Source organism: Lampetra planeri, chromosome 51, assembly GCF_965212315.1.
Source record: "Lampetra planeri chromosome 51, kcLamPlan1.2.h2, whole genome shotgun sequence".
NCBI classification, from domain to species: domain Eukaryota; kingdom Metazoa; phylum Chordata; class Hyperoartia; order Petromyzontiformes; family Petromyzontidae; genus Lampetra; species Lampetra planeri.
Window position 1 is genome coordinate 2408229 of NC_136157.1, and position 72089 is coordinate 2480317.

The 72089-nt window shown below is 47.7% G+C and overlaps 2 protein-coding genes and 1 pseudogene across 2 annotated transcripts; all 3 read left to right on the plus strand.

The window, feature by feature from the left end:
• The first annotated feature begins 12786 nt into the window (after nt 1-12786).
• LOC144734490 (olfactory receptor 6F1-like) lies at nt 12787-13785 on the plus strand. The gene has a single exon (XM_078616711.1). The coding sequence runs from the start codon at nt 12787-12789 to the stop codon at nt 13783-13785; it is 999 nt and encodes a 332-aa protein (XP_078472837.1).
• Nucleotides 13786-24275: 10490 nt separating this feature from the next.
• LOC144734542 (olfactory receptor 1500-like) lies at nt 24276-25256 on the plus strand. The gene has a single exon (XM_078616788.1). It carries the CDS (start codon nt 24276-24278, stop codon nt 25254-25256), a length of 981 nt encoding a protein of 326 aa, XP_078472914.1.
• A 23469-nt stretch (nt 25257-48725) lies between these two features.
• LOC144734537 (olfactory receptor-like protein OLF4) lies at nt 48726-49706 on the plus strand (annotated as a pseudogene).
• The last annotated feature ends 22383 nt before the right edge of the window (nt 49707-72089 follow it).

Sequence of the window (72089 nt, forward strand, 5' to 3'; positions counted from 1 at the left end):
TTTCACACATGGTGGAGCCTGAGTAGGGCTTTGTCAATCGTGCTTGCGGCCGGGCCTGCGCATCAGGCATAGCTCGCCACGCACATGGTCGGGCCTGAGCGTGGACCTAGACGGTCACGCACGTGTTTGACCCCGAGTTGAGCCCAGGGGGTCATGCACATGGCGGAGCCTACGTCAGGCTTCGTGATGCACTGCATGTGAATAAAACGCGTCCCTGTACTAGGATTTATTTATTTTGTTTACTTTTTTAAAGGTATGTAAAAACATGACACTTAATTCTTTACTCAACTAAGTTTATTTCAAAGAATCCTTTTATGGATTTTTTTTACGGCCAAACGGTTACCAGGTTTCAGGACTTGCAAAAATAACAGCACATTTCTTATTTGTATCCTATGATTGCATGTTTATTACATAAAAATATACATATGGTCGTTCATGCAAAATTGCATCTCACAACGCTGTACAAAAGAGAAAAGTAATAAAAGAAAATATTGCTGTTCACAAGACATATAGCACACCCAAACTAAGGTGAATTCATTTGTATGCATGTTGAAATTATTTCGCAGCGTACATAGCCAACCATGCCAATCGGAGGCACTATTCGGCCGACGTCAACAACAAGGTTTTTAAATTAGACTTAACCAGTGGAAGGGACTTCATTTGGAGAATATGGAGCAGTAGTGCATTCCACACCGTGTGGGATCTGCAGATGTGAAGGCACGCCCAACCCACTGTCTTTAATTTAAATTCTAGGTATAATGAGCAAGCAGCTCCATACTGGATGAGCGAAGTACCCTCCCTGGATGGAGTTTAGGCTGAAATGAGTTGAGATAGATAGGTCGGGGCAAGTCCATTCCAATATTTTGTACACCATCAGTGCAATCTTAAATTTGATTGGGAAAACAGATGGGGAACCAATGAAAGGAACATAAAATGGGGGTGATGTGTTCACGTTTGCGGGATTGCACCCATACAGCAGCATTTTGAATCAGCTGAATCCGTTGAATAAGACATTTCAGAACTCGGGGTAGAGAATGAGAATATTTTATCATGTAGTGCTCACTATAAATAACTGGGGAGATTTACAAAATAGACATATCATCCTTGTTACCAATGACCAAATCTAAAGTGTTGCCCTTTAAATGTTTAAGAGACGCAACATATTGAATTAAGCCTAAAGATTCAAGTTAGATACATGAGAGAAACGGTTGTGTGATCTGAAGGATCATTAACGTTAAAATAAAAAGCACATGTGATAGAGCAGAAGAGATGCGAATAGATGACACTAAGTCTGAAAAATCAGACAGAAAGCTGGCATTTGATTTTGGACAATAAACCACAAAATGAGAAGATAGTTCAAGTGGTAAAAATTGAAACTAGACCGGGTAATTAATGCAACACCACCTCCTCGACCCACAGAACGAGCATGTTCCATGCAATGATAAACTATAGGAATTTAATCATGTAAATGAGCGAGATCTGATGAGGAATGCCAAGTTTCTGTAAGGGATAATATATTAGTTCCATTTTGAAGAAAATCATATATGATAAGTGACTGTTTGAGAGTGTATAGGCGTGATGGGAATTCGATGTTTTGACGACAAAGGATTCTGCGAGGTGGTAGATGGTGGTGGATAGCAAAAACCAACTGTATATGAGGGAGTGTGCCCTTTTGCCGGACAAGCCAAAACATAATTCACTACGCATTGCTGATGGTCGAGGGAAACCTCGGTGTTTACCGGACCTCCACATTTATTACTAGACGTCAGGAGCCTTCGGTGGGTACCACGGCGTGGTCCAAACTGTACGAACCCGGCATTGAGTGTGCTGGTATTATGGACGACACCATGCTCAGAACCACGGTGTCAGGTGGAGAGACTCTGTAGCCTTGAATATTGCGAAACAAGAACCAGAGGTTGTAAGCTCCACAGGATGGAGGCTGAGTATATATAAACATAGGAAACCAAATAATGTGACGACGGAAAACTGGAGTCATCCTCAACAGCAAGTAACAATGCTGACGACAAGTATTGGTTGTCATTATATTAATATTTAATAGCGAAGATGTTGCTGTAGTAGTTGTAAATGTGTAATTATTGTAGTTGGAGTAATTGTTTAAGTAATCATAGTCGATGAGTAAAATAGTTGTTTTTGTGGATTATGTAGAATTTATAGATGTGTAATGTAGTAACTCGGCGGGAGACGACTTCACCGGTAGCACACTCTTTTATTTCACCAACTATAGTTACACGGCGACTAACACCAGCTATAGTTACTCGGGTGACCAACACCCACTTAGTTACACGGGTGGCTAACACCAGCCTAACCCACACGGTTCTCCTGGCTACACCAACACGGGCTCTTACGCCCCGTAGCCTCTCGGAACACACCCAGCCGAGGTGTCCGTCTCGACTCTGGGTCCCACAGTCCCGACCCACATGGGCGTCGGACCACGGGTCCCACAGTCTCGCCTCCGAGCCACACAGGGCCCCGGTCCTGACAAGGACAGTGGGACTAGGGGTCTCAGGGCACTACTTCTTCAACTCCGTCTTCAATCTTCAACTGGTTAACAACAACCACGAGTGCTCCCGCGCGTCCTCTTTTATGTCCATCCTGCGGACGTCGCTGAGAGCACCCATCCCATTTGACCAATCACTGCGCGCTGCCCACGATCCCCTTCTCTCACCTCGTGTCAGCGCGCACAATCCCCCACGCCGCGCCGCCCCGTACTCACTCACTCCCGGCGCGCGCGTCCACACCCCGCCCACATGCGTGCCCAACCCCGCACCCCGCGCCGCCCCGTAATCCATCACTGTCGGCGCATGTCAACACCACCACTACAGATGTATAATGAAAGTAGATAAAATAGCTGTAGCTGTTGTTGTAGTTATTGGAATTGTTTCAGTAGATATAAAATAGCTGTAGTATTGTTGCAGTACTTGAATTATAGTGTTCAAAGTTGCATGGAAAAAATGGAAATTCGAGCAGTTGTCCAGAGTTGTTGCTGGAGATAAAAAAAAAAACTTGAAATGTAATATCACCCCACTCGAGGGAGAATCAAAACATCTTTCAATTTCAAAGATAAAATCGGGTACAATTTTGGAATGCTAAAATACACTCAAGAAAAAGCAATGAGGACATAGTGTGTTTTGCATTCCCACTTCAACGAACGGAGACTCGGGAGGTCACCGGACTACGACCCGCAAGCCATTTCAAATCCCGAGTGACACTGGAGAAGGCCCGGCCACCCTGCATCGGGTGTAGGATCCGTGGCTTGGAGTGGGCCCTGCTCTGAAGATCGCGGCACATATACCCCAGTCGCATAGGGAACTAACCGGTCCCGCTGGTACGTAGGTCCAGAGCTTGTATTTGAAACGAAAGCTTACTGGAAGCCAGTGCATATCATGGAGAGTGGGATTAATGTGCTCCAAGTGGGCTGCGAGCCGCCGCATTCTGCACGACCTAAAGCTTCTGCACCAGGACACGTGGAAGCTCTGCATCGACAGAGGGCATTGCCATAGTCAAGAATTGTCGACACAAAGCCATGGGTCAATGGTTTGAGGTCGATCTGATAGGAGAGGGCACAAACCAAGGAGTTGGTGAAGTTGAAACAATCCAGATGTGACCACAGCCACCATCACCTACCTCCACACGCATGTTCAGACTGTAGTCAAATCAAACCCCCTACGTTACATACTTCGGGCAAGATGTGAAGCCGGATCGCGTTAATAATCAGAAGTTCGACCGTACCCCTGGCCCAACCTGAATCTAGGATCAGAGACCACAATCATTACCTCTGTCTTGTTAGGATTTGACTTTAGGCAGTGCTGCTCCGGCCAAACAGCTAACCTTGGACAGACGATGCAGAGAGACACGACTCAGGTGTGTGGGTAAATGAGGCATCGATCTGCGTGTCATCAACACATTGATGGCAGCGCAGGCCGCGCCTCTGGATGATGCTCCCCAGCAGCTGAACTTAACTCGTTGAAAAGCAGTGGTAATGACTGACCCCTGCGGGACTCCAAACGTGACAGGCCCCCTTGGGTGACACATGGGAGCCCATGGGCACCCTTCGTGGCCTACCTGAATTTGAAAAAACATAGGCGATCCACTTCAAGGCGGATCCGCCAATTGCTGCCAGGGCCTGTAGGCGGTGTAGCAGAACTGCAAGATCAAGGGGAAGATAAAAAAAAAAGTTATCTACATCTTCTTTCGTGTTGCATGTAAGCAACAGGTAGTATATATGTCATAGTTGAATGGTAAGGTCCTTCAAACTAACCCATGGCGACAGTAGATGCTGTATGGATTGTATAGATGATGTCATAGTTGAATGATAAGGCCTTTCAACCAATCCAAGGCAGCAGTAGATGCTGTACAGATGGCAGCGATACCTCCAGAGTGTGCGTGGAATGGCGCACTCGTCGGTGATGGATTTGATGTTTTGGGCTTTACCAGTCACAGATTGGTGAATCTTTGATTTTCCATTTATGGAACACTGTGTACAAACGCACAATCTCCCGTGCTGCGCCCGAGCGCGGCTCAGTGAGGTTTACAGCCGTCATGAGAGAGAGAATCTCGGCATTTCCACAGCCCACCCTTCGGACCATCGTGATTTGTATGAGATACGGAATCTGGTTACATTCACAAATTAGCTTCCTTCTTTAAAAAAACATGCTTGGGCATTACAGGGTTAAATCCATGGAAACTGTTGGTCATGGCTTCAGGGTGAAAATACGTTTAGGTCCACTGAAATAGATCACGGTGCTTCGTGTATTGTCTACCACTGCAATAAACCGGAGTTTATGGGGCTGATATGAAGCCCTCAAGAGCCTCAATTAGGTGAACCAAACATCGCGACTAAGCCACACTCTCAGGAGAACGCAGACAAAGCCGCACTCGCGGATGTGGGTCATGGATATGGTCACTCCCTGGCGGGTGAGGCATGTCGTCATTGAAATTACAGCTGTTTTAATTAACGAACCTGTGGAGCATATGCAATAATGACTAATGAAGCACACATGCAAAAGCTCAAATTAATACGCAGGGGAGGGCGGGCAAAAGTAATGAATGATGGAATGTTAAGTGACAACTACTGTATTTTCTTCTGTTACAGAGGATTACATACTTGGTGCCTACAGTAAAACACAGTACCTGTGAATTGACTTTACAATGTATATAAAGACACGATACATAATAAAAACTGAGTTATACATCCTTTAATATACTGATGACGGACGCTTGTGTTGCGCCCGAAACGTCGTGATTTATTTTTATTTTATTTTATACCTACGTGACTTTACCGAAAGAACCAAAGAGTATGGATTCCTGCAGTTACGAAAGCTTCAAATCTAGATTGGATATAACATGTTGACTTAAAGCTTTCGTGACTGCAGGAATTCATACTCTTTGCGTCTTTCAGTAAATTCACGTCGATAGAAAAATAATTTTAAAAAATCACGACGTTTTGATCGCAACACAAGCAATCGTCTTCAGGTAAAAAAATACAGCAGGCGGACTGCTGAGGCAGGAGAAATATATATTTCTTCCTGCCTCAGCAGTCCGCCTGCTGAAGACGATTGCTTGTGTTGCGATCGAAACGTCGTGATTTATTTTTATTTTTCTGTCTACGTGACTTTACCGAAAGACCCAAACAGTATGGATATAACATGTTTCATTACAGCAATTGCTTTGTTACGTAGCGTTAATGGTAATGCATTCATCAGGTAATAAATGGCCATATTTACAGGACCACTTTCCTTGCTCAACGACGTAAACAAAATGAAGCCCCTGACCAAATCACGCGCAATGTGCCCATTCTGGTCATGTCTCAGAAGCTCAGCCGGGTTGTGCTGGATGGTGCTTGGGTGGACAAACCCGCCTTGCATATGAAACTCGTGTTGTAGAATGTTGTGGAGGTACACTGTGAGCAGAGGGCAGTTCAGCAAAAAATATATTGTTGTACTGCACTTCTATGCTCGCCTTTCCACCAATTGACACGAACCACCAGACTGGCTATGTATGGTGCGAAAGAAGTGCAACGTACATGCGCACTCGGGCACAGGGTCGACAACATGCGGCTCTTGAAGGGCTGCTGCTTCGCGACGTTATTTAAGGACCGCCGTCTCGTATTCACATGCATTGCGGCTCTTGAATTCGTTTTATTTCCGAATTAGAAAAAAAAATGTCTCTTGTTATTTTGTTTTGCTTCGTGGGAAACCCAGCCAGCAGTGGATTGGCAAATGGGCTGTACATACACCATAAAGCATACATTTGGTACATTGCTTAATTATATTCAATTAATGAAAACTATTTCTCCATACAAACATGAGTCCTTTGCTTACATGGGAATCTCCTTGTGAGTTAAATGTTACGTATAGGTTGTTTCCATCGCTGAACACAGCTCAGACAGTCCTTGACTTACAAACACCCGTACTTACGAACCAGTTTCCATAAAATGTAATATATAATTGACTTAAAACGCGAACTTGCACTTGCAAACTGAACCGTGGAACAATTTTATTCAGAAGAGCGATCCTCCGCAGGATGTGATTAGTCGGCCTCGAGTTGGAAGTGAGCGTTTGTGTGTGTGCGCGCGCGCACGTTTGTGTGTGTGAAAGTGAGTGTGTGGTGGGCTACGAAAGCGGCGATCCGAGTTTGAGTCTTGGTCACGGCCAACCCCAGTGACGATTATCTGAACCGGTGCTGAGCCTATCTAGTTCGACTCAGCCTCAAATGAGTACCTAGTACGGTGTGTAAACACTGCCTCTGGGGAGACAAAGGCAGCCGGGCGTGGCGTTGGCCACTTACCCCCTCACGTGCTGTTTCGGCTCTCATAGCCACTGCTCGCTAGCAGCACTTGCCCCAAGTTTGTTAAGGCCATACGGGAGATCGTTGTCGTTGGGGTGTGTGACTTTGTCTTTGTGTGTGTGCGTGCGTGCGTGCACGCGTGCTCTCGTCTGTGTGTATGTCTGTGTGTGTGTCTGTGTGTGCGTGTACGCCCGCGTGCCCCATGTGTGTGCAATTGTGGCGACTAATTGCCCACCTTCTGACAAGCAAGCTAGCATCAGGACTCAAGATAAGTGAAACAAAATTTGTTTATGTAACTTTTTTATTTACAATATACTATTTTTTACAGCGTTACATGAAAATGTACAATATGTATTCTTAATTATGAGCTTAACAATGCTTCCCTCTTTGTTGAACCGTAACATATTTCATAATACCGACCTATGGGCATTTAAATGCCGTGCATCGTTGTGTTCCGACTTATGATCCGTTCGACTTACGAACGGGTCTCAGGAACGAATTGTGTTCGTAAGCCGAGGACTGCCTGCACCGTGCGTTATTAAGTGCAGTTGCATTAAATAGCATAACTACCACGGGCGGGTGAAGTGGCGTTCAGTGGTTGCGTTCGGGTCCATGCCATTTCACACAGGACAGGGTGACTGCATTATTTTAATTCATTTCCAATGAATGTAAGTCCAGTCACGATCATATATTGTGTCTGTTTTGTTCATTGCAATTGAAAGATACTTAGGGTCATTATTTCATGATGAATTATAATAAAATGTGTATGTTTCTCTGTGTTTCGTTCTGCGAGTCACCACAACAGCTCTTGCGAGCCACCAGTGGAGTGGCGACCCACAGTTTAACAACCGCTGCATTACAGTGTCTGCAGTGGGTAACACTCAATCCTCACAGCAAGGAGTGTCTGGGTTCAATTCCCGAATCGGGCACCTTTCTGTGTGCAGTCTGTGTGTTCTCCCCCTGTTCTGCATGGGTTTTCCGAGAGTTCTCCGGTTTCCTAGCAACAAAAAACACAAACTGCAACTGGTATCGGCCAAACATCTAAACGTAAAAAGCAAAAACAATACATGCAAGTGACCAAATTGGCATGAACGCAGAAACATCGTCCCGACTGTGAAAACTTGTCAGGATTCTCCTAAAAAGGAGTCTTGAGACCTAGTGAGGTTATCTCGGGTAAACGAGCAGATTAACAATTAAAAAATTAACCGTAAAAACAAAGTTTTTCACTATAAATCCTTTATATGCGTGGCATCGGTTTTATTTTATTATTCATTTCTGTTTTTCTTGAGTAAGAGTTTCATTTTTATCACATTGGTATTTTAAATTAAATATGAAAAAAAAATTCCTAAAAAGTGGAAAATTTTGGAAAAAAATTTTCACGAAAATAAATTGTCACGCACGAGTCTGTGTGCAAAATGTCAGCTCGATTGGATCACGGGAAGTGGGTTAAAAACGACCGAAAGATTTGTACGGTCGTAAGCACGCAAGCAAGCAAGTGAACTTAATATAAAGGATTTTAATAAGTATAACCCGTAAAAACAAAGTTTTTCACTATAAATCCTTTATATGCGTGGCAGCGAACTTAATATAAAGGATTTAAAAATATATTCGCCTGTGGATGACGCGGGGATCGATCCCGCGACCTTTGGCATGGGAAGCGAGGGCGCTACCAACTGCGCTACTCCGCCACGGCCTGTGGAGGGGTTACGCTCTGGGCTCTTACACTGTGACGTTCAGCCAAAGCCATGAATGAGTTCCATTTGAATATATGTAAAATAATTTTTTTTTGCCTAAAAAGTGTCAAATTTTTGGAATTTTTTTTCACGAACATTAATTGTCTCGCACAACGAGTCTGTGTGGAAAATGTCAGCTCGATTGGATCACGGGAAGTGGGTTAAAAAACGACCGAAAGATTTGCACGGTCGTAAGCAAGCAAGCACGCAAGCAAGCAAGCAAGCGAACTTAATATAAAGGATTTAAAAAGATGTATTGAGCCCAGAGGAGGCACCCAGACACTGCCCCCATTAAGCGTGGGGGTGGCGGCTAAACACAGCACGGGGAGACGGCAGCCCCTTGAGACCCTGGGACAGGCCGTCTGTGTCTCATCCCAATCCCTGATCGTCGTGAGTCAAGTTTGGACAAGAGGCAACTGAAGAGGGTCGTCCAGCACCACCCCTGGGAAATCTTAATCTTGCAGAACTTTTGTAATAAAATGTCGATATGTTTTTTATGTTTTATCTTCTATGTGATTGTCGAGCCCCAAGTGTGCGCTGTGTCTATGCATTTCGGTTACCCCGCTGTCGTCAAAACGTCTCTGTAGTTTAAATACACTAACTGCTGCCGTCCGTGTTGTATGATGGGTCCGCTGGGAATGAGCCTGCCAACACTTTTGACTCATCAATGTGCATCATGGTTTGTAAATTAATTTTAACACCATCATGAACAAAAATAAACATGTAATGACCACATAACTGCGTTCTTTGTCGATATTCTGGGGAGGTTCGAGGGGGGGACTGAGAATAAACAGGAAAATCTAAAGTGTCATAACAAATCGGGGCAACAAAATATCTCCAAACATTCAAATTGATGTCACGTTTTAACTGTATATATGTCTACATTTATGTATTGTTAACCCTGTATATTTGGAATTGTTGAGTCCTCAACAGGTGAACTCAATGCCGCGATTTCCCAAGCAACCTCGTGAAAAGGACTCCGTATGTTCTTCAACTGTTCTGGCCTCGCATATCGATGTGCCCAGGTGTTCACGTTAAGCCGTTTTGTGTATCAAGTTTGGCCTTGTTTTGACAGCCGGTTGCCCGTGTTAACGTGTTGAGGTTAATTACAGCCCATAAACCAACGTTTTTAGACAGTCATTAACCCCTCCCTCCAAGTCTTCATTAAGCGACCCCACATCACGACAAGTTATCTCCTCTCCTAGCTCACCTCATCAGCCCCTCCCCATACGTCAAATCCATGATGATTTCGCTTTCGATTTAAAGCTTTCGTGACTGCAGGGATTCATCTTCTTGGTTCTTTCGGTAAAGTCACGTAGAATGGAAATAATAAAATAATAAAAATAAAACATAATAAAATAATTTCCACGACGTTTCGGCCACAACGCAAGTAGCCGTCCTCAGGTGAAGACCATGTCTGTCGGGGAGACGCTGTCAGACCTGGTCTTCACCTGAGGACGGCTACTTGCGTTGTGGCCGAAACGTCGTGATAATTATTTTATTATGTTTTCTTTTATTAATTTATTATTTCCATTCTACGTGACTTCACCGAAAGAACCAAGAAGATTTCGCTTTCATCATTTTTCCCGCAACTTCTATTGCAGAACTCTCTTCCACCATCTCTAAGGGCCGTCCCCACTTCCTCTCCCCTCGATCCCATCCCTGCTTCCCGTCTGTCCCCGCTAACTTCCTCTAATTCTCCCCTAAAGAGTGCCCCTATTTAATTACTCCTTCTCCTCTGGTGTCTTTCCCGTTGTATATAATCCACCCATTATTGTTCCCTTCCACAAAAAAAGAATCGTCTCTCGATACTTCTGGCAATATCTCCAAACTCTAAGAACGCCTGGTACACTCTCGTCTTACCATCTACATATCCTCTAACTCCCTCCACCGACAATTCCAATCCGGATTTCGTCCCTTTCATCAACTGAAACGGCTCTGCTCGTGCTGGTCTCTCTTCCATTCCGATACTCCGCGATCTGTCCTCAGCTTCTGACACGGTTGACCATCCTCCTCTTCTCTCTACTCGCTCTTCTCTTGGCATTTCCCACGCGCCACTTTCCTGGCTAAAGTTTGATCTCTCTCTGCGCACCTCTGCGGCCTCATTCAATCATTGCCACTTCGCCCCCCCCAGCCCCCTTCACTGTTGGTTTTCCTCAAGGGTCAGTTCACGGTCCCCTACTTTTCTCTCTCTCTCTCTATTTCAGCACTCGAATCTCTCCTTACTTCGATTAACCTTCCTCATAATTTCTTCACGGATGACATCGACATTTTCTTCTCCTTTCCATTCCTTTTCCCCTGACCTCGCTTCCAGCATCTCATACTGCCTGGTCTCCATCCAATCTTGGATATCACGTCACTATCTGTCCATTAACCCTTCATAAACCCAAACTATATATTTCCCTGCCTCCCGTTGGCCTCCTCCCTGCCCTACCATATCTTTCCCTCCTTTATCTATTTCCCTGGTTTCTTTAGCTGGCAACCTTGGTGTTATCTTTAACTTCCCTCTCTCTCACCGATCACATTTCTGCCACCACCCGCGCTTGCCGGTTTTACTCGTTTATTCACAAAATCCGACCACTTATTTCAACCTCCGCTGCATAAGTCCTCATCCATTCCGCTATCTTACCTCGTCTGGACTGCTGTCACTCTTTTATCACTTGGTCTCCCCATTTACGCCCCCCCCCTTTCAACAAATCCAAAAACACCTCTGCACGTATCATATTCAGCCTTCTCTACAATTCTAATACCTCGACTCTCCTCGCTCAACTGCATTGGCTCGCCGTTCAAATTCTCATAGTCTTGCCCCCACCTTATCTTGCCACTCTTGTATCATACTACGTCCCTTCTCGCGCTCTACATTCTCAAACGTTGCCGTCTCTCTCTCTATGTTCCTTCTCATCTTTGCGCTCAATCACACTTTCGCTTTCTCTCTTCTTGCCCAGCCTTCGCTTAAACAAACTTCCCCCTCCACATTAAGCAGTCACATTCGCTCACTAATTTCTGCTCCTTCCTCAAAACTCACTTCCTTTCCCTAGCTCATCTCACAGCCCCTTAACCCGCCTCTTCTAACTACTACCGTTACTTCTTCATAATCTCTCTCCTTGGCCCCCTCTCATTCCCCATCCATTCAAGCCATTCGTCATCATTTGCTCACGTATTTTTTTACCTCATTCACGCATCACGGGTTTTCCCATTACTTCCACTCATCGATTGCATTCACCTCATCTTCACCAGTACATGTGCAGTGCATTAGTCAGTGCGCTATATAAATTACGTTGAGAAAAGATAAGCTACGCTCTCAGGGGAGAGCCAGGCTCGTGAAGATGGGTCACTTGAACGGTGATCCCCACGGCCACAGCCCGAAATGTCGGCGTTGACATTACGGCAGTTAATGGGTTAATTAGTGAGCCTGTTGAGCAATAACATCCCCCACTAGGAAGGCAAATTGACTAATTAGTATACAGGTTAGACCTCAAATTGATACCCACGGGCAATAGCAATGAATGATGGAATTATACGTGACATCTCATTTTATTATGTTATGGAGGTTTGCATCCTTGATGCATCCAGTAAAACTACATAGTAACTGTGAATTGACTATACAGTACCGGTATTTAACGCCACTTAACATAATAAACAAAAAGTTGTACATGCATTAATACACAAACAAAATAAACTTATGCTGTTAGATTATGCGAAGTATGTTTTACATGTGAGCCATATCCTGTATAACTCGCTTCTTAAAACATTTTTTTAATAAGTTGAAGCATTTTAAAAACAATTATAAATGTAAAAAAAATTACTGTAAACCTGACCTAATTGCTTCTAATGCCGTGACATCCCAACCCAAAGTGTACACGTCACGCTACGAGCTCATCCGGACTCAAAACGACTCCTCAGGGCAATGGGTAAATCCGCAGGGTGCTGCAGCGCGCATCAGCCAGCGCGGAACCTCCCAACGCGCCTGGAGGCTCACGGTCACGTGGTCCCCAAAACGCATATAAATCAGCAGATTCCACGAGCATCACTGATCTGCCCTCAGTCCAAGCAACCGAAGGCCGGGTGAGTTCTGTTACGTTGTTTTACCATTGTTCATCATTGTTATTGTACATGTTATGAGTGTGCATTTGTAAAAAGAAAATCAAGATACTTTGAAAATGTAAACAATTCACCTTTTGTGACATCAACAGGGACTGCGTGATAAGGTCTTGGGCTGTAGATGCGGAGCCCAAGGAACGCAATTATGGACAACAGAAGCTCCGTGCTCCACCTCGCCACATTTGAAGCCCCGTACCCTGTGCTGGTGCTCATATTCAGCCTGTGCCTTGCAATGTACCTAGCTATGACCGCAGCCAATCTGCTGGTGCTTTTTATGGTGGCAGTGTCCACAGACTTACACAAGCCCATGCACATATTTCTGTGCAATCTTGCGATTGGCGACATTGTTGGCAGCACAGGTGGCTTGCCCAAGCAGCTGCAGGTCCTCCTGACGGGCAACGAAGAGATCCTGTACGTGTCATGTGTCGCACAGATGTTCACAATTCACGCATCCGCCTTAAATGAGGTTTTTACATTGGCCATTATGTCTGTTGATCGCTACCTGGCCATCTGCTACCCACTGCACTACCACACCAAGGTTACTGCAAAGAGATCCATTTTCACGGCATTACTGTCCTGGCTGATTGCAATCGTTTCAGTCAGCATTCAAGTCACCATTCTCGTTTCACTTCAATTAAGCGAAAAGAACAGGCAAATCCAGGGCATAGTTTGTGATAATATGGGAATATTGAAGTTAGCCGTTGGTGACACGAGCAAAATAGATGCGTACTCTAAGTCAAAGGTCGTCGTATTCGTTGCCTCTCCTTTATGTGTCATTGCGTACACCTACGTTCGGATTCTTGTCGAGTGCATGAACTCGAGCTCCTCCGAGTTCAGGAGCAAAGCTCTGCGCACATTCGGCACGCATTTCATGGCGCTCGCCGTCTTTTTCACGGCGCTGTTCTTGGACATCCTTTTGCCGCGCTTTGTGAAGGATGCGGACAGCGAGAGCGCGAGAAACTTAAGATCGGCCGCTCAGTTGGTGTTCTTGCTCAGCCCGGTTGCGAACGTACTCATTTACTGCCTCCGTACGACTGAGCTGAGACTCACAATTAGTAAGCACTTCAAGAAGATCTTGCGTAAGGTGCATTCATGTCCAAAAATCAAAGTTCATGGTTTAGGTTGTGGTTTGAATTATGCTTAGCACAAGAGTCAAATCTTCATGCAAGGGATACAAACGTTTATTTCGTCTACTAAATGTACAATTTATGTGCGCTATGGTTCCTCGGTATCACGTTTTATAACAAGGCGTTGTTTTGGTTGTGCAGTTATATACATGTCTCCATTGCTGAGCTGATAACTTTATATCCAATGAGATGGATATATCCAATGATGAAGTTATGAATAAAATTATCAATTACATCAATACAATGTTACTTAGATGTATTGATTTTGCTTTCTTCAATTAATATGGAAATATGTAGTTTGGAATTAATTTCCTGCTCAATAACATGAAAACAATTAAGCCCTATCTCCAAATCACTCGAAATATTCTTATTATCATCTCAGACCCTATGCCTGGCTTAGCCTGGGTAGTTCTTGGGTTTGCAACCACCTTGTACGAAACTCAAATTTGTCGGCTGTTGTGGAAGGTACATTGTCATTAGAGGGCAATGCAGCGAAAACCATCGTCCTGCACTCCGATGCTCCAATGTCTGTTTAAAACGTAAGCTTTCGTGACCACTATATCTATAATACAGGTATTTTATGGGTTAGATCGCGTAAATATATAAATGTGTCGTTAAACCCGCCACCACCCGACACAGCCAATTAGTAAGGTTTGTCGCGTAAATAGAACATGCCAATTCGTTCCGAATACAGCACATTGCTGTGTTGGAGAGCCAAGCCACAACATTTACAATCTGAGTACGACGTTTCGCCAGTAATTACAACTAGCTTCATCAGGCGACAGTCAGATTTGTGAAACCCACCTATTTCGTTCCTTAAATAGAGGCGTAGATGTGATGCCAACACTGCCTGCTACCAACCACCAACCCACACTAACCAGCCTGATCCAAGTATGGTCAACCCATTCAGCGTAAGGGTCTCTTAGCCAGCAGTGTGTTGGCAAGTATAAATATATTCAGGAGACCCTTGAATATCGCAAGTTACGTTCTTGGAAACTGCGACGAAAGCCAAAACCGCGATATTCAAGACTGAAGCCTTACCGAAATAATGGGGTTAGGTACACGGTGACCAAAAACAGACATCACAATTGAAATAAGTACTGTGCTGTATGCCATATAAATTTAATAATTGAAATAAACATGTAAAACCCATATAAAAAACATTCCTAGAAAATAACTAGGTGTATAAATACTGAATAAATACTGCACCTACCGATGATGATGATCCAAAGCCGATGTGTTTGTCCGCGAGTGGGCAGCGGTGGTGCTGTAGTCAGCGCTACGCTGCGCTACGAATCAGACGACCCGATTTCGATTCCCGCTTACGCCCAACACCGGTGACGATTACCTGAACCGGTCCCGGGCCTCCCCTGGGTCGACTCAGCCTCAAATTAATACCCGGTAGGGCTGAACAATTAATCGATTTCAAAACGAAATCGCAATTTGAAACAATGCGATTAGCAAATCGCAAAGGCTGCGATTTTTTGCGATTTGAAAAGTCCTATAACTTTCTTATTGGAATTGTTTAATTTTTTTATTGTTATAACTATATTATTTGATTGTTCTATTTCAATTTTTTATATATATATAAATACATTTTGGAAGTAATTAATGTATTTTAAGTTGTCATCCTTGCATTTAAATATATAGAGCAGTTGATATTTTGATGGTATCATGTTGTAATGCTTCATCACATGCTTTAAATCTATTACACAGTGAATATTGAACTGAAGCTTGACTTTAACAAAATTAATCGCAAATAAAATCGCAAAATCTGTCAGAAAAATCTCAATTAGATATTTTCTCCAAATCGTTCAGCCCTATTACCCGGTGCAATGTGTAAACATCTCCCCAGTGGAAAAACAAAGGCGGTCGGGCGTGGTGCTGGCCACCCACCCCCTCGTGTGCCGTGCCGGCCTTCATTCGGTGCTCCTCGCTAACAGCACTTTCCCCAGCGGTCTGTTAAGACTACACTGGGGATATTTGTCTCCATGCCCCTCCCCCAATCCCCCGCCCTCATTTCCTTCCCCCACCCCCAATTATTCCCCCATCCATTGCCCCCGCCCCCATCCATTCCCCCCCACCCTCCATTCCCCCCCACCCTCCATTCCCCCCCACCCTCCATTCCCCCCCACCCTCCATTCCCCCCCACCCTCCATTCCCCCCCACCCTCCATTCCCCCCCACCCTCCATTCCCCCCCACCCTCCATTCCCCCCCACCCTCCATTCCCCCCTACCCTCCATTCCCTCCCACCCCCCATTCCCCCCACCCCCCATGTCCCCCCCCCCATTCCCCACACCGCTCTCCACCTCGTTCCCTACCCCATTGCTTCCTCATCCCCACCCCCCAACAATCCCCGCCCCATCCATTCCCACCCCCTCCCCATCTGTCCCCTCCCCCCGGCACGATGATAAACTTTGACCCGTAATGCCAGCATACAATGACCGACTCTGATGAATCTTTATGTTTGCCGTTCCGTAAAAAAAGGTACAGTGCTACTGCTATTGGCCAAACATCCGAATGTAAAAAAAGCTAAATCATCTAATGCAAATGGTTAGTTGGCATGGACGTGACAACACCGTCCCTGACTACGATAGCTTGTCAGGATTCTCCTAAAATGGTGCATTTAGACGAGGTGAGTCCATCTTGGTAAAACGAGGTTAACGATAAAAAAGTGGAAGCACCCATACATTGTCCGCATTAAGCGAGCGTGGGGATGGCGAAGATGGCCAGACAGCACGGGCAGAGACGACAGCCCCTTAAGACCCTGGGACCATCTGTCCGTATCTCATCCCAATCCTCAATCCTGGCGAGTCAAGTTTGGACAAGAGACAACTGAAGAGGCACGTCCAGCACCACCGTCGGTATATATTATTCTTCCAAAACTCGTTACAAAATATCAAAATTTATTATGTTTATTTCTCTATGTATTTGTTTAGCCTCTCTCATTGCAATGTAATGCACATGTAGCCGGTGAGAGCTTCCCTGTAATGAATCACACGTATAAATGTGCAGTCTGCTACGTGTTGCTGTAATTGCTACGGAGAGCGAGGTGTGTTTTTTTCTAATTATAAGTGTTGGCAATAATGATCAGAGAAAGGAACCTAAGCCTTAGGTGCACAGCAGGCCACATCCAGCAGTGTGTAGACTATTCTGAGTACGGGGCACACAACCAGTTCAGATTTGGGGTGAACTGCGTGCAGGTGGGATTACATGAGCTCTGATAAAATATCAAATATAACTTAAGTTAATATAACTTTAATGTTAATCGACTGATAGGAACTCGGTTATGTTAATTGACTGTTTATTGAGTTATTGGTGGTGATACAGATATTCACAAAACTTCGATATTAGAATTCATTTAAATGTATAAAATGCTCAATTGGGGCTGGAATATGATTAACACTGGTGCTCAATCCCATCAACAGAGGCACTGAGCTGAGGTGTTGTGTAACGTGGGGGGGTGATCGGGGTGTAACTGGTCGTGGTTGCAAGTTGTGAGCTGCACACTTATTTAGAGTTACAACATACAGTACCTGTCAACCCCTTATCAGTGCCCGACCTTATTACAGACCAATTCAGACCTTATTGGTCACCCCGTTCGCTTTTAAAATCCGACAGTCCTATCACAAGGGAGAAATAAAAATTAAATTTTTTTTGCCCGTATTGAAACGGCTGTACGACGTATGGATCTGACAACTCAGTTTCGCTGTACAAGAACACGGGTAAACCGTATGGGTTGACAGGTATGCTACTATACACTATTATACTGGACACTATACTATATACACTATACACTGAACTATTATATATCACACTGCTATACACTATACTATATTTACTACTATAATGAGCCAATAATGTCTGTGTGTCCTGTGCGTGACATCACTCACGTCGGCCAGCCCCCCTCATTAATACTCATGAACAGGTGACGTCCTCCACATGGACCTCCTCTCATTAATACAAATTTAGCGGGTGACATCACTCCACATGGAGGGGCGAGGCGCCTCCTCCCCCCTCCTCAACGTCAACTTAAAACCCTCACTATAAAAAGGCAGAACCCTCACGTCACGCGGTCTCCTTTCCGCGATTGAGACATCAAAGTAAAAATGACGTCATGATGAACAAGGCATTATAACCTTTAAATTAAATAAGTCTGTGTCACCGCGGCCTTACAAATTGCACACGAATTGATACAATGAATATCACGTCGCGGTCTGCTTTTCGCTTGCAAGTTTTAGATTTACTGCAATACACCCGTCCTTGGACGTCCTTGGACGGGTGTATTGCAGTACACTACTGCATACTACAACTACTATACACTACACTACTACATACCTGTCTACCCCTTATCAGTGCCTGCCTTATTAAGACCAATTGAGACATTATTGGTCACGCCATGCCCTTAAAAATCTCAGCATTCATCCTACAGTCCCATCTCAAACAAATAGACAAAAACATTTTTACACCACATCACGCACGCGATACCAGCTGGATCTGAGGTGGGAAGTTTATTGTTTTTCACACACACGGTTATTCTGTCATTGTGATCCTGATGCATACCTGTTAACCCAATAACAGTGCCTAGCTTATTACAGACCTTATTGGTCACCCCGTGCCCTTATAAATCTGCAAAGTCCCATCACAAGGGAGAAACACAAACAAATAGACAAACAAAAATAGTTTTTTCCCCGAATTGAAACGGCTGTACACCGTATGGACCTAAAAACTATATTTCTCTGTACAAGAAAGCCGGTAAACCGTATGGGTTGGTAGCTATGTTACAGTGTATTGTTTGCCTTATTTTTGCACGGGAAATTTAATACGATAGCGTCGCCCTCGTGGTGACAGCTATTTATATTCACGGGTGTCAATAACTCACTTATTTTGGTAAATCCAAATCGAATCAATAGACGTAACGGAGTTGAAAGATGATCATAGTGTTTTAGTGATGGTCATGATTGCAAGTTTTGAGCTGTACACTTACTGAAAGTTACAGTGTTATTGTTTGACGTTTTTTGCGCGGGATATAACTTGTTTATTTTTACCAATACAACTCGATTCTATAGACGTCACGGAGTTGAAAGATAATTGGAGTGTTTTAGTGATGATTTTTTCTCGTGATATTGATCATATTTGATGTGATTTTGTTGTTCATTGGGAATGCACAAGATGGCCGACTTAGAACTTAAATTTAACATTGAGCTCATGGGGTGCGCAAAATATGTTTTGGCAGAGGTTACATTCCCGATTGGGATATAAGATATAATAATTGTTAATATGTTTATTGTCAGTAAAATGTTATTTCCATAATTTGCATGTTCATGTAATTCGATCTTTAAAATGCTTTATTATTAATAATATAAATACGTATTGTTTCATTTATACAGTATTATCAGACGTTTGACGTTAAATATTAAAATGTTTCTTGTTAAATGTTTGTTAAAAAATGTACGTCAGCTGTTCAAAGATATGATAAGCGGTTGTTATCATCATTGAGATTTGGGTGGGCTCCGTGTTGAGGGACAGAACTGAGGTTTTGTGTGACGTGGAAGGTGGATAGGTTGTGTCTGGGAACGATTGCGGAAACGCAAATACACCTCGGAAGAACATTTTAAAATAAGGAGCCGTCCAAAAATGACGTCACGCACCTGGGGGGGGGGGGGGGGTCAGACATTTGTGACTGTGTGACGAGGGAGGGGAGTTTTTGCGAAATGTGACGTCACATCAAAATGCGCAACTTTAAATAAATATAGTCAACACTTTGTACTTATTTAAATACACTTTTTAATAAATGTTTTCTCCTACAACATCAGAGTGCAGCGCCACATTAAATACGCACTACAATGACAATAGTTTAAAGCGATTTGAAGCATGTTTTATTTGGGGGGGGGGCAGAGTTTTGTGACGTCATATTTGAGGGGGGGGGTCTGACTTTTTTTGTGACGCCGAGTGACGAGGGGGGGGGGGGCAAAAATTGTCCAAAATCACGTGACGTCATTTATGGACGGCCCCTAAAGCGTAGTTGCTATTTCACAAAGTTGTGGTGCTCATCTGTTGTGGAGTCGCCAACTTCTCGGGAGGACAGAACACGACGCAGAGTATCATCTCATCGTATTCGAACTTTATTTTTGTTGATAAATTTAGCCGACCTGTCTGCCTCGTTACGATTCACGGGAGGAGAGGGACAGGGCAGGCTCGGTAGACACACGTGCATGCTGTGTCAATTCATCTCGATTGCCCTGCTGTAATAAAAACCTCTCCACTCCCTGCGTGTTGTATTATTAACACCTCGGAAAGGAACTGCCAACACACTCTTCAACTTATCAATGTGCACCATGATTTGTAAATAAATGTGAACACCATCGTGAATAAAAATAAACATATAATGACCACATCACTGAGTTCCTTGTCGATATTCTGGGAAGGTTCGTACATTTTGGAGAGAGGAGGGGACAGGGAATAAACAGGAAAATGCGAAATGTCATAATTTACCAGCGCAACTAAATATATCTGAACATTCAAATTGATGTCATGATTTAACTGGATATATCTACATTTACTTATTGTTAACTCTGTATATTTGGAATTTTTGAGACCTCAACAGATGAACGGAAGGGAGTGATTTCCCAAGCAACTGTTCTGGACTCACATATCGATGTGCCCAGGTGTTCAAGTGAAACCCCTTTGTGTATCGAGTTTTGCAATGTTTTGACAGCCGGTTGCCCGTGTTATTTTAGCGCATTGAAAAGACCAAGCTGACTTAACATAATAGATACGTAGTTAAGTACACTGTTAAAACGTCTTCACGTGTTGAGGTTAATTGCAGCCCATAAACCGATGATTTAGGCTCTAATTAAACCCTCCAAGTCTTCGTGAAGTGACTCAACATTACAACTAGCTACACACTCAGGAGAAAGCAGACAATTAAGAGCCAGGCTCGTGAAGATAGGTTACAGATACGCGGATTCCCACAGGTACAGCCCGGAAAGTCATAATTTACATTACAGCAGTTAATGTGTTCATTAATGAGCCCGTTGAGCAATAACATTCCCACTTGGAAGGCATATGGAATCATTAGAATACAAGATCTTGAATTGATACCCAGGGGCAATAGTAATGGATGATGGAATTCTAAGTGACATCTCATTTTATTCTGTTATGGAGGCTTGCATACTTGGTGCCCACAGTAAAACATTACCGATGAATGCACTCTATATATAAAGCCACCATAGATAATACATTCTAAGTTATACATGCATTAACACACTATCTAAGAAAATAAACAAATTCCGTGACATATGCACTATTTTTATATTTGTGCCATATACAACACGATGACTTTTAAAAAGATATTTTTTAAAAAATTTAGGTTGAAGCATTTAAAAATGTATGTAGTGATTTAAAAAAATAACTGTAGACATGACCTAGATCATGGGTCGGCAACCTACGGCTCCGGAGCCGCATGCGGCTCTTTACGGGCTGCTTCTTGACGATATGTACGTATGTACAGTATGTACTCAGATGCATTGCGGCTCTTGAAATACTGAATTTTGTACCGAATTGGAAAGAAATGGCTCTTCTTGTTATTTTGGTTGCCGACCCCTGACCTAGATGCTTCTAATACAGTATTTTTTTTTCCAAAGATTAGGTTGAAGCATTTGAAAAATGTATTTAGTAATAAAAAACACAACTGGAAACAAGACCCAATTGCTTCTAATGCAGTCACCCCCCAACCCGAGGTATACATATCACATTACGAGCTAATCTTGACTCAAAAGACTCCTATGGGCAATGGGTAAATCCGCAGGGCGCTGCAGCACGCACCAGCCATGCGCGGAACCTCCCATCGCGCCTGAAGGCTCACGGTCACGTGGTCCCCAAAACGCATATAAATCAGCAGATTATACGAGCATCACTGATCTGCTCTCAGTTCAAGCAACGAAAACAAGGTGAGTTCTCTTCTATTTTTGAGCCATTGTTCGTCAGTTATTGTTCATATTATTAGTGAGCATTTGTACGTATTTTCACGAACTGTTTTTACTCGAGAATAGGGTTTTTCCCTTTTATCTGGCAACAAAACAAGTGTTAAGTTTTGATGATTACTTGTGTTGCAGTCGAAACGTCGTGAGACGTTAATATTTTTATTATTTTATTATTTCCCTTCTACGTGACTTTACCGAAAGAACCAAGAATATACAGTGAGGGAAAAAAGTATTTGATCCCCTGCTGATTTTGTACGTTTGCCCACTGACAAAGAAATGATCAGTCTATAGTTTAATGGTAGGTTTATTTGAACAGTGAGAGACAGAATAACAACAACAAAATCCAGAAAAATGCATGTCAAAAATGTTATAAATTGATTTGCATTTTAATGAGGGAAATAAGTATTTGACCCCTCTGCAAAACATGACTTAGTACTTGGTGGCAAACCCTTGTTGGCAATCACAGAGGTCAGACGTTTGTTGTAGTTGGCCACCAGGTTTGCACACATCTCAGGAGGGATTTTGTCCCACTCCTCTTGCGGGCGCTGCAGGATTTCAGTCCTTCACGGCGTAGTGTGTTACCAACTGTTTTATTGGTGACTATGGTCCCAGCTGCCTTGAGATCATTGACAAGATCCTCCCATGTAGTTCTGGGCTGATTCCTCACCGTTCTCATGATCATTGCAACTCCACGAGGTGAGATCTTGCATGGAACCCCAGGCCGAGGGAGATTGACAGTTCTTTGTGTTTCTTCCATTTGCGAATAATCGCACCAACTGTTGTCACCTTCTCACCAAGCTGCTTGGCAATGGTCTTGTAGCCCATTCCAGCCTTGTGTAGGTCTACAATCTTGTCCCTGACATCCTTGGAGAGCTCTTTGTTCTTGGCCATGGTGGAGAGTTTGGAATCTGATTGATTGCTTCTGTGAACAGTTGTCTTTTATACAGGTAATAAGCTGAGGTTAGGAGCACTCCCTTTATGAGTGTGCTCCTAATCTCAGCTCGTTACCTGTATAAAAGACACCTGGGAGCCAGAAATCTGATTTAGAAGGGGTCAAATATTTATTTCCCTCATTAAAATGCAAATCAATTTATAACATTTTTGACATGCGTTTTTATGAATTATTTTGTTGTTATTCTGTCTCTCACTGTTCAAATAAACCTACCATTAAAATTATAGACTGATCATTTCTTTGTCAGTGGGCAAACGTACAAAATCAGCAGGGGATCAAATACTTTTTTCCCTCACTGTAGGTGTTACGTTGTTTAAACACCAAACTGAAACCTATTAGAAGGAATCATGTCTGAATAAACCACAAAACTTGTGGTCAAAATGCAAACAAAAACCATACTCTGATAATATAAGCATTGTCTTTGAAACTGATTGCTCCACACCAGAGGCAGCTTACTTTTGAGTCTCGTCTCAAACGGTGTTAGACCAGAGGACGCCAAAAGGCGTACAGCACAAAAACAACGCACCATCAGAGTAATGAAAGCTCGGGGTGAGCATCTACATCACATGTGTCAAACATAAGGCCCGCGGGCCAAATGCGGCCCGCCAGGCCATTTTGTGGCCCTCACAGAGTTGCTGGCTGGGGAGTGCCGGGTGTCACGTGACAACCCGGCACTCAAAGTGAAACCGTCGCGGGACACAGATGAACATTGATACTATGACTGATACTCCTGCTGTTATGGAGTGACTCATGCAGCCAGCTATGGCTGCAAAATTTGGTCGTACATCTTATGTATAAATTTGAATCACAGTTCCTATGATCATTGTTACATTGTGTTTTGCTTTATTTTGGTTATTTTGAAAACGGTTTGGTTAAGCCATGTGTGTTTGTTGGAGTACAGAGTTAACTACAATCTAAATTGTATTATGGTTGTTATTGTTTGACTTGCATCCCACTGGGAATTTTGCACACAGTGTTGATATACGGTGTTTTTTCTGGAAGGCTTTGCTGTTTTTTCCTGGATTTTTCTGTTGCATGTAGTCACTTTAAGATGTCCATTGTTCATGTTTTTGTTTATTGCGGTTGCACCCGAGTCAAGAGCCGCATGGCTCACAGGGTTATGACTAATGAATATAATATCTACTTGCCATTATTTTTCCTAGACTTCTAATTTCAGAGTTAATTATTACTTAAGTTACGACTAAAACCAGTAATAATCCAATGCAGAGGTCATTATTGAATATGATAAAGAGTAGATACATTTACATAGTCTTACAGATACAACCGGCCCTTTGATGCGGCCCAAGATAAAATTGAGTTCGACACCCATGATCTACATCATGGGAGCTCCTTTGCCAGTACCGAAATATAAACGGTTTCACTTTGGTGTTTTAACAACTTAACACCTGTTTTGTTGCCAGATAAAAAAGGGGAAAAAACCTATTCTCATATTTTGGTACTGGAAAAGGAGGTCCCATGATGTTTTTATTTAACAATGTTTTGTTACTTCAACAGGGACTGCGTGATAAGGTCTCAGGCTATAGACACAGGAGCCCAAGGAACGCAATTATGGAGAACAGAAGCTCCGTGCTCCTCCTCGCAACATTTGAAGCCCCGTACTCTATACAGGTGCTGATATTCAGCCTGTGCCTTGCGATGTACCTAACTATAACTGCAGCCAATCTGTTGGTGCTCGTGACGGTGGCAGTATCCACAGACTTACACAAGCCCATGCACATTTTTTTGTGCAATCTCGCAATTGGCGACATCATTATCAGCACCGGTGGCTTGCCCAAGCAGCTGCACGTTCTCCTGACAGGCGACAGAGAGATCCTGTACGTGTCATGTGTCGCACAGATGTTCACACTTCACATATCTGGCAAGAATGAGATTTTCACATTGGCTATGATGTCTGTTGATCGCTACATGGCTATCTGCTACCCATTGCACTACCACACCAAGGTTACTGCAAAGAGATCCATTTTCACGGCATTACTGTCCTGGCTCATTGCAATCGTTACAGTCAGCATTATAGTCATCCTTCAATTGTCAATGCAATTAAGAGAAAAAAACAGGCAAATCGAGGGCATAGTTTGTGATAACATGGGATTATTAAAGTTGGCTGTCGGTGACACGAGCAAAATGGATGTTGTCGGATCGTCAATGGTTGCAACGTTGGTTGTATTTCCTCTCTGTGTGGTGGCGTACACCTACGTTAGGATTTTTATTGAGTGCAAGAATTCGAGCTCTGCATTCAGGAGCAAAGCTATGCACACATTCGGCACGCATTTCATGGCACTCGCTGTGTTTTTCACGTCAGTTTTTTTAGACATCCTTTTTCCGCGCTTTGTGAAGGATGCAGACAGCGAGGGCATCAATTTGAGATGCGCCACTCAGTTAGTTTTTTTGCTCAGCCCGATTGCGAACGTACTCATTTATTGCCTACGCACCCTTGAGCTGAGGCTCGCAATTAATACGCAATTGAACAACATATTGAGAAAGGTGCATTTCTGTCCAACAATCAAAGTGAATGTATCAGATCGTGGTTGAATGATGCTTAACACAAAGCACAGTTTAGGGTATACCTCAGTTAACCCAATAGATATGTAGTTTCAATAAATCTGATTTCATTCCACTTCCCACCCTATCTTCGTGTTTTACTGCAGTTTCTGACTGGCTCGCAGCAAATTTTCTTTTTTTAATCACTCTAAAACTGAAGTTCACTTTATTGATAAAAAAAACATCAATTACCTCACATCATCAACCTACTGTCCATCGACATATTTGTCAACAGGCACAAAATCTGGGTTTCATTCTTGACTCCAACATCTCCTTTTCTACTCACATTTCCTCCATGAGCAAGACCGCTTACTTTCATCTTCGCAATATTTCTCGTATCCACAACTGTCTCTCCCATACAGCTGCAGAAACAATTATTGAATTTGTAATTTCCAGGCTAGACTGCTGAAATTGTCTGTTTATGCGGTCTTCCTTTGTCTCTGATCCTACGTGCCCAGTATGTGCATAACGCAGCTGCAAGAGTACTCACTCATACCCGGAAGCATCATCATTTTACACCCATTTCACGATCCCTGTGCGGGCAACCTATCCAGTCCAGAATCACCTTGAAGATCGCACTCGCAGACTTAAAATTTCTTCACGGGCTAGCCTTTGCCTATGGTTCCTCTCTGATTTTCAGGTTACTCCCGTCCCCGGGTTCTCTGTCTTCTCTAGGTCTGCCCTCTACCTCCCACTTCACAACACGCAAATCAACTCCATATGATTAAAATATGAACTGAAGGTAATTTTATTCATCCAGGCATACGCGAGAAAAAAAGGTAATAACTTTTTGGACTGATTGATATAAATTCGTCGTTACATTTTGGCACTCCACCGCCCCTCCTGTGAAGGTTTCCTCGCTTAGTTGGGAAATTGGGATTGTGGTCTAGGATGTTGACCTATTGGACTCATTTCTTTGTTTTGATCACTTTTTTCTTGTTTGTAGGCTTTTTCTTTTGGTGCCATTTATTAATTTGTTTATTCATTTTAGATTTTGCTTGGTCGTTAGGAGTTTCAATTGCTTGGTTTGTACATATGTGTAAGCATGTGTTGGGTTTCTTTCGTGCCGCGCGTAACCAACCGTGTACACAGGATTTGGTCCGAATATATAATGAATTAGCGGGAAGTACCCGGCGTTGTCCGGGTCAAACAAATATTTAAAATCTACTCTTAAAAATCTAACAGCAGTGCATACTGACTGTGGTGGTACCTGCTATAATTACAGCAGTGCATACAGACTGTGGTGGTACCTGCTATCACTACAGTAGTACATGCTGACTCTATAGCAGTATTTATCGACTCTATAGCATAAAGTACTCACCTGACAGAGTGGCGTGGTGAGGTCTAGTCCCGTGCAGAGCCTCCGACCTCGCCTAGATTGTCCAGCCGGCCGAGGTGGCACCTTGGCAGGCTGGGATTGGGATGCTAGGCCTGACCCCCACCCCCCAGCCATGATCTCCCCGTCTGCTTGCAGTAATCTACGGCCTATAGTGGTAGGATCTACCGATTGTATAGTAGTAACTGCATGCATCGGAGTGGGGGGGACATCACACAGTGAATAATTAACTGAGCATTTAGTGTATTTTAATAGCATTTTAAACGCGAAAGAAAATGTCCCCCTCAGTCCCACCGAAGGCGTGCGACTTGGCATGGACCATCCCCCCCACCAAAGGTGCGTGAGCTGGTACGGTCGTACACGCGTCATGAATAAAAAAAAGCACGCAAAAATCGCACTAAATCGGTAACTAAACTAATTAAAGTTGACGGATGTGGAAAAGGAATAGCACTTGCTCACAGCGAGGCTTATGGCGTGGTACCTGGCTATTTTTATTTTTACATTAACTCCACCATTGGAGAGCCAAATCCTTCGCAAGCATGCAAACACAAACAAACCCACACAAACCTAAACACAGCCCACGCCACAAACCCATGGACAAATTTTCACTTTTATATATATCGAAGATGTACAGCATTGTGGGATGCTGTTGACATGACACTGTATAAAATTTGAATATTATGAGTCACGAAGTAGATGCGTTCCATGACATCACTCCATTTTTAGAAAGGTAGATATAACATGGGAGGCATAGGGATGCTCTCCAGAATTTCAAACAAGGGGGGTACAATAGGAAAAATTTCTGCACAGTAGCCTTCACTTTGTCTGCTTGGTTTAAAATGGTCTTTAAGGTGGACTACACTAACACTAACGAATGTGCCACTTCACTTTTCATCTCACTTGCCTCTACCCTCCTATGATGTGCATTTCCGTTTCCAAGAAGATGGATTTAAGCTGCAGTTCTTGCCCAGTAAGGCCACTACATGGTCGGTCACCGCATCGTGTGCTTTCAGATGCACTTCTATGGCTGTCTGGAACGCTCTTCCTTCCGAAATTAGGAAGACACTGGAGCTAAGCACTTTCAAAATCTTGATTGAAAATTAAATCCTTTATAACTGCTTTTTGTGTTTAGTTTATTTTCCTTCCCCCCACCACCGATTAGCAACGTTGGCTACGTACAGTGGTGCGAAATAATGTCAACATACATAATAGAGGTAGTACAATTATTATATCACTGAAAAAAGCACAATAACATTTTACCAGCACAAGGAGCTCGAGCAAATGGCAGGCGGGAGAGGGGAAGACTGTGGCAGCGCGCCGCTGATTGTGCCCAGTGAGGGAGACTCGCGAGGCTCTTCACTGATTGACTGCTGTTCACTTACAGCAAAACAAACCCCACTCAGTCGCGTTCACAATTATACTCTTGAATAGATTTGCATCATTTCTGAAGATGTTTTTTTGTTGTTCAAACAATATGGGGGAGAAGCAGCCCTCCATGGCTGACTTCGTTATGAAGGAGCTCCGTTTCCAGAGGATTCGTTAACCAAGGTATTACTGTGGCCAACTCTTCATGCAATGAGTACAAACTTTAATTCGGCTACTCAGTGTAAATTTCATGAAATACTATTCACCATGATACTTGTCACGTTTCATAACTTAAGGATTTATGTAGGCTGTCTGGTTATATACAGGTCTCCAATGCTGAGTGGAGACTTTTATATCCAATCAAACTATATATACTCAATATAAATGGAGAAAAAATATGTTATTCTTGCAAAAAGTAAATGATATTGTCTTATTCGGGTAATAATGAAATATTTTGTGAAGAATCAATGTCCTGCTCAGTGTTGTGCTGGATGGTGCTTGGGTGGCTGACCACCATGCATAAAACTCGTGTTTGTAGGCTGTTGAAAAATCCAGGGTTGTGCTGCCCTCCTATGCTCCCATTTCCAATTCCACCAACACGCACTGACCAGTGGATTGACAAATTGGCTGTACATACACCGTAAGGCATACATATGTAATAAACCACTTCGACGACAATCTTGGATTCGAGTCTTCTTTATTATTTATTTCTCGATGGCTGGATAGGTCCGCGTTCTTTCCACGTAAACACCGCTCGCTCCTCGTTCCGCAGTGTAAGTTGTTGTTGTCCCGCACACGGCGCGCTCACAGTCCCCGCTCTCGTGCACCTCTGGCAGACGGCGCGCAAGGAGACAACCTCCGGTCCGCCACATGGCCGCTGGCGTTCCGGAGGTGCGAGACGTGGTCCCGCTTCCAGACTTCACAAACTGACCACGAGCCTCTTCCTGCTTCCCCTTATAACTCCCCTCACACGCCACCAAGCCCCGCCTATAGCCACGCCCCCTCACGAATCCTCTAGATGGTTACCCATGAGCACACTTGATCTCTGCCCTTGAACTTTGGCCCAATTGATCCCATCTACCTAATTGCCAAATGGCTGCAGCGGCGGAGCCTATCCCACCGATCGGCGACCGTCGGTGTACTCTCGTATTACATCACCTCCCCACCCGGCTAGGAACGAGGCAAAGCGTATAATGCGAGAGACACCGCGAATGATGGGAGGCAAAACAGGTCCCTTTGGGGGTGTAACTGGCAACTGAGGTGGCACATCGGACGCATCAGACCCCGGCAGGGTACTCATTGGGGATGAAGGATCAGCGGCGTGAACCCGCCTGGATACGTACACATTGAGGATTGCGTATTTCTATCAATTCCACAGGCCCTTGCCATGGCCTGTGCAGCTTAAGAGAAGTACCCACTGGCACCTGGGGGAAATGGAGCCAGGCCCAGTTACCCACAGCCCACGGCATGTCGCGATGTGACCGACGAGCACATCGCTCGTTACGGGCCTGGGTTTTGGCCATGGCAATTCGTGCCGCCTCCCGTGCTTATGTGACACGGCGAACAGAGTCGTAGACGCGTTCGGGGAGGGTCTGCGCGGGCTCTTTAGTGGGCGCTCCCAGTTGTACGCCAATCGGTGACACGTTCTCCCGACCATACATGAGGAAGAACGGCGAGTATCCTGTAGAAGCATGCGGGGCCATACAGTAGGCAGAGAGCACACTAGGAATGTGAAGATCCCAATCGGCCTGCTTCTCGCTTACAGTGTGGCAGAGCATGGCAGACAAAGTACAGTTCAATCGCTCAACCATCCCATCCATTTGCGGGTGGTAAGGCGAAGTCCGTATCTTCTTAGTGCCCAAGGCATCACACACATTATGCAGCAACTTAGACGGTAAATTTCGACCTTGGTCCGTAAGCAACCTTTCCGGCGCACCTTTGTCCATCACGTAACCGTTCAAAAATGCATAGGTGATGGACGATGCCGACTGTTCAGGCAAGGCCCAAGCCACCGGCCAACGTGAAAAATATTCCACCCCCACTAACAAGAGTCAGCCGACATCGCAACGAAACCAAAGAGTCATTCAACAGCTGCTCGCGTATCCATATCGAGTGTGGCAGGTTCAACGCACTGTCAGCCGGCCCCAGGCAGGCATTGTCCGTGGAATCCGCCACCGTGGACATGACAGGCCGAGGGGGCTGAGGGAGACGTGTGCACCAATTAGTGCCTGACGCACACCCGCTAGGGGACCCCTGCGGCAACCTGGAGAGCGCATCCGCATTACGATGGCGAGAAACCTCATTGGAGAAGTCCTGCCATGTCTCAAGCCATTCGAGACAGCTGGCCAGAAGGTTGTTCAATCTTTAAGGAATACTGCAGGGCAGCATGGTCAATGCGTACAATTAATGTTTTACCATACAGGTAAGGACGATATTAGCAAACGAAATGGATGATCGCCAATAGTTCCCTGCGTGTAACACAATAGCGAGTCTCTGCCAGAGAGAGGACACGGCTACCATACGCTACCACCCTTTCCACTCCATCTTTGCACTGGGACAAAACGGTGCCAATGCCCGTATCGCTGGCATCAGTGTCCAGGATAAAGGGCAAAGAGAAGTCAAGATAATCAAGTGTCGGCACGGTCGCCAACCGATCCCGAAGGGCTCTGAACGCCTGCTCCTCCTCCAATCCCCATTTAAACCTCAAATTTTTCGCTGTCAGGACGTGCAGAGGCCTCGCGATGGTAGCAAAATTTGGAACAAACCGACGGTAGTAGGACGCGAACATGACAAAACGATGCAAATCCCCCACAAAGGTGGGGTTTGGCCAGTCACGGACGCAAGAAGTTTTGTCTGGGTCCATGGCGACGCCATCGGAGCTGGCAATGTGACCTAAGTAACACATGGAGCGTTGCAGAAGATGACACTACTTAGCTTTAAATTTGAGATTAGCGGAACACATCCTATCGAAAACAGCCTTCAATCGCTGAAGGTGCTCCTCGAACGTACGACTGAACACAATAACATCATCTAAGTATATGAGACATGTGTCCCATTGCAACCCAGAACGTGGCGGGAGCGGCGTTCAATCCCATGGGAAGACAGTTAAATTGAAACAGTCCCTGAGGCATACGGAATGCCGTCTTCGACTTTGAAGAATCATCGAGGGGCAGCTGCCAAAATCCCAAAGAAAGATCGAGGGTGGAAAAGTATTTCGCTCCTGACAAGGCATCGAGGGAATCATCCATTTGTGGCAGAGAGTACGCATCTGCCACGGACACCTTATTTAGCTTATGGAAATCAACACAAAACTGGAGGCTACCATCCTTTTTCTTAACGAGCACAACAGGAGTGCCCCAAGGGCTATTAGATAGAGAATTGATGTCAGCAGCAAGAATCTCATCCACCGCGCAGCACACATGGTCCCTCTCCGAGAGACTCAGCCAGTGTGGGTTCATCCGTATAGGGCTCGCCTCACCGGTCTCGATGTGGTGGGACAATAGTGATCTGCGACCCAAATCAAAATCGTTCTTGCTAAAGACGTCAGCATAGTCGGACAGCAGCGCCCGTAGCGTGCTACATTGTTCAATGGCCAATGATACATTTTCCTGGCACAATTCCGTGATCCACCGATTGTCAGATTTTGCACTGTAATCAACCGCCCCAGCCAATTTTTGTGATCGGCCCTCATCGTGATCTGTAAAAGCGGTAGTGGCGTGAGCCAAAATCATACCAGCCGGGACCAAAATACCTTCTGGACCCCCGTTTAAAACCGGGAATAACGGGGCCTGACCGGCCCGGACAATCGTCTGTGCACCCACAAGAGCAAGACTCTTGCTGGCGGTGTTTGACGGGGACAACAGAACCCCTGCTGCCGCATCTACTTCGTCGAAACGTTTCCGGTATAGCAATGGAACGAGCATTTGGCAGCCCGGAGGAATCTCCATCGTGACATCCGCAAGCGCCTGCATGGCAACACATGGCGAGGGATGACTCAACGGGATGGCAAAAAAAACATCTTACGCCCTGCTGGCAACTCCAGACAGCTCTGATCGACAATAATTTTAATCAGTATTCTACGAAGAAAGTCGGTGCCCAACAAGCAGGGCACCACCAAGGACCTGGAAACCAAGACCGTCCCCGACACAGCCACATTACCAATGGCGACATGAACTTCCACTTGTCCGATAATGCCCATACTCCCCCCATTAGCAGCAACACACGCATTGAAAGCCAGCCGTACACGTGAAGCAGGAATAGAAAAAAGGTGGAAGATGACATCGGAGATAATAGTGGCTGATGCACCGGTGTCCACTAATATCTGAACGTCCACCCCCTGTATAGAACCCGGCACCGTGGAGGATCCCTCTGCAGCCGCCACAACACAGCGTGCTAATTTCCTCTATTGCGTAATCGTATGTGGCGAACCCTCAATGGCATCGTGTGAGTCGCGAACCGGTGGATCATTACGCGCGTCAGAAGATGCATGAGGTCTCAATATATGCCGGGTGTCTGATGCGTGCCGACTTGCCTGGCCAGGGTCACGGTCTGCCTATGGAGGCGACGCTGGAGATGGAGTCCCAGGAGGCGGTGAAGGACGGGGACGACTCCGACAGTCACGCCACACTTGAAGCACGTCGTCCCAGCCCGCCGGGTGGCCCCATCGCCGTCCCCATGCATTGTTGAGGACTCACCCCGACACATCCCAGGTTTCCGTTGTGGATCCCAGTGAGGCGCGGTGGCGGCCAGGTCTCCGGACTCCACGTCATCCGGGATGTTGACAACTCAAGATGGCACCCATTCAATCGGCTCACCATCCTTGGCAGGGTCTCCCATCCAGGCGGCCATCTGCGCCCAACGGCACAAGTTGTCTTGGGCGTCGAGGCACCTGGCAGCCCACCAGGATGTCAGCGGCTCATGACCGCACACAAGCAGCGAAATACCCATCTCCTTGGACAACTCCAACATCTTGCCCAGAATGAGAGGGTCAATTACATCAGGTCTTGCGTCGAGGCGCCAACAAAGCACCCCGGTAGGCAAGGGAAGACTCGTTGGTCCCCTGCCGACGATGCATTTAATTTCCTCTGAGTGTCCAACGGTGGTTCATAAACTTCCGCCATCTCGGCAAACGCACCCTTCAACGTATTTTTCTTCTCAGAGGGAATGGAGCGGAACACCGCTAGCGATACGTCGTCGAGGAGAGTAGGCAAGGCATCCAACACCTCCTCCTCTGTCCACCGCACTGAACGAAATGCCGACTCGAACCGCCAAGTAAAAGCGACAAATTCCTTGATGTGAGGAAGACGATGGCTCCACCCCTCGCTGCTATCACTGGGTGACGCTGTCACCGCCGGCCGCGCGCCACGTGGCTCTGGTGAAATGGCGGGCTCCGACTGTGCACCCGCAGATGCGCCCAAGATGGCGGCTTTATGCCACGTGGCGGCCGATTTTTGTGGTCGTAATGGCGGACGGTCCCTCCGAAGCCATAACGGCGGCCAATTTTTGCACGAGAGGACCCTCCGAGACCCCCCGAAGGGAGCCCTGCTAGTCTCCACTCGGCAGCGTTTCCTGCGGCCATCCCGGTGCTGCGGACAACGCGACCAGCATGACGAGGTTAAGCAAAACCGCGCGGAGAGAATCGATCTGCTCCGCCACACGCCGCCAGCCATCGTCCGCGCCCGGAGATGAAGACGGTTCTGCTTCGACGTCTTTGCCCCCCGAAAGGGAAGGGACTTGGATCTAGTACGTGACGTCGGCCCATCCCCTGCACAAGCAAGGGGCCTCGCCGACTGCAACCCATGCCGGAGGTAGAAGAGCAGCAGGATCAGCATCCTTCGCCGCAGGTGAAGGTCCGATCGGTACAGGGTCACCAGCAACTGGAGGTTTCAGGGTCGGTGAGTCTGTGGGAGGCAAGACAGGCCCCTTCGGAGGTTCAAGAGGCAACGGGGGTGGCGCGTCGGACGCATCAGACACCGGCAAGGCAATTTTTGGGAATAAAGGATCGACACGCGGAGAAAAGAAAGGTTTCAACCGAGACGTGTGGACGTACCACACACATTCATATAGGGCTCGCCTCCCCGGTATCAATGTGATGGGACAATAGCGAAGTCCAACCCAAATCGAAATCGTTCATGCTAAAAACGTCAGAGAAGTCGGATAACACGCCCGTAGCGTGCCCCGTTGATGCATGGTCAAGGACAATTTTCCTGGCACAATTCAGCGATCCAATGATCATCGGATGTTTCACGGGAATCAACCGCCGCAGCCGACCTTTGTTGTCGATCCCCATCGCGAACAATAAACGCGGTAGAGGCGTGAGCCAAAACCGTACCGGCCGTGACCAAAACATCTTCCGGACCCCCATTCAAGACTTGCAAAAACGGAGGCTGACCGGCCCGGACGATCGTCTGAACCCCCACAGAAGCAAGACTCTTGTTGGCGGTGTTAGACGGGGACAAAAAAAAGATCTTCCGACCAGCAGGCAGCTCGATACAGCCCTAATCAACAATAATTTTAACCATCATTTTATGGAGGAACTCGGTGCCCAACAAGCAAGGCACCACCAAAGATCTGAAAATCAAGAACGTCCTTGACGCCGCAACATTCCCAATGACGATATGTGCATCCACACGAGAAGCGGAAATGGAAAGGTGGAAAATGACGTCGGAGATTATAGTGGCCGACACACCGGTGTCCACTAATATCCGAACGTCCTCCCCCTGTATAGAACCCGGCACCATGGAGGATCCCGTCGCAGCCGCCACTACACAGCGTGTCAATTTCCTCCACTGCGTAATTGTACAAGGCGAACCGTCGATGGCACCGTGTGAGTTGTGAACAGGCGGATTACACGCGGCAGAAGATGCATGAGGTGACTGATGCATGCCGACTTGCCTGGCCTGGGTCGTGGTTTGTCCATGGAGGCGGCGCCGGAGATGGAGTCGGCGCGCAGGGAGACCGTCTCCGGACCGCCATGTGGCCAATGGAGTCCCGGAGGCGAGAGATGTGGTCCCACTTCCAGACCTTCTCCACTGACCACCAGTCCCTTCCTGCGTTCCCTCATAATCCTCTCCCGCGTCACCAATCCCCGCCTCTAGCAACGCCCTCTCACGAACCCTCTAGAGTCTAGATGGTACCCCACTAGCACCCTCGGGCTCCGCCCTTGAACTCTAGCCCAGATACTTCCTGTCACCCGATTGGCTTAGAGGTTGAAGCGGCGAATCCTATCCCATCGTTCGGTGACCGTCAGCGTACGCTCGCATTACACATGCTTCAAATCTATTGCACAGCAAATTTTGAACTGAAGCTTGACTTTAACAAAACTAATCGCAAATAAAATCACAACTGCAAAATCTGTCAGAAAAATCTCAATGAGATATTTTCCCCAAATCGTTCAGCCCTAGTACCCGGTGCAATGTGTAAACATCTCCCCAGTGGGGAGACAAAGGCGGTCGGGCGTGGTGCTGGCCACCCACCCCCTCGTGTGCCGTGCCGGCCTTCATTCGGTGCTCCTCGCAAACAGCACTTTCCCCAGCGGTCTGTTAAGACTACACTGGGGATATTTGTCTCCATGCCCCTCCCCCAATCCCCCGCCCTCATTTCCTTCCCCCACCCCCAATTATTCTCCCATCCATTGCCCCCGCCCCCATCCATTCCCTCCCCTACACCCTCACCATCTGTCCCCTCCCCGCGGCACGATGATAAACTTTTACCCGTAATGCCAGCACACAATGACCAACTCTGATTAATCTTTTTGTTTGCCATTCCGTAAAAAAGGTACAGTGCTACTGCTATTGGCCAAACATCCGAATGTAAAAAACAAGCAACAACATTACATGCAAATTGCTAAGTTGGCATGGATGTGACAACACCATCCCCGACTACGATAGATTGTCAGCATTCTCCTTAAATGGTGCAGAGACGAGGTGAGTCCATCGCGGTGTAAACGAGGTTAACGATAAAAAAAAGTGTTGGACGCAGAGGATGCACCCAGATATTATCCTCATTAAGCGAGCGTGGGGATGGCGAAAATGGCCAGACACAGCACGTGCAGAGACGGCAGCCCCTTGAGACCCTGGGCCCGGCTGTCCATATCTCATCCCAATCCTCATTCCTGGCAAGTCAAGTTTGGACAAGAGACAATTGAAGAGGCACGTCTAGCACCACCGTCGGTATATATTATTCTTCCAAAACTCGTTACAAAATATAAAAATGTATGATGTTTTATTCTCTATGTATTTGTTTAGCCTCTCTCATTGCAATGTAATGCACATGTAGCCGGTGAGAGCTTCACTGTGAAGAGGAGTCGTAGAATGGTTTAAGGACTTCTTTATTTCACCAACGCACAGCAGCACTCGTTCAAAGACCAACCCCGAACACACGTCCCACAGGCCCTTTCAACCCCTCAATCTCACAATACACATGCGCTTCTAGCACGCCTGGTCCGGGTGCCGTCACTGCCCTTTGACCTCTGACCCCCGTCTCACACAATCCCGCGCGTGTGATTGGTGTGTGTTGTCGTGAGAGCGGAGATGTGGTGTTTGCGTTGTGCGTGTGCGTGAGGGTGGCTCGCAGATCCCTTACACCTGTAAAGAATTCCACGTATAAATGTGCACTCTGCTACGTGTTGCTGTAATTGCTACGGAGAGCAAGGTGTGGTTTTTTCTCATTATAAGTGTAGGCAATGATGATCAGAGAAAGGACCCCAAGCCGTAGATGCACAGCAGAACACGTCCAGCAGTGTGTAGACAATTCTCAGTACGGGGCACACAACCAGTTCAGATTTGGGGTGTGACTGCGTGCTGGTGGGATTACATGAGCTCTGATAAGATATAAAATGTAACTTAAGTTAATATAACTTTAATGTTAATCGACTGACAGGAACTCGGTTATGTTAATTTACTGTTTATTGAGTTTTTGGTGGTAGAGATATTCACAAAACTTCGATATTAGAATTCATTTAAATGTATAAAATGCTCAATTGGGGCTGGAATATGATTAACACTGGTGCTCAATCCCATCAACAGAGGGACTGAGCTGAGGTGTTGTTTGACGTGGGGGGTGGGTGATCGGGGTGTAACTGGTCATGATTGCGAGTTGTGAGCTGGACACTTACTGAGAGTTACTGTGTTATTGTTTGACGCTTTTTGCGCGGGATATAACTTGTTTATTTTTACCAATCTAATTCGATTCTATAGACGTCACGGAGTTGAAAGATGATTGGAGTGTTTTAGTGATAAAACATTTTTGTGATAATTGATCACATTTGATGTTATTTTGTTGTTCATTGGGAATGCACACGATGGCCGACTTAGAACTTAAATGTAACATTGAGCTCATGGGGTGCGCAAAATATGTGTTTTGGCAGAGGTTACATTCCCGATTGGGATATAAGATATAATAATTGGTCATATGTTAATTGTCATTAAAATGTTATTTCCATAAGTTACATATTCATGTAATTATATATTTTTAAAATGCTTTATTGTTAATTATATAAGTACGTTTTGTTTAATTTATGCAGTCTTATCAGACATTTGATGTTAACTATTAATATGTTTCTTGTTAAATGTTTGTTAAATAATGTACGTCAAATAATCAAAGATATGATAACCGGTTGTTATCATTGAGATTTGGGTGGGCTCATGTGTTGAGGGACAGAGCTGAGGTTTTGTGACGTCGAGGATGATAGGTTGTGTCTGGTCACGATTGCGGATACGCAAATACCACTCGGAAGAACATTTTCAAATGAAGCGTAGTTGCCATTTCACAAAGTCGTGGTGCTCATCTGTTGTGGAGTCGCCAACTTCTCGGGAGGACGGAATACGACGCAGAGTATCATCTCATCGTCTCCGAATTTAATTTTTGTTGGTAAATTTAGCCGACCTGTCTCCCTCGTTACGATTCACGGGAAGAGAGGGACAGGGCGGGCTGGGTAGACACACGTGCATGTTGTGTCAATTCATCTCGATTGCCCTGCTGTAATCAAAACCTCTCCACGCCCTGCGTGTTGTATTATTGACAGCTCGGAAAGGAACTGCCAACACACTCTTCAACTTATCAATGTGCACCATGATTTGTAAATAAATCTTAACACCATCGTGAACAAAAATTATTTTTGTTCGTCCATCAAAGTTGATGATGACCATGGCACGTTTGTCATTTTGTTGGGTTTTGATGAGTGCGCAGATGGCTGAAGAGGCCAACCCGAGCCCGGAATTCTCTGTGGCACACTGGACAGGTCAGGGAGGATGTAGAGCTCTGAGGTGCAGCCACACGTCCTTCCTTGGTAGATTTGCGCTGCTGCCTCTTCAAGATAGCACAGGAGCTTCTCCTACTCTCACAGAGGACTGCACCGTCCTGTACTTTTCTTCTCCAGGCAGGTCGGTCCTGTGCTAGGGATTCCCAGCTTTTCAGGTCGAATCCAAAGCTCTTCAAGGAAGCTTTAAGGGTGTCCTTGTAGCGCTATTTGGGGCCACCTTGTGCTCGCTTGCCATTCTTCAGCTCGCCAAAGAAGACTTGTTTTGGAAGTCTCGCGTAGGGCATTCTGGTCACGTGGCCAGTCCATCTAAGCTGTTCCTTCGCAAGCAAGGTGTAGATGCTGGGGATATTTGCCTTGCTGAGGACTTCCGTGTCAGGGATTCTGTCTTGCCACTTGATCCTCAGCAGTTTCCTCAGACAGCTCAAGTGGAGATGATTAAATTTCTTGGCATGGCGCTGGTAAACTGTCCAGGCTTTGCACCCATACAGAAGAGTTGGTAAGACAACAGCCCGGTAGACCTTCAGTTTTGTCTCCTGCTTGATGCCAGTCCTTTCCCATACCGAGTCACGTAGACGTCCAAAGACTGCACTGGCCTTGACAATCCTGATGTTAACTTCATCATCTATGTGCACAGCGCGAGACAGTGTACTACCAAGGTAAATAAACTTGTCAACGGCTGAAAGCTTTTGCCCATTCACAAAGATGGTTGGCTCAGTGTAGGGTTTCCTAGGAGCAGGTTGGTATAGGACTTCAGTCTTCTTTGTGCTGATTGTTAGGCCAAAGTTGTTGCAAGCTGAGGAGAGGTGGTCCATACTGTCCTGTAGATCTTTATTTGAGCCAGCAGCCAGAGCACGGTCATCAGCAAACAAAAGTTCTCGAACAGTGACTTCTTCCACTCTAGTTTTGGCTTGCATCCTCCGCAGATTGAATAGCCCACCGTCAAAACGGTAGATGAAGTTAATTCCAGTGTTGTGATTCTGGAATGAGTCTTGCAGCATGGCAGAAAACACCATGCTGAAGAACGTTGGCGCTAAAACGCAGCCTTGCTTCGCCCCGTTTGTGATTGGGAACGGATCAGAGAGTTCTTGCTGGTCTCTGACGCCGGCCATCATGCCATCATGGAGATTGCGCACGATGCCAATGAACTTGTCTGGACACCCATACTTGGCCATGATTTTCCATAGGCCCTCCCGGCTGACTGTGTCGAATGCTTTTGTTAGATCAACGAAAGCCATATATAGATCAACATTCTGTTCTTGGCATTTCTCCTGTAGCTGCCGGGCAGTAAATACCATGTCAGTGGCTCCGCGGTCTTTTCTGAAACCACACTGACTCTCAAGTAGCAGATTCTGGTCTAGGTGGACAATTAGGCGGTTCAGAAGGATTCTTGCCAAGATTTTGCCAGCGACTGATAGTATGGAGATGCCTCTATGGTTGTCGCAGTCCTACCGATTGCCTTTCCTTTTATATAGATTGATTATAGTAGTATCCTTGAACTCCTTGGGAACGGCTTCTAATTTCCACAGAGACTGGAAGAGGTCGGTCAGTTTCTCGACTAAGCGAGGCCCTCCAGCCTTGTAGATTTCTGCTGGAATGGCATCGGACCCTGGAGCTTTGCCTGATGAGAGGAGTGTTATGGCTTTGCTGGTTTCCTCAATGGATGGTAGAACAGCCAGGGACTGGTTTATTTCAACTTGAGGCAGTCTCGCAATTGCCTCCTCATTTATGCATGATGGCCGGTTGAGGACCGCGCTGTAGTGTTCGACCCACCTTGCAACACAGGTAACAGAGAGGGGTGATCGTCTCTGTGGGGTGGCCTTAAATAGACAGAGGGGGGGGGGGGCACCCCACAGAGACGATCACCCCTCTCTGTTACCTGTGTTGCTCCCGCTATGTATCTTGGTGATATCTGTCTGCTAATATGTCTGTCTATAGTTTTCTGGTTAGATTTTATGTCGCTATTTCATTATACCTGATGATGATTGCTTGTGTTGCAATCGAAACGTCGTATTCTATTATTTAATTTAATTTATTATTTTATCTTTAGACGTGACTTAACCGAAAGAACTAAATAATAATTCCTGCAGTCACGAAAGTTCTAAAATTAAGATTGAGGAAGGCAGTTTTCTTTAAACTTGAGCTGCTGTCATTCAGATATGCTTTATGCAGGCGGTGTTTTTCGTCAAGGAGTGCTCGGATTTCTGCATCGTTCTCATCAAACCAATCTTGATGTGTACGTAATGGAACACCAAGTGATTCAAGGGCTGTAGAATGCAGCACGATCTTGAGAGCAGTCCAGTCTGCCTCAGCGTCTGTATGCTCGAAGCTTAGAGACTCCAGGTGATGGTCTAGACTCTAGAGCCTCAACAACGGCCAGTCTGGTGTGTTCCTGTTGTAGGCGAGTGATGTTAAGACGCTTGACACGTCTTTTTCCTTGTGGGCGTCTGCTAGGCTTAATCCGGATGTTAAGTTTGGAGATGATGAGACGATGGTCAGTCCAACATTCAGCACCACACATTACCATGGTCACCCTGACATCGTGCCGGTCGCTCCTCCTCATGATGACGTAGTCAATCAAGTGCCAGTAGTGTGAACGAGGATACATCCATGAAGTTTTCTTGCGCTTTGGTAGTTGGAATATCGTGTTGGTGATGAGCAGGTCAAATTCAGAGCATGTTTTCAGCAGTAGAAGACCGTTGCTGTTACATTTTCCAATGCCATGTGCACCTATGACTCCATTCCATGATTGATGGTCACTTCCAACTCTGGCGTTGAAATCACCCAGTATCAGGAGTTTGTCCGAGCTGGCTGTGGCAGCAATAATGACTTCCAGGTCATTATAAAACTTGGTTTTGATCTCATCAGAGTTGGTCATGGTAGGGGCATAGGCACTGATGATGGTGGCCGCCTTTTTACCCAATAGGTGGAGCTGTAAGGTCATTAAACGGTCGTTTATCCCCTTGGGTTGCCTTGCCAGTTGGTTGACCAGGGGGTTTTTTACTGCACAACCAACACCAGCATCACGTCTCTCCTCCTGGCCTCGTCCGCTCCAGAAGAATGTGTAACCTGCACCCACTTCAGTCACTTGTCCAGTATCGGCCAGTCGGGTCTCACTAAGGGTAGCAACATCCACATTGTATCTGGCTAGCTCTCTGCCTACGAGGGCGGTGCGTCTCTCAGGTCTTTTTGATCCAGATGTGTCCATCAAAGTGCGCACATTCCAGGCGCCAACAGTGAGTGGTATCACTTTGGTCTTTTTCATTTTATTTGTTTTTCTTTTTGTTTTTCGACCGCAAGTATGGGATCCCGCCAGCTGCGGTAGGCTGGCCAGGATGTTTTGAAGCAGACAATGTTTAGGGTACCTTTTCTAACCCTTTCCTCACTACGGAGGTGAGCAGTGTGATCCTGAATAGGGCTGCTCAGTCACTCAGGGTGCTGCCGGACTTCACTGCTGCTTCGGTCCAGTGAGGGAACGACCAATATCCTGAGCCGCCTGCGTGCAGGTTTGCGGCTACAGCTCCCAGCATATCCGTGCCTGCTGCTTCGTCGCTCGCCCATCGCCACAGGACTTGGGTAATGACGATGGTAAAATAGTGCCATGACTTGCGCAAAGAACTTGGATTTAAGTGAGGGTGATTTGCGCAGCATTCAACCTCACTCTCTCGACCAGCCGCATCTGTACCCAGTGGCAAGATGTAGTCAAGACGACTGGAGATGGTCCTGGTTGCAGTGGAAGGTCCAAAGACCCGTTTTGGTGGAATTTCCTCCACCAGGGGTTCCACACGCCCAGGCTCAGACAAGCTGAGTTTTCCGGGTTAGTTAACCGCCGCCCGGGGTTCGGCGTTGGCAGCTGCTGACTGTACCGACTCACCAGGGATGTTGAGCCTGGTGTGCGCCTACGGTAGCAGCTAGAGGGCCGGGCCAGATGGAACAAGCCTGAAGCACAACTAGCTGGTCAGACGCTAAACAAAAATAAACATATAATGACCACATCACTGAGTTCCTTGTCGATATTCTGTGACGGCTCGTACATTTTGGAGAGAGGAGGGAGAGGTAATAAACAGGAAATTCCGAAATGTCATAACTTACCAGCGCAACTAAACATCTCTGAAAATTCAAATTGATGTCATGATTTAACTGGATATATCTACATTTAGGTATTAACTCTGTATATTTGGAATTGTTGAGACATCAACAGATAAACGGAAGGGAGTTATTTCCCAAGCAACTGTTCTGGCCTCACATATCGATGTGCCCATGTGTTCAAGTGAAACCGCTTTGTGTATCGAGTTTTGTAATGCTTTGACAGCCGGTTGCCCGTGTTATTTGAGTACATTTGAAGAGGAGTCGACAATGGTTTGAAGCACTTCTTTAATTCACCAACGCACAGCTACACTCGTTCCACAACTAACCCCGAACACCCATCCCACAGCGCCCTTTAAACCATCTCCAATACACATCCCAGCCTGGCACGCCTTGGTCCGGGTGACGTCACTGCCCTTTGACCCCTGACCCCTGTCCCGCCGCATTCCGCCCTTTAACGCATCTCCAATGCACACTCCCGTCTGGCACGCCTTGGTCTGGGTGACGTCGTGCTTACGTGGTGCGTGTGCGTGAGGGTGGCTCGCAGATCCCCTACATCACCCCCCCCTTCCCTTGAGACCAAGCCGTCCTCGGCTCAATAAATGTATGCCTCGGCCGTTCAACGCCAACTGCGGCCGGGCGCGTGCAATCCAACAAAAACATAAATAATAGTGCAATAAACAACTCACACAACACAATTTGCCCTCCGTCTACTTGTTAACACGAGTGCCGCCTCTGTTACCGACATCCCCCACGATCCGATCCCTCGACCGAACACAACAGGGTTGCACGGATGTCCGTGTCCACGGCTGCGACGAGGCGTCGTGAACGTGAGCGGGTCACGGGCCCCCGTCCTGTGGCCAAGTCCTCTGCTGCGGCTGTGTCTTCAGCCACGGACGGCGATGGGACTCGTGCTGGCGTTCCGGTCACCTGTAGTCCTGCAGGATGGACAGTGTCTGCATTCTCAGTCGGTCGCGTAGTAGGCCGTGAGTGTGACAACCTCTTCCCACCCGACCGAACTGACGATGAAGGTGGTGAAGGTGATGATGCTGTTAGGGGCAGCTCGGCCGCGATGCAACGTTTGAGCCTCGAAGGGTGAACATACCACCTACGCTTTCTCATCTGATTGCGAACACACTGAGGTCGTAATACCTGCAGCACGGTGACCGGGCCCTGCCAGGGCCGGTGCAAAGGGATCCGCGACCGACGGCTTAGCTCGCAAGTGCTCGTTCGCAGTTTGCGCCGACGCGGATGCTGCCGAGGCCGCCTCGCGAGTCTCGCGCAAATACTTGAGCGAGTGGCGGAATGTGACTGGCCAATCTCCCACCAGCGACGGGACAGGGCGCAACTGTGCCTCAATTGGAGGGCTTGGCTCGCGTCCATACATCAAGAAAAATGGTGAATATCCTGTTGATGCATGTGGAGCCGAGCGATAGGCCGTCATAACCCTAGGGATGTGTAAATCCCAGTCCGTTTGCTGGTCATTGACCAAGTGACACAGCATCCCCAAGATGGTGCAGTTAAAGCGTTCCACCATCCCATCCGTTTGTGGGTGGTTAGGGGACATCTGCACATTTTTGACAGCCAGCATGTTACACACCTCCTGCAACAGTTTGGATGAAAAGTTTCTGCCCTGGTCCGTCAGCAGCCGCTCTGGAGCCCCCTTGTCAGCGACATAGCCATTTATAATGGCGTCTGTTATGAACGCCGCCGTCTGATCGGGCAATGGGCAGGCAAAGGGCCATCGTGTAAAGTATTCCATCCCCACCAGTAGGTATCTACACCCTCGAGGGGTGGCGGGGAAGGGGCCCAAGATATTCGAGGCCCACGAGCTTGTTTACCCGGGAAACGTTAATTGATTGCAGGGGAGTGGTTTGCATGACCAGCGGGGGCTTCTTGCACACACAGTCCACGCACGCCAATACCCGACGGCGGATATCGGCGGACATGCCAAGCCAAAAATAGCATAGGCGTAGCACAAACTCGGTCTTATGGCTACCTAGATGGAGCAACTGTCGAACATGAACATCGGAGCATAGCTGACCCCGCAGGGAAGAGGGCACCACCAGAACTTTATGGTTCACCGTCGCGTCCCAGCATATCAACAACCCCTCCCACATGAGGAAAAACTTCTCTGACGTGGGGAGATCGTCAGCGTGTGCAGTCTCTGCCAGTGGGCGAAATGGTGCCAAAAACGCGTCTGCCTGCAGCCGTTCCCTCCATTCCCGCATTTTGAGCCCCAAGTCGCTATCCAGCGATTCCGTCGGCCCCGGCCGGTCCGTGTCCCTGGCGGAAAATGGCGCCACGATCTTGGGTTGAGCCGCGGCCGGTGGTCTACAGCGCGCGGATCCTTCACCGCAAGCGCACTTTTCGGGGGCTGCGAGTCTGGACAAAGCATCGGCGTTCGTATGCCTGACTCCTTTCCGGTGCACCACTCGATATGTGTACTCTTGCAGCCGCTCCAACCATCGGGCCATCTGACCAGTCGCTTGTTCAATGCGGAGCGAGTACTGCAATGCTGCATGATCCGTCCGAACAGTGAATTCGCGGCGGTACGAGTAGGGCCGAAACTGCTGCACAAAGTGGACGACGGCAAGCAGCTCGCGGCGCATGATGCAATATCGCTGCTTGGCCTGCGACAAGACGTGACTTCCGTAAGACAATGACAATCTCTCTCCCCTCGTGAATCTGGGAGAAAATGGCCCCGATGCCCACGTCGCTCGAATCCGTGTCCAGCAAGAAGGGAATCGAAAAATCGGGGTATGCCAGGGGCGGCGCTTCTGTCAACCACTGGCGCAGTGTCAAGAATGTGTCGGTCTCTGGCTGACCCCAATGAAACAACTGTCCCTTTGCCATGAGCGCATGCAAGGGCTTAGCGATGGTTGCAAAGTTCTCGACAAAACGGTGGTAACAAGAAACAAACCCTACGAATCTGCGGACTTCAGGCACGGACGTGGGTGTTGGCCAATGACGGACGCACGCCGTTTTGTCGGGATCTGTCGCGACCCCCAACGTATTTACGACATGCATTTACCACGGGTCCGGACCGTCAGCAGGAATCCTAACCTGCGCCCCCGAGTGATGAGATGCGTGATGGGGTGAACATGGCTTGTATGGTTCTGGCCGGTTGTTCGAGGTGTCAGCACTCGCCTGAGTCGGAATGGCCACGGACCGAGGCTGACGATCCCGGCTGGTCATCCCCGATGCACTCGTCCTGCTGCGGCATCCGCAGGCGATGTGTCCCTCCCGGCCGCAGCAGTGGCAGATGATTTTGTCGTTGACCCGAGGATGATCTCCTGCCTCGCGAGGTGCCCATCGCCGGGGTCGGTGCTCTGCTTCCCGCGGGATCCTCGGGGACTGTCGCAGGGCCCCCCCTGTCTCTCCCTCGTCCTCTTCCACTGGCAGCTTGTGTCCAGTTGGAGGCCGTGGCCACTCCTCGACGTCACCGTGATCAGACGCGACGTATTCCACAGCTCGCAAAGGTCCCACCATCTCCTCGTAAGCGCAGAGATGGCGTGCGACCCATAGCGAGGTGCGGACTTCCTCCTCCACCACCGGCAGCATCGCTCCCGCCTTCCGTGCCATGTCAAGGAGCCGCTCCACCACCAGCGAGTCCAGGGCTAGCTAGTAGAGCCGCGGGAATGCAGCTTCTGCCATCGCCAACAGTTCCGTCCTGAAAACCAGGAACGATTCGGATGCTTCACGTTGGCGGTCTTGAAACCTCTGGCACACTCCGGATGGAGGATCGAACACATCAGCCATCTCTTTGTAGACACCCTGCAGGGTTCCTCGTTTTTCAGCCGGAATCCGGTCGAACACCACCAGCACGAGGTCGTCCAACACGGTGGGCAGCATCGTCAGGGCTTGCTCCTCCATCCACCTCATTGCCCGGGCGGCCGTCTCAAACCGGCGGAAAAAAGCGCGCCATTCTCCCGATTTGGACGCAAACTTCTGTATCGCGCCCAGCTGGTGGCTCCATCCTGATGTGGCTGCATCTTGCCCCCGGTTGCCTCTGCTGTCGGAGTATCTCGGGAGGACCGACTTGAGTGTTCTCCCAGATCACGCGCGGGATGCACGGTCGGCAGCATCGTTGATGCTGCTCCATCCCCGGAGAGATGCTGCGGAGTACCTGTTCGGGAAGGCTGACCGACACCCCCGGTTCCTCCCTGAGGAGGTCTTGCGGCTGAGGTTCCCCCCGCTCGTTCGAACTCAGGACCCAGCTGGCTAAGTAGCGCGGTGACTGCCTCCAACAGCAGATCCATCCTCCGATCCCTCGAGAAATGATCTGCGGCGGCGACGGCGCTGTGTCTGCACCGCCGGGTTGGTCGAGGAAGGTGGCCACACGGGACGAGCAGCTGCGACGGATCCCGTCGATGAGCGGAAAGACGAATCCCGACTCGGCCGTTTCGTTTCAGAGCAGATCTCGTCCTGGGCACTCAGAGTGTCTTCTTGCTGTGTCTCCCCCCTTGGGTTCTTGCTTCGGGTGAGGTGAGACATTCCACCACTGTCACCAGATGAAGAGGAGTCGAGAATGGTTTGAAGCACTTCTTTAATTCACCAAAACACAGCTACACTCGTTCCACAACCAACCCCGAACACCCGTCCCACAGCGCCCTTTAAACCATCTCCAATACACATCTCCGTCTCCAATACACATCCCCGTCACTGCCCTATGACCCCTGACCCCTGGCCAGCGCATTCCGCTCTTTAACGCATCTACAATGCACACTCCCGTCTGGCACTCCTTGGTCCGGTTGACGTCGTGTTTGCGTGGTGCGTGTGTGTGAGGGTGGCTCGCAGATCCCCTACACATTGAAAAGACCAAGCTGACTTAACATAATAGATATGTAGTTAAGTACACTGTTAAAACGTCTTCAAATGTTGAGGTTAATTACAGCCCATAAACCGATGATTTAGGCTGTAATGAAACCCTCCAAGTCTAGCTACACTTTCAGGAGAGAGCAGAGAGTTAAGAGCTAGGCTCGTGGAGATAGGTCAAGCGGATTCCCACAGGTACAGCCCGGAAAGTCATAATTGACATTCCAGCAGTTAATGGGTTCATTAATGAGCCCGTTGAGCAATAACATCCCCACTAGGAAGGCATGTGGACTAATTAGAATACAAGATCTCAAATTGATACCCAGGGGCAATAGTAATGGATGATGGAATTCTAAGTGACATCTCATTTTATTCTGTTATGGAGGCTTGCATACTTGGTGCCCACAGTAAAAACTACCTATGAATGCACTCTATATATAAAGCCATCATACATAACACATTCTAAGTTATACATGCATTAACACACTATCTAAGAAAATAAACTAATTCTATGACATTATATACAGCATTTTTATATTTGTGCAATATACAACACGATGACTTTAAAAACATATTTTAAAAATTTTAGGTTGAAGCATTTAAAAATGTATGTAGTGATTGTAAAAAATAAATGGAAACATGACCCAGTTGCTTCTAATGTAGTAATATATTTTCCAAAGATTAGGTTGAAGCATTTGAAAATGGACGTCATAAAAAAACTGAAAACATGACCCAATTGCTTCTAATGCAGTCACCCCCCAACTCTAGGTGTAGAAATCACATTACGAGCTAATCTTGACTCAAAAGACTCCTCTGAGCAATGGGTAAATCCGCAGGGCGCTGCAGCACGCACCAGCCATGCGCGGAACCTCCCATCGCGCCTGAAGGCTCACTGTCACGTGGTCCCCAAAACGCATATAAATCAGCAGATTCCACGAGCATCACTGATCTGCCCTCAGTTCAAGCAACAAAAACAAGGTGAGTTCTGTTCTATTTTTGAGCCATTGTTCATCAGTCATTGTTCATATTATTAGTGAGCATTTCTATGCATTTTCAGAAACTGATTTTATTTGAGAATAGGGGTTTCCTCTTTGGTCTGGCAACAAGACAGGTGTTAAGTTGTTAAAACACCAAATTGAAACCTATTACAAGGAATCATGTCTGCATTAACCACAATACTTGTGGTCAAAATGCAAACAAAAACCATACTCTGATAATATAAGCATTGTCTTTGAAACTGATTGGTCCACACCAGAGACAGATTCTTTTTTTAGCCTAGTCTCAAGCGGTGCTAGACCAGAGGACGCCAAAAGGCGTACAGCACAAAGACAACGCACCATCATAGTGATGAAAGCTCGGGTTGAGCATCTACATCCTTTGCCAGTACCAAAATATAAAAGGTTTCACTTTGGCGTTTTAACAACTTAACACCTGTTTTGTTGGCAGATAAGAAGGGGGAAAACCTATTCTCATATTTTGGTACTGGCAAAGGAGGTCCCATGATGTTTTTTTTCATGGAAAAATGTTTTGTGACTTCAACAGGGACTGCGTGAGAAGGTCTCAGGCTATAGACGCAGGAGTCCAAAGGAACGCAATTATGGACAACAGAAGCTCGGTGCTCCATCTCGCCACATTTGAAGCGCCGTACTCTATACAGGTGCTGATATTCAGCCTGTGTCTTGCGATGTACCTAACTATAACCCCAACCAATCTGATGGTACTCGTGACGGTGGCAATATCCACAGACTTACACAAGCCCATGCTAATTTTTCTGTGCAATCTCGCAATTGGCGACGTCATTATCAGCACCGGTGGCTTGCCCAAGCAGCTGCACGTTCTCCTGACAGGCGACAGAGAGATCCTGTATGTGTCATGTGTCGCACAGATGTTCACACTTCACATATCTGCCATGAATGAGGTGTTTACATTGGCTATCATGTCTGTTGATCGCTACCTGGCCATCTGCTACCCATTGCACTACCACACCAAGGTTACTGCAAAGAGATCCATTTTCATGGCATTACTGTCCTGGCTGATGGCAGCGGTTGCAGTCAGCATTCTAGTCATCCTTCAATTTTCATTGCAATTAAGCGAAAAAAACAGGCAAATCCAGGGTATAGTTTGTGATAATACGGGATTATGAAAGTTGGCTGTCGGTGACACGAGAAAAATGGATGTTGTCGGATCGTCAATGGTTGCAACGTTGGGTGTTTTTCCTCTCTGTGTGGTTGCGTACACCTACGTTCGGATTTTTATTGAGTGCAAGAATTCGAGCTCTGCGTTCAGAAGCAAAGCTCTGCACACATTCAGCACGCATTTCATGGCACTCGCTGTGTTTTTCACGTCAGTTTTTTTAGACATCCTTTTGCCGCGCATTGTAAAGGATGCGAACAGCGAGGGCGTCAACTTGAGATCCGCCGCTCAGTTGGTGTTCTTGCTCAGCCCGATTGCGAACGTACTCGTTTATTGCCTACGCACCCTAGAGCTAAGGCTCGCGATTAATACGCAATTCAACAAGATATTGAGAAAGGTGCATTTCTGTCCAACAATCAAAGTGAATGTATCAGATCGTGGTTGAATGATGCTTAACACAAAGCACAGTTTAGGGTATACCTCGATTAACACAATAGATATGTAGTTTCAATCAATCTGATTTAATTCCACTTCCCACCTAATCTTCGTTTTTTACTGCAGTTTTTCACTGGCTCGCAGCACATTTTCCTTATTTTAATAACTCTAAAACTGAAGTTCACTTTATTGATAAAAAAAAAACATCCATTACCTCACATCATCAACCTACTGTCCATCGACATATTTTTCAACAGGCACGAAATCTGGGTTTCATTCTTGACTCCAACATTTCCTTTTCTACTCACATTTCCTCCATGTGCAAGACCGCTTACTTTCATCTTCGCAATATTTCTCGCATCCACAACTGTCTCCAACATACAGCTGCAGTAGCAATTAATGAATTTGTAATTACTAGGCTAGATTGCTGCAATTCTCTGTTATTCGGTCTTCCTTTGTCTCTGATCTTACGTGCCCAGTGTGTTCATAACGGAGCTGCAAGAGTACTCATACCCGGAAGCGTCATCATTTTACACCCATTTTACGATCCCTGTGCGGGCAACCTATCCAGTCCAGAATCACCTTGAAGATCGCACTCGCAGACTTCAAATTTCTTCACGTGCTAGCCCCTGCCCATCATTCCCCTCCGATTTTCAGTTTAATCCCCTCCCCGGGTTCTCCGTCTTCTCTAGGTCTGTTCTCTATCTCCCACTTCGCATCCCGCAAATCAACTCCATATGATTAAAATCTGAACTGAAGGTAATTTTATTCATTCAGGCATACGCGAGAAAAAAAGGTAATCACTTTTTGGACTAATTGATATAAATTCCTCGTTACATTTTGGCACTCCACCGCCCCTCCTGTGAAGGTTTCCTGGCTTAGTTGGGAAATTGGGATTGTAGTCTGGAATGTTGACCTATTGGACTCATTTCTTTGTTTGGATCACTTTTTTCTTGTTTGTAGGCTTTTTCTTTTGGTGTCATTTATTAATTTGTTTAATCATTTTAGATTTTGCTTGGTCGTTAGGGGTTTCAATTGCTTGGTTTGTACATATGTGTGTGCATGTGTTGGGCTTCTTTCACGCCTTGCGTAGCCAACCGTGTACATAGGATTTGGTCCGTATATATAATGACTAGCGGGAAGTACCTGGCGTTGCCCGAGTCAAAAAAAAATTTCAAACCTACTCTTAAAATTCTAAAAGCAGTGCCTACTGACTGTGGTGGTATCTGCTATGATTACAGCAGTGCATACCGACTGCGGTGGTACCTGCTATCACTACAGTAGTACATGCTGACTCTATAGCAGTATTTATCGACTCTATAGCACAACGTACTCACCTGACAGAGTGGCGTGGTGAGGCCTAGTCCAGTACAGAGCCTCCGGCCTCGCCTAGATTGTCCAGCCGGCCGAGGTGGCACCTTGGTAGGCTGGGGCTGGGATGCTAGCCGTGACCCCCTCCCCCCACCAGCCACAATCTTCCTTGCCGCTCTGCAGTAATATCTACAGCCTATAGTGGTAGGATCTACCGACTGTATAGTAGTAACTGCATGCATTGGGGTGAGGGGGGACATCACACAGTGAATAATTAACTGAGCATTTAGTGTATTTTAATAGCATTTTTAACACGATAGAAAATGTCCCCCTCAGTCCCACCGAAGGCGTGCGACTTGTCATGGGCCATCCCCCCCACCAAAAGTGCTTGAGTTGGTACGGTCATGCACGAGTCAATAATATTTTAAAAAAGCACGCAAAAATCGCACTAAATCGCTAACTAAACTAATTAAAAGTTGACGGATGTGGAAAAGGAATAGCACTTACTCACGGCGGGGCTTACGGCGTGGTACCTGGCTATTTTTATTTAACATAAACCCCACCATTGGAGAGCCAAATTCTTCGCAAGCATGCAAACACAAACAAACCCATACACAAACCCACACACAATCCATGCTACAAACCCACAAACAAATTTTGACATATATATATATCAAAGATGTACAACATTGTGGGATGCTGTTGACATGACACTGTATAAAATTTAAATATTATGAGTCACGAAGTAAATGCGTTCCATGATATCACTCCGTTTTTAGAAAGCTAGATATAACATGGTAGGCATAGGGATGCTCTCCAGAACTTCAGACAAGGGGGGTACAATAGGAAACCATTTCTGCACAGTAGCCTTCACTTTGTCTGCTTGTTTTGAAATGGTCTTTAAGGTGGACTACACAAACCCTAACGAAAGTGCCACTTCACTTTTCATCTCACTTGCCTCTACCCTCCTATGATGTGCATTTCCGTTTCCAAATACTGTATATGGATTTAAGCTGCAGTTCTTGCCCAGTAAGGTCACTAGATGGTCGGTCACCGCATCGTGTGCTTTCAGATGCACTTCTATGGCCGTCTGGAACGCTCTTCCTTCCGAAATTAGGAAGACACTGGAGCTAAGCACTTTCAAAATCTTGATTGAAAATTAAATCCTTTATAACCGCTTTTTGTGTTTAGTTTATTTTTCTTCCCCCCACCACCGATTAGCAACGTTGGCTACGTACAGTGGTGCGAAATAATGTCAACATACACAATAGAGGTAGTAAAATTACTCTATCACTGAAAAAAACACCATAACATTTTACCAGCACGAGGAGCTCGAGCAAATGTCAGGTGGGAGAAGGGAAGACTGGTGGAGCGCGCCGCTGAATGTGTCCAGTGAGGGAGACTCGCGAAGCTCTTCACTGATTGACTGCTGTTCACTTACAGCAAAACAAACCCCACTCGGTCGTATTCACAATTATACTCTTGAATAGATTTGCATCATTTCTGAAGATTCTTCTTAAGTTTTTTCGGTAAAGTCACGTAGAAAGTAAAATAAAATAAAAACAAAAATCACGACGTTTCGGAGGCAACACAAGTCTCCGTCATCAGGTGGGACCGTCACAGCCAGATTAGCTGTATCAAGTGAGGCAATGATTCAAGATGTAACCCCTTAAAAGCGAGTTGAGGGGGGAGGGAGAGGGAGGGGGGAGCTCATCAGACTATGGTAGCCAATGAAAGGAACGTATCGGGAGGGAGGGGGGGCGAGGCCAAAAGGGTGGGCGATGGACGTGGAAGCGCTTGTGCGCAAGCGGCCAATTACTGCACACGCCAACACAATGGAGCGATTGTGCGCAAGCGGCCAGCCACTGCACCCGCCAACACAATGGGCAGAGAGGAGGAGGGGAGGTCTAATACACATGATAGACAAAAGAACGAAAATGATGATGGGTACAAACTTAGGGGGAGCTCATCAGACTATGGTAGCCAATGAATGGAACGTATCGGGAGGGAGGGGGGGCGGGGGGGGGGCGAGGCCAAAAGGGTGGGCGACGGACGTGGAAGCGCTTGTGCGCAAGCGGCCAATTACTGCACACGCCAACACAATGGAGAGAGAGGGGGAGGGGGGGTCTGATACACATGATAGACAAAAGAACGAAAATGCCCATGTTTATACCAATGCTGGCTGAACAATGAAGAGAGTACTGTTAAAATAACTGGGGATGTTAACACTCGGTAAAGTACAGTAAAATAGTGCCTGTCAGATAAGATGGTCCAAAAAATTTGTGATTAAGTCTTTTTTGCGTGGTTGATAACATCTTTCCAATGATTACTAAGTTTGTACCCATCATCACGGTTGAAATTATGTCTGTGTTTGTATATTTGTATGGCTTCGTGTACAAACCTTTGATGGTAGCCGGGAGGTTTGCAGAGAACCTTGGTCTCGGAAAAGACAATTTCATGAGAGCCCACCGAGTTGTAGCAATGATCGGCCACGGCAGAAGAATCAGTTCTGCCGTGTTTCAGATCTGACTTGTGCTCGCGGACACGATCAGAAACATGACGTTTCGTTTCTCCAATGTAGCAATCACCACAAATGCAACTCAATTTGTAGACTCCAGGATACTGTAAGTCAGGAACGACATCCTTCACAGATGGAATCAGATCATGGATTTTATGCACTGTACTGAATCGGACTTGGATCTTATGTTTGTTTAGAATTTTGGAGATCTTTTTGGTCACGCCAGCTATGTATGGTAACGTGATGGTTTTGGTCGGAGTTTCATGTGGCTGTTTCTGTGTGGTGGGAGAGACAGCTTGGCGGATAGTACGGTCAGAGTATCCGTTCGTCCTGAGGGCCCTCGCCCCCCCTCCCTCCCGATATGTTCCTTTCATTGGCTACCATAGTCTGATGAGCTCCCCCCTCCCTCTCCCTCCCCCCTCAACTCGCTTTTAAGGGATTACATCTTGAATCATTGCCTCACTTGATACAGCTAATCTGGCTGTGACGGTCCCACCTGATGACGGAGACTTGTGTTGCCTCCGAAACGTCGTGATTTTTGTTTTTATTTTATTTTACTTTCTACGTGACTTTACCGAAAAAACTTAAGAAGATGATTCCTTGCAGTCACGAAAGCTTCAAATCTAGAATTTCTGAAGATGTTTTTTTGTTGTTGAAACAATATCGGGGAGAAGCGACCCTCCACGGCCGACTTCCTTATGAAGGAGCTCCGTTTCCAGAGGATTTGTTAACAAAGGTATTACTGTGGCCAACTCCTCATGCAATGAGTACAAACTTTAATTCGGCTACTCAGTGTAAATTTCATGAAATACTATCCACCATGGTACTTGTCACGTTTCATAACTTAAGGATTTCTGTAGGCTGTGTGGTTATATACAGGTCTCCAATGCTGAGTGGATACTTTTATATCCAATTAAACTATATATACTCAATAGAAATGGAGAAAAAAATGTTATTCTTGCAAAAAGTTAATGATATTGTCTTATTAGGGTAATAATGAAATATTTTGTGAAGAATCAATATCCTGCTCAATGTCATAGTTAAGGGAAGCGCGTGACCTAATCATGCAGAATGTTGTGCTGGATGGTGCTTGGGTGGCTGACCACCATGCATAAAATTCGTGTTTGTCGGCTGTTGTAAAATCCAGCGTTGTGCTGCACTCCTATGCTCCCATCTCCAAATCCACCAACACGCACTGACCAGTGGATTGACAAATTGGCTGTACATACACCGTAAGGCATACATATGTAATAAACCACTTCGACGACGATCTTGGATTCGTGTCTTCTTTATTATTTACTTCTCGATGGCTGGATAGCTCCGCGTTCTTTCCAAGTAAACACCGCTCGCTCCTCGTTCCGTGGTGTAAGTTGTTGTTGTCCCGCGCACGGCTCGCTCACGCTCCCCGCTGCCGCGCACCGCTGGCAGACGGCGCGCAAGGAGACAGCCTCCGGTCCGCCACAAGGTCGCTGGCATTCAGGAGGCGCGAGATGTGGTAATGCTTCCAGACTTCACAAACTGACCACGAGCCTCTTCCTGCTTCCCCTTATAACCACCGTCACACGTCACCAAGCCCCGCCTATAGCCAGGTCCCCTCACGAACCCTCTAGATGGTTACCCATGAGCACCCTTGAGTTCCGCCCTTGAAGTTTTGCCCAATTGATCCCATCCATCTAATTGGCTAATGGCTGAAGCGGCGGAGCCTATCCCACCGATCAGCGACCGTCGGTGTACTCTCGTATTACACCCCCCCCCCCCCCCGGTGTAAAAGACTCGCCGTCCCAGCTAGGAACAAGGCAAAGAATATAATGTGAGAGACACCGCAAATGATTAACAGATTTACAACAACAATAACAAGATGCATAATGAACGCACTAAACGCAAGGTAAGTAACAGTAACATTCAACGAAAAGGAACGGATTTGTAACGGGTATGCGACACCAGCCCATCCCTTGCAGCATCATGAGGCCCTGCCGGTTGCAACACAGCAGGAGGCGGAAGAGTGCCAGAATCAGCGACCGTCGCAGCAGATGAAAGCCCGGCTGGTGCGGGGTCGTCAGCAACTAGGGCGTTCAGGGTCAGTGAGTTTAACACGTAGGCTTTCGCGACCAATATTGTTCATAATCAACGATTTTTGGGTTTAGATCGCGTTATTTATAAATGTGTCGTAACCCTCCACCACCCGACACGGCCAATCAGTAAAAAAAAGTGTCACGTTGACAAAAGACAAATAGTTCACTGCTTTAGCCCACCGGTGTGTTGAAGCGGCGAATTCAGCATCATCGGGCAATTCTGGCGAATTGCCCGATGATGCTGGATGCAATTACCAGCGAAACGTCGTACTCAAATTGTAAATGTTGTGGTTCCACGCTTCAACACACCGGTGGGCTAAAGCAGTGAACTATTTGTCTTTTGTCAACGTGACACTTTTTTTACTGATTGGCCGTGTCGGGTGGTGGAGGGTTACGACACATTTATAAATAACGCGATCTAAACCCAAAAATCGTTGATTATGAACAGGGTCAGTGAGTCTGTGGGAGGCAAAACAGGTCCCTTTGGGGGTTCAACCGGCAACTGAGGTGGCACATCGGATGCATCAAACCCCGGCAGGGTACTCATTGAGGATGAAGGATCAACGCGCGGAGCAAAGAAGGGTTTCAAACGAGACGTGTGGACGTACCAACGGCGCGAACCCGCCCAGATACGTACACATTGAGGATTGCGTATTTCTATCAATTCCACAGGCCCTTGCCATGGCCTGTGCAGCTTGGGAGAAGTACCCACTGGCACCTGGGGGCAATGGAGTCAGGCTCGGTCGCCCACAGCCCATGGCATGTCGCGATATGACCGACGAGCACATCGCTTGTTACGTGCCTGGGTTTTGGCCGTGGCAATTCGTGCCGCCTCCTGTGCTTATGTGGCACGGCGAACAGAGTCGCGGACGTGTTCGTAGAGGGTCTGCATGGGCTCTTTAGTGGACGCTCCCACTTGTACGCCAATTGGTGGCAAATTCTCTGGAGCACAGCGAGTATCACGTATAAGCATGCGGTGCCATACGTTAGGCGGAGAGCACGCTAGGAATGTGAAGATCCCAATCGGCCTGCTTCTCACTTACAGTGTGGCAGAGCATGGCAGACAAGGTACGGTTCAATTGCCCAACCATCCCATCGTTTTGCGGGTGGTAAGGCGAAGTCCATATCTCCTTAGTGCCCAAGGCATCACACACATTACGCCGCAACTTAGACGAGAAATTTTGGCCTTGGTCCATAAGCAACCTTTCCGGCGCACCTTTGTCCATCACGTAACCGTTCAAAAATGCATCTGTGATGGACGATCCCGACTGATCAGGCAAGGCCCAAGCCACCGGCCAACGTGAAACATATTCCACCCCCACTAACAAGAATGTATTACCCCTGGCGGTAGGAGGAAACGGCCTGAGAATATCGAGAGCCACCAGTTCATTCATTCGTGTAACCTGAATCGATTTCAAGGGTGGAATATATTTCTGGCAAGGTGGTTTCTGCCGAGTGCATTCGGGGCAGTCCTGAATAGACTTGGCAACATCGGCTGTCATGCCAAGCCAAAAGTAATCCCTCTGCAGCGTGAGTAGGGTTTTCTGCATGCCGAGGTGCAACAATTTCTCTGCGTGCAGCACCCGAATCAACTCACGACGGGAACCACCAGACGCCAACAGTCCAACAAATCGTCTCTCCACATTGATAGACCATCCTGGAAGGTCGCCTGTTGGGAGTCGTACTTGGACGAGGCCACCCGCGAGCCATCAGCCCGACATCAGCATACCGAGCGCGGCAGGTTGAATGCATTGTCAGCCGGCCCCGGGCAGGCATGGTCCATGGAATCCGCCACCGCGGACATGACAGGCAGAGGGGGCTGAGGGAGACGTGTGCACCTATTAGTGCTTGACGCACATGAGCAAGGGGACCGCTGCAGCAACCTGGAGAGTGCATCCACATTACCGTGGCGAGAACCCTTACGGTAATATATGTAAAAGGAGAATTCCAGCAATGTCTCAAGCCATCGAGACAGCTGGCCAGACGGTTGTTTAATCTTTAAGGAATACTGCAGGGCAGCATGGTCAGTGCGTACAATAATTTTTTTGCCGTACAGGTAAGGACGATATTGGCGAACGAAATGGACGATCGCCAATAGTTCCCTGCGTGTAACACAATAGCGAATCTCTGCCGGAGAGAGGACACGGCTACCATATGCTACCACCCTTTCCACTCCATCTTTGCACTAGGACAAAACGGTGCCAATGCCCGTATCGCTGGTGGTAATCGAGTGTCGGCGCAGTCGCCAACTGATCCCGAAGGGCTCTGAATGCCTGCTCCTCCGTCGATCCCCATTTAAACCTCTGAGTTTTCGCCGTCAGGACGTGCAGAGGCCTCGCGATGGTAGCAATATTTGGAACGAACCGACGGTAGTAGGACGCGAACCCGACAAAATGACGCACATCCCTCACAGAGGTGGGGGTTGGCCAGTTACGGACGCAAGAAGTTTTGTCTGGGTCCATGGCGACGCCGTCGGAGTTGACAATGTGACCTAAGTAACGCATGGAGCGTTGATGAAGATGACACTTCTCAGGTTTAAATTTGAGATTAGCGGAACGCATCCTATCGAAAACAGCCTTCAATCGCTGAAGGTGCTCCTCAAACGTACGACTGAACACAATAACATCGTCTAAGTATATGAGACATGTGTCCCATTGCAACCCAAAACGTGGCGGGAGCGGCGTTCAATCCCATGGGAAGACAGTTTAATTGAAACAGTCCCTGAGGCATACGGAACGCCGTCTTCGGCTTTGAGGAATCATCGTGGGGAAGCTGCCAAAATCCCGAAGAAAGATCGAGGGTGGAAAAGTATTTCGCTCCTGACAAAGCATCGAGGGAATCATCCATCCGTGGCAGAGGGTACGCATCTGCCATGGACACCTTATTTAGCTCATGGAAATCAACACAAAACCAGAGGCTACCATCCTTTTTCTTAACAATCACAACAGGAATTTATGTCAGCGGCAAGCATCTCATCCACTACGCAGCGCACATGGTCCCTCTTCGAGGGACTCAGCCGGTGTGGGTTCATCCGTATAGGGTTAGCCTCACCGGTCTCGATGTGGTGGGACAATAGCGATGTGCGACCCAAATCAATATCGTTCTTGCTAAAGATGTCAGCTTAGTCGGACAGCAGCGCCCGCAGCGTGCAACGTTGTTCAATGGCCAATGCATAATTTTCCTGGCACAATTCCGCAATCCACCGATTGTTGGATTTTGCACTGTAATCAACCGCCCCAGCCAATTTTTATGGTCGGCCCTCATCGTGATTCAGAAAAGCGGTAGTGGCGTGAGCCAAAACTGTACCGGCCGGGACCAAAATACCTTCCGGACCCCCGTTTAAAACCTGCAAACACGCAACCTGACCGGCCCGGACAATCATCTGAGCACCCACAAGAGCAAGACTCTTACTGGCGGTGTTTGACGGGGACAACAGAACCCCTGCTGCTGCGTCTACTTCGTCGAAACATTTCCGGAATCGCAATGGAACGAGCATTTGGAAGCCCAGAGGAATTTCCACCGTGACATCTGCAAGCGCCTGCATGGGAACGCATGGCGAGGGACTACTCAACGGGGATGGCAAAAAAAACATCTTACGCCCTGCTGGCAACTCCAGAGAGCCCTGATCGACAATAATTTTAATCGGCATTCTACAAAGAAAGTCGGTGCCCAACAAGCAGGGCACCGCCAAGGACCTGGAAACCAAGACCGTCCCCGACACAGCCACATTACCAATGGCGACATGGACTTCCACTTGTCCAATAATGCCCATACGCCCCCCATTAGCAGCAACACACGCATCGAAAGCCGTCCGCACACGTGAAGCAGGAATAGAAAGGAGGTGGAAGATGACATCGGAGATAATAGTGGCTGATGCACCGGTGTCCACTAATATCCGAACGTCCACCCCCTGTATAGAACCCGGCACCGTGGAGGATCCCTCTACAGCCGCCACAACATGGCGTGCTAATACTCTTAGGTTTTTTTTGTAAAGTCACGTAGGTAAAACATTAAAATTAATGAAAGTAAAATAAAATAAAAATCACGACGTTTCGGAGGCAACACAAGTCTCCGTCATCAGGTGGGACCGTCACAGCCAGATTTGCTGCATCAAGTGAGGCAATGATTCAAGAAGCAAGTTGAGGGGGGAGGAGAGGGGGACGGAGCTCATCAGAATGTGGTAGCCAATGAATGGGACGTATCGGGAGGGAGGGGGGCGGGGCTCAAAGACGGCACGACGTGTCACGTAGAACGCCTCGGGAGGGGCAGGGGGGGCGGGGCCAAAAGAATGCACGACGTGGTACACGTCGACGGCGTGGACGTGGTTGTGCGCAAGCAACTACTGCTGCACACGCCAATGCATTGGACAGAGAGGGGGAGGGGAGGCCAAACGAGAGTGTGGTGCAAGTGTACGTGGACATGTGTGTGTACAAGCACCTGTTGATACACATGATAGAAAAGAACGAAAATGCCCATGTCAACACTTGCTAAAGTAAAGTAAAATAGTGCCTGTCAGATAAGATGGTCCAAAAATGTGTAATTAAGTCTTTTTTGCGTGGTTGATAACATCTTTCCAATGATTACTAAGTTTGTACCCATCATCATGGTTGAAATTATGTCTGTGTTTGTATATTTGAATGGCTTCGTGTACAAACCTTTGATGGTAGCCAGGAGGTTTGCAGAGAACCTTGGTCTCGGAAAAGACAATTTCATGAGAGCCCACCGAGTTGTAGCAATGATCGTCAACGGCCGAAGAATCAGTTCTGCCGTGTTTCAGATCTGACTTGTGCTCGCGGACATGATCAGAAACATGACGTTTCGTTTCTCCAATGTAGCAATCACCACAAATGCAACTCAATTTGTAGACTCCAGGATACTGTAAGTCAGGAACGACATCCTTCACAGATGGGATCAGATCACGGATTTTATGCACCGTACTGAATCGGACTTGGATCTTATGTTTGTTTAGAATTTTGGAGATCTTTTTGGTCACGCCTGCTATGTAAGGTAACGTGATAGTTTTGGTCGGAGTTTCATGTGGCTGTTTCTTTGTGGTGGGAGAAACAGCTTGGCGGATAGTGCGGTCAGAGTATCCGTTCATCCTGAGTGCCCAATGTACATGTCTTTATTCACCGGTCAGGTGGTGTTGATCAGAAATGCCATGGGCTCTGAGGTATAGCGTTTTAATGAGATAATTCTTTTGAGATGGGTGGTGGTGGGAATCCGGTTTCAAGTAGGAATCTGTGTGGGTGGCTTTCCTGTAGACAGAATGTCCCAAGGATCCATCAGGCCTCCTCTTAAACAGAATATTCAAGAATGGTAGTTTACCATCTTTCTCCACTTCCATGGTGAATCTGATGGATGGGTGTCTAGAATTGATGTGGTCCAAGAAGTGGTTCAATGCTGGGAGGCCATGTGGCCAGATGACGAAAGTGTCATCCACATACCTCTTCCACAGGGAAGGATGACACTTTCGTCATCTGGCCACATGGCCTCCCAGCATTGAACCACTTCTTGGACCACATCAATTCTAGACACCCATCCATCAGATTCACCATGGAAGTGGAGAAAGACGGTAAACTACCATTCTTGGATATTCTGTTTAAGAGGAGGCCTGACGGATCCTTGGGACATTCTGTCTACAGGAAAGCCACCCACACAGATTCCTACTTGAAACCGGATTCCCACCACCACCCATCTCAAAAGAATTATCTCATTAAAACGCTATACCTCAGAGCCCATGGCATTTCTGACCAACACCACCTGACCGGTGAATTAAGACATGTACATCGGGCCTTCAGGATGAACGGATACTCTGACCACACTATCCGCCAAGCTGTTTCTCCCACCACACAGAAACAGCCACATGAAACTCCGACCAAAACTATCACGTTACCATACATAGCAGGCGTGACCAAAAAGATCTCCAAAATTCTAAACAAACATAAGATCCAAGTCCGATTGAGTACGGTACATAAAATCCGTGATCTGATCCCATCTGTGAAGGATGTCGTTCCTGACTTACAGTATCCTGGAGTCTACAAATTGAGTTGCATTTGTGGTGATTGCTACATTGGAGAAACGAAACGTCATGTTTCTGATCGTGTCCGCGAGCACAAGTCAGATCTGAAACACGGCAGAACTGATTCTTCGGCCGTTGCCGATCATTGCTACAACTCGGTGGGCTCTCATGAAATTGTCTTTTCCGAGACCAAGGTTCTCTGCAAACCTCCTGGCTACCATCAAAGGTTTGTACACGAAGCCATACAAATATACAAACACAGACATAATTTCAACCGTGATGATGGGTACAAACTTAGTAATCATTGGAAAGATGTTATCAACCACGCAAAAAAGACTTAATTACACATTTTTGGACCATCTTATCTGACAGGCACTATTTTACTTTACTTTACCAAGTGTTAACATCTCCAGTGTTTAACAGTACTCTCTTCATTGTTTAGCCAGCACTGGTATAAACATGGGCATTTTCGTTCTTTTCTATCATGTGTATCAACAGGTGCTTGTACACACACATGTCCACGTACACTTGCACCACACTCTCGTTTGGCCTCCCCTCCCCCTCTCTATCCAATGCGTTGGCGTGTGCAGCAGTAGTTGCTTGCGCACAACCACGTCCACGCCGTCGACGTGTACCACGTCGTGCATTCTTTTGGCCCCGCCCCCCCTGCCCCTCCCGAGGCGTTCTACGTGACACGTCGTGCCGTCTTTGAGCCCCGCCCCCCTCCCTCCCGATAAGTTCCATTTATTGGCTACCACATTCTGATGAGCTCCGCCCCCCTCTCCTCCCCCCTCAACTTGCTTTTAAGGGATTACATCTTGAATCATTGCCTCACTTGATGCAGCAAATCTGGCTGTGACGGTCCCACCTGATGACGGAGACTTGTGTTGCCTCCGAAACGTCGTGATTTTTATTTTATTTTACTTTCATTAATTTTAATGTTTTACCTACGTGACTTTACAGAAAAAACCTAAGAGTATTAGCACGCCGTGTTGTGGCGGCTGTAGAGGGATCCTCCACGGTGCCGGGTTCTATACAGGGGGTGGACGTTCGGATATTAGTGGACACCGGTGCATCAGCCACTATTATCTCCGATGTCATCTTCCACCTCCTTTCTATTCCTGCTTCACGTGTGCGGCCGGCTTTCGATGCGTGTGTTGCTGCTAATGGGGGGAGTATGGGCATTATTGGACAAGTGGAAGTCCATGTCGCCATTGGTAATGTGGCTGTGTCGGGGATGGTCTTGGTTTCCAGGTCCATGGCGGTGCCCTGCTTGTTGGGCACCGACTTTCTTTGTAGAATGCCGATTAAAATTATTGTCGATCAGGGCTCTCTGGAGTTGCCAGCAGGGCGTAAGATGTTTTTTTTGCCATCCCCGTTGAGTAGTCCCTCGCCATGCGTTCCCATGCAGGCGCTTGCGGATGTCACGGTGGAAATTCCTCTGGGCTTCCAAATGCTCGTTCCATTGCGATTCCGGAAATGTTTCGACGAAGTAGACGCAGCAGGGGTTCTGTTGTCCCCGTCAAACACCGCCAGTAAGAGTCTTGCTCTTGTGGGTGCTCAGATGATTGTCCGGGCCGGTCAGGCCCCGTGTTTGCAGGTTTTAAACGGGGGTCCGGAAGGTATTTTGTTCCCGGCTGGTACAGTTTTGGCTCACGCCACTACCGCTTTTATGAATCACGATGAGGGCCGACCATAAAAATTGGCTGGGGCGGTTGATTACAGTGCAAAATCCGACAATTGGTGGATTGCGGAATTGTGCCAGGAAAATTATTCATTGGCCATTGAACAACGTTGCACGCTGCGGGCGCTGCTGTCCGACTAAGCTGACATCTTTAGCAAGAACGATATTGATTTGGGTCGCACATCGCTATTGTCCCACCACATCGAGACCGGTGAGGCTAACCCTATACGGATGAACCCACACTGGCTGAGTCCCTCGGAGAGGGACCATGTGCGCTGCGTAGTGGATGAGATGCTTGCCGCTGACATACATTCCTGTTGTGATTGTTAAGAAAAAGGATGGTAGCCTCTGGTTTTGTGTTGATTTCCATGAGCTAAATAAGGTGTCCATGGCAGATGCGTACCCTCTGCCACGGATGGATGATTCCCTCGATGCTTTGTCAGGAGCGAAATACTTTTCCACCCTCGATCTTTCTTCGGGATTTTGGCAGCTTCCCCACGATGGTTCCTCAAAGCCGAAGACGGCGTTCCTATGCCTCAGGGACTGTTTCAATTTAACTGTCTTCCCATGGGATTGAACGCCGCTCCCGCCACGTTTTGGGTTGCAATGGGACACATGTCTCATATACTTAGACGATGTTATTGTGTTCAGTCGTACGTTTGAGGAGCACCTTCAGCGATTGAAGGCTGTTTTCGATAGGATGCGTTCCGCTAATCTCAAATTTAAACCTGAGAAGTGTCATCTTCATCAATGCTCCATGCGTTACTTAGGTCACATTGTCAGCTCCGACGGCGTCGCCATGGACCCAGACAAAACTTCTTGCGTCCGTAACTGGCCAACCCCCACCTCTGTGAGGGATGTGCGTCGTTTTGTTGGGTTCGCATCCTACTACCGTCGGTTCGTTCCAAATATTGCTACCATCGCGACGCCTCTGCACGTCGTGAACGTATTCGGGAAGAGTCTGCGCGGGCTCCTTAGCGTGCGCTCCCAGCTGCACATCAATCGGTGGCACGTTTTCCCGCTCATACATGAGGAAGAAGGCCGAGTACCCAGTGGAAGCATGTGGTGCCAAGGCATCACACACATTATGTAACAATTTAAACGAAAAGTTACGGCCCTGATCCGTAAGTAATTGTTCGGGCGCACCCTTGCCCATCACGTTCCCGTAGAAAAATGCCTCCATGATGGACGACGCTGACTGATCAGGCAAGGGCAAAGCCACCGGCCACCGCGAGAAATATTTCACCCCCACCAACAAAAATGTATTACCCCTGGCGGTAGTAGGAAACAGCCCGAGAATATTGAAAGCTACCATTTCATTAATTCGCGTAACCTGAATCGATTTCAAGGGTGGAATATATTTCTCTCTCGGTGGTTTCCGTCGAGCACATTCGGGACAGGCCTGAACGGCCTTGGCGACATCGGCCATCATACTGGGCCAAAAATAATCCCGCTGCATTGTCAGCAAGGTTTTCTGCACGCCGAGGTGTAACAACTTCTCGGCGTGCAGCATCTGGATCAATTCGTGCGAAAGTGCGACAGGAACCACCAGAGACCAACGGCCCAACAAATCATCCCTCCACATCAACAGACCGTCCTGGAAGGTCACCTGTGGGGAGTCGTCCTTGGACGAGGACACCCGTGGCCTGCCCGCCTGACCTCGCAACGAATCCAACGAGTCGTCCAACAGTTGCTCGCGAATCCATACCGAGCGCGGCAGGTTCAACGCACCGTCAGCCGGCCCCGGGCAGGCATGGTCCGTGGAATCCGCCACCGTGGACATGACAGGCCAAGGGGGCAGAGGGAGACGTGTGCACTGATTAGTGCCCGAAGCGCACGTGCAAGGGGACCATTGCGGCAACCTGGAGAGCGCATCCGCATTACCATGTATGTCGAATGAGAATTTTTGCAATGTTTCCAACCACTGAGACAACTGGCCAGAGGGCTGTTCAATATTTAAGGAATACTGCAGGGCAGCATGGTCCGTGTGCACCAGAAATGTTCTGCCGTACATGTAAGAACGATATTGGCGAACAAAATGGACGATCGCCAATAATTCCCTGCGTGTAACACAATAGCGAGTTTCCGCCGGAGAGAGAACGCAGCTCCCATACGCCAACACGCGTTCGACGCCATTCTTGTACTGGGACAAAATGGCGCCAATGCCCGTATCGCTGGCATCAGTGTCCAGGATAAAGGGCAAAGAGAAATCAGGGTAGTCAAGCATCGGCGTGGTCGACAATCGATCCCGAATGGTTTGGAACGCTCACTCCTCCTCCGATCCCCATTTAAACCTCTGATTCTTCACCGTGAGGAAGTGCAGAGGCCTCGCGATAGTAGCAAAATTTGGAACAAATCGATGGTAGTAGGACGCGAACGCGACAAACCGACGTACCTCCACTACCGAGGTGGGGGTCGGCCAGTCCCGAACGCACGACATTTTGTCTGGGTCCATGGCGGCACCGTCAGAGCTGACAATGTGTCCCAAATAACGTATCGAGCATTGTAGAAGGTGGCACTTTTTAGTTTTATACTTGAGATTAGCGGAATTCATCCTGTCGAAAACAGCCCTCAATCTTTGAAGGTGTTCATCAAACGTACGACTGAACACAATTACATTGTCTAAGTATATCAGACACGTGTCCCATTGCAACCTGGTCAAAACCAGCTCCATTAAGTGCTGGAACGTGGCGGGAGTGGCATTCAATCCCATGAGAAGGCAGTTAAACTGGAATAGACCCTGAGGCGTACGGAACGTCGTCTTCGGCTTTGAAGAATCGTCGAGGGGCAGTTGACAAAATCCAGAAGAGAGATCGAGGGTGGAAAAGTATGTTGCCACCGACAGGGCATCGAGGGAATCATCCATCCGTGGCAGAGGCGTCGCATCTGCCACGGAAACCTTATTAAATTTTCGGAAATCAACGCAAAATTCTTCACGAGAACAACGGGAGCGCCCCATGGGCTATTAGATGGCGAAATTATATCAGTGGCCAGCATTTCATCCACCGCGCCATGCACATGGTCCCTCTCCGAAGGACTCAACTGGCGTGGATTCATTCGTATAGGGCTTGACTCCCCGGTATCAATGTGATGGGACAATAGATAAGTCTAACCCAAAGCGAAATTGTTCATGCTAAAAACGTCAGAGTAGTCGGATAACAACGCCCGTAGCGTGCCCCGTTGATGCGTGGTCAATGACGAATTTTCCTGGCACAATTCGGCGATCCAACGATTATCGGATGTTTCACGGGAATCAACCGCCGCAGCGGACCTCTGTTGTCAATCCTCATCGCGGACAAGAAACGCGGTAAAGGCGTGAGCCAAAACCGTACCGGCCGTGAACAAAACACCTTCCGGCCCCCCATTCAAGACTTGCATAAACGGAGGCTGACCGGCCCAGACGATCGTCTGAGCCCCCACAGAAGCAAGACTCTTGGTGGCGGTGTTAGAGGGGGACAGCAGCACGCCCGCCGCCGTGTTCATCCCGTGGAATTGCTTCCGGTATCGCAATGGGATGAGCATTTGGGAGCCCGGAGAAATTTCGACCGAGACATCAGCAAGCGCCTGCACCGCAACGCATGGCTAAAGATAACTTAACGGGGATGGCAAAAAAAGCATCTTCCGACCCGCAGGCAGCTCGATACAGTCCTAATTAACAATAATTTTAACCGGCATTCTATGGAGGAAGTCAGTGCCCAACAAGCAAGACACCGCCAAAGATCTGAAAATCAAGAACGTCCCCGACGCCGCAACATTCCCAATGACGATATGTGCATCCACACGAGAAGCGGGAATGTAAAGGTGGAAAATGACTTCGGAGATTATAGTGGCCGACGCTCGGGTGTCCACTAATATCCGAACGTCCACCCCCTGTATAAAACCCGGCACCGTGGAGAATCCCGTCGCAGCCGCCACTACACAGCATGCCAATTTCCTCCACTGCGTAATTGTACAAGGCAAACCTTCGATAGCACCGGGTGAGTCGCGAACAGGCAGATTACACATGGCAGAAGATGCATGGGGTGACTGATGCATGCCGACTTGCCTGGCCTGGGTCGCAGTCTGTTCATGGAGGCGGCGCCGGAAATGGAGTCGGCGCGCAGGGAGACCGTCTCTGGACCGCCATGTGGCCGATGGAGTCCCGGAGGCGCGAGATGTGGTCCCGCTTCCAGACCTTCTCCACTGACCACGAGTCCCTTCTGGCGTTCCCTTATAATCCTCTCCCGCATCACCAAGCCCCGCCTCTAGCCACGCCCTCTCACGAACCCTCTAGATGGTACCCCACTAGCACCCTCGGGCTCCGCCCTTGAACTCTAGCCCAGATACTTCCTGTCACCCGATTGGCTTAGAGCAGGGGCGGTTTCTTCATTAGGGCGATTGGGCGACGCACCACCAATGTCATTCAACCACAGAGTCACGCTAGCCGTCACTGTGCCTCTGGATATAGTCCAATCAGCGTCATGTCACGTTCTGTGGAGTACCGCCTCTTTTTGGGCGATTTCACTCCGGCTGAGAATCGCCCCGAGTGTTCCCATAGACTTACATTCAAAGATGTTTTTTTTCGAACGGGGGGCTCTGCAATGCATTCTCTATGGCTTCCGGGAGGGCTCGCACTAACGTGCTTACGTCATCATACGTAAGCACGTTGCATCCAACAATATTATTTGTCGCTACCTAGTGGAATCTTTAATAAAATAAACTTGAGTGGATTGTATTAATCTATATATATAAAATCGCAAATCTGTCTGTCTGTCTGTGTGTCGCCGGACCATACGCAGTTTCATTGGACGGCGGTTGCCCCTGGCAACGGGTAGCGACGCATTCACTGCGGGGTGGACGCCATTTTTTATTCCCGTTAAAAATATGCGCATGCATTAACACGCGACTCTGAGGTAAATTCATCAAAGTTTCACGTCCTCTTCACTCCCCCCCCCCCACCACAATGTGTGCAATTACTATTATAGGGTCGGTAGATTATAAAATTATAGCGATTAGACAGTATTATTGTAGCGCGGGGGGGGGGGGGGGGGTAACGGCCCCGGTACCCAGCCTCAGCCGGGTGGGCAATCTAGGCGAGGCCGTAGGCTCTGCACGGTACTAGGCCTCGACACCCCACCACACTATAGGCCGTACATATTACTGCACAGCGGCCGAGGAGATCGTGCCTGGGGGGCGGGGGCAGGGGTAGCAGCCCATCTGTGTATATATGTAAGGTTATTAAGAAATATATTTTTCACCCGGGCAACGCCGGGTACTTATGCTAATAGTGAGTATAGAAACAAACAAGATGTATTGTAAGAGTCACTTTATTTTTCATTAATATTAAAGAAGTGAAGTTGCCTTTACATGTGTAGTGACAGAACGGTCACTACTGTGTTGGCCTGTACGAAGGGATCCGGACCTTCCCAGAGGTGGGGGAAGTGAGGCGTGTCCTGGGAAGGGAGGCGTGGCCTGAAGAGAGCCAGCCACGCCGGGGCGGAGCCAGCCACGCCAAACCAGATATATAAGCGTGGTGTGAACGCTGAGCGGGGCTGTTGTACTGTACTCCAAGGTGAAGACATCTTCGGTCGTCAAGTCCCGAGTCGTCGTCCTGGGCCAGGCAGGCCGTTGCCTGCCTGGTCCAGTCTGTGTCGTGTTCCAGAGTGTTAGTGAGTTGAGGAAGGTGGTCACCACCTCATGTAGAGTGTTATATTATTTACCGTTTAATAAATAGTGTTGCCTCCAAGTTGCGTGTGTGTGCACCTAATTCGGTCTTACTACATTTGGTGTAGAAGTGGTCATCGAACTTTCGCTGATTAATTTGAAGAAGCTGTACCCTTCGCTGCCATGGTGTAAAAGCTGGCAGCGAAGTGCAAGACCCAACCGGAGGTGCGGATGGACGGTGTGGGTTGCACCTGGCCTCTCCCTGCGACGACCACGGAGTCTGGGGCCCCGGTGATGTGCCCCGGGGGATGGGCGACTGCAGCCTGCGTGGGAGGAGGCTGCGAGCCCGGGCTGGTCGCCATCGACGGCGAGTTGGAGCGACGTCGCTCGTCAACTCGACCAGCTGCTGGTGGCAAGGGAGTGGCCGGGTGTTGGTGAGTGGCGAAATTGCAAGATGACGCAGCTGTGGCGTTCGCGCCGTTTCGGCGGTGCCGGCGTTCCTGCATTTCACTGCGGCGGCGTTCCCGCCATTTGCACCATGCCGGGGGTTTCCCGCCACTTCAACGTGCCGGCGTTTCCCGCCACTTCAACGTGGCGGCGTTCCCGCCATTTCAACGTGTGGGCGTTCCCGCACTTCCCACAGCGGCGTTCCCGCCATTTTCACCGCGGCAGTGTTTTCGCGATGGCGGCGTTCCCGCCTTTTGCGCCTTGTGTGCTGCGCCGGCCTGGCGGCGCGCCGCTGCAGCCCTGTGATTACGGGCCTCCCTCCCCACATTGAAGTAAGAAGAGCGGGGGAGGGCATCGGTGGTGAAAGCGAGAAGGGCCCGTGATTGAAGAGAGGGTTTCGACGTTGGAGACACTGCTGGGAGGGACTTTTTCAGTTTGACTCTCCGGTTTTGTGTTCCTCGCGGACGGTTTTTCCCTCTGTTCTTTTTGCATTTTGGCTTGTGCGAGTGTTATGTGGTGTTATATTGCTATTGTGTATACTGTATGGAGTTTCGCTCGTGATTGTCACGTGTAACTGTCAGAAACTTTGATCGTCATTGTTGCCAATGTACAGACCGTATGGAGCTTTGCTTGGAATTGTTAACAGTGTATGGAATGTTGGCTACTTGCTTGTGATTGTTAACTATGTACGGATTGTCTGGAGTATTGATTGTGTGTGTTGCCATGTGGGGACTGGATGGAGCATTGCGCCAAACGATTTACTGTACGAACTTCGTATACTGCATATACTGTATTAATCAATTCGGCGATTCTTGGGGTTTGTGTATAGTTTTTTTGCTCTCAAAATTCGAATGCCCTGAGTCCCATGGTTAATGTTGAAGGGGATTTAGAAATGACAGGTTCGGTTTGTTTCAAACTCGCTGGTTGGTTCCTGTCCGTTGTTGCACAGATGATGTCTTTTGTGCGGGAATGCTCCTTGTGTTCTATATGGATCGGGGGTGCGTTTCCGTTAATTGCCGTCAAATTGCGTTGCTCTCTCCACTCGGTTGGTACAGCTGCATGCTGCAATGCGAGTCTCGGAGATGATGTGTACGGATACGGGATGTGAGGTGTATTGTTGTGACCATTGAATATTCGGGATCGTCACAAATTGTGCGTACCTGTTCGGCATTGGATCAGTTCTGTGGGGGATCATAATTCAAATTGTATGTGTTGTGATGGTGTTAAATTGCGATGGTGACATGCTGCCAGGGATTTGGAATTGTGCTGCTGGCTGTCACCTATCTTGGGGCGCAGGTCCTGACCAGGATGGCCCAGTAAGAGTTGCGTGTCTAACATGAACGTTGTGGTCCCGTCATGCAATGGCTGACGGCTTGACCTGACAGCCCGGAGATTGAAACACTCCGTGGTATGTCTAGCCTAGTGGGCTGTGCGCTCACAGGGCTCGGAGAGTGTGGTCCCGTCATGCAATGGCTGACGGCTTGACCTGACAGCCCGGAGATTGAAACACTCCGTGGCATGTCTAGCCTAGTGGGCTGTGCGCTCACATGGCTCGGGGAGTGTGGTCCCGTCATGCTGTGTCTGACAGCTTGACCTGACAGCCCGGAGATCGAGACACTCCGTGGCTTGTCTAGCCTAGTGGGCTGTGCGCTCACATGGCTCAGAGAGGGTGGTCCCGTCATGCTGTCTGACAGCTTGACCTGACAGCCCGGAGATCGAGACACTCCGTGGCTTGTCTAGCCTAATGGGCTGTGCGCTCACATGGCTCAGAGAGTGTGGTCCCGTCATGCTGTCTGACAGCTTGACCTGACAGCCCGGAGATCGAGACACTCCGTGGCTTGTCTAGCCAAGTGGGCTGTGCGCTCACATGGCTCAGAGAGTGTGGTCCCATCATGCTGTGTCTGATGGCTTGACCTGACGGCCCGGAGAGTGAGACACTCCGAGGTGCGTTGAAACAGTGGGCTGGAGATTCGTAAGGTTCAGGTGGAGTTGTTCTGTTACGTTGGGACTGTATCCCTCAGTTGTTAGGGTGCATGTTGTGCAATGAGCGAACGTTGGGTCGTCTCAGCTCGGTCGGTACAGTTATATGCTGCGATGCGAGTCTTCGAGAGAGACTGGCTCGTCTCAGCTCGGTCGGTACAGCTATATGCTGCGATGCGAGTCTTGGAGAGAGACTGGGTCGTCTCAGCTCGGTCGGTACAGCTATATGCTGCGATGCGAGTCTTGGAGAGAGACTGGGTTAAAATCCCACCAATATGGCCGACGCGTGCTGCTGGTTGTGACGCCGCGTCGGAAAGGCGGTGGGGTGGTAACATGGAAATTCCCCCCCCCGATATGGCCGACGCGTGCTACTGGTTGTGACGCCGCGTCGGAAAGGCGGTGGGGTGGTAACATGGAAATTCCCCCCCGATATGGCCGACGCGTGCTACTGGTTGTGACGCCACGTCGGAAAGGCGGGGGGGGTGCTAACGGGTGACTGTCATTGCATGCGTGATTCTAACGGGGGGGGGGGGGCTGTGCTGGAGCGTAAGTGGGTTAGCCAGTTTTCATGTATATTTGTTGTTAATTCCCCGTTTTCTGTGCGGTTCCCTTTTACCCTCGTCGATTCTGTATATATTACGTGATTGTATTTCTCATCGGTCGCCGGTCATTTATTGATGTTGCTGGTTCGGAGGCACACCTTTTCGATGTTTCAC

Excerpts from the sequence above, each read along its gene's own strand:
- LOC144734490 (XM_078616711.1), top strand. The coding sequence starts at position 12,787 with ATGGACAACAGAAGCTCCGTGCTCCACCTCGCCACATTTGAAGCCCCG.
- LOC144734542 (XM_078616788.1), top strand. The coding sequence starts at position 24,276 with ATGGAGAACAGAAGCTCCGTGCTCCTCCTCGCAACATTTGAAGCCCCG.